This window comes from Mangifera indica, chromosome 14 (genome assembly GCF_011075055.1).
Source record: "Mangifera indica cultivar Alphonso chromosome 14, CATAS_Mindica_2.1, whole genome shotgun sequence".
NCBI lineage: Eukaryota > Viridiplantae > Streptophyta > Magnoliopsida > Sapindales > Anacardiaceae > Mangifera > Mangifera indica.
In genome coordinates this window covers 12,305,609-12,377,697 of record NC_058150.1, presented here as the reverse complement: position 1 = coordinate 12,377,697, position 72,089 = coordinate 12,305,609, and the positions used below count along the sequence as shown (strand labels likewise).

At 30.6% G+C, this 72,089-nt stretch overlaps 2 protein-coding genes and 2 long non-coding RNA genes across 5 annotated transcripts; 1 reads left to right on the top strand and 3 right to left on the bottom strand.

The window, feature by feature from the left end:
- Window positions 1-11,270: 11,270 nt before the first annotated feature.
- LOC123195753 (zinc finger BED domain-containing protein RICESLEEPER 1-like) lies at window positions 11,271-13,699 on the bottom strand. The gene is made up of 4 exons (XM_044609580.1): window positions 13,608-13,699; window positions 13,457-13,503; window positions 13,244-13,384; window positions 11,271-12,988 (listed from the first exon to the last, which is right to left on the bottom strand). Exons 2-4 carry the CDS (start codon window positions 13,499-13,501, stop codon window positions 11,294-11,296), a joined length of 1,881 nt encoding a protein of 626 aa, XP_044465515.1. The 5' UTR covers window positions 13,502-13,503; window positions 13,608-13,699; the 3' UTR covers window positions 11,271-11,293.
- A 16,677-nt stretch (window positions 13,700-30,376) lies between these two features.
- Window positions 30,377-32,928, bottom strand: LOC123196008. Its single transcript, XR_006497566.1, has 3 exons — window positions 32,704-32,928; window positions 32,491-32,631; window positions 30,377-30,748 (listed from the first exon to the last, which is right to left on the bottom strand). It is a non-coding gene; the product is annotated as an uncharacterized LOC123196008 (long non-coding RNA).
- Window positions 32,929-45,772: 12,844 nt separating this feature from the next.
- Window positions 45,773-49,228, top strand: LOC123195727. 2 transcript variants are annotated; one of them, XR_006497512.1, is made up of 4 exons: window positions 45,773-46,167; window positions 47,620-47,669; window positions 48,071-48,235; window positions 49,043-49,228. It is a non-coding gene; the product is annotated as an uncharacterized LOC123195727 (long non-coding RNA). The 2 variants fall into 2 exon arrangements; XR_006497511.1 differs by lacking the exon at window positions 47,620-47,669 and having other exon boundaries at window positions 45,778-46,167.
- A 1,709-nt stretch (window positions 49,229-50,937) lies between these two features.
- LOC123195667 (zinc finger BED domain-containing protein RICESLEEPER 3-like) lies at window positions 50,938-53,813 on the bottom strand. Its single transcript, XM_044609483.1, has 5 exons — window positions 53,613-53,813; window positions 53,397-53,537; window positions 53,033-53,113; window positions 52,865-52,927; window positions 50,938-52,641 (listed from the first exon to the last, which is right to left on the bottom strand). Exons 1-5 carry the CDS (start codon window positions 53,655-53,657, stop codon window positions 50,938-50,940), a joined length of 2,034 nt encoding a protein of 677 aa, XP_044465418.1. The 5' UTR covers window positions 53,658-53,813.
- Window positions 53,814-72,089: the final 18,276 nt, after the last annotated feature.

Here is a 72,089-nt window from a genome sequence, read left to right as displayed (position 1 = left end):
TGATTGAAGTTAGTGCTAAAATTTGTTTTTATGTTTTGATTGTAATAATCTACAGTTGAATAAAGTAAATCATATTGAGTCGTAGTTCAATCATTGGGTTAAATCAATATAAATAATATGTTAACATTATTAATTTATTAAAACTAAAATTTGTTTTAAAATCTTAATTATATTATATTGATAATTTCGATCCATTTGACCAATCTACTTATAAACTGATTTTGATCTAAAAACTTTTATATAAGTATATTATTAGGTTTTATGCAACACTTTTTACGAAAAGTTTATAAGAGTAAAATTTTTGTGAATATGCGTTGATTTTTTTATTAGAAAAATATAAAATAGTTTTCAAGTATTAATTTACCAAAGATAAGTCCATTTATAAAATAATGCAAGGATCTTTTTAAATTTTAATAATTAAATAAGTTTTAAAAGAGCTTACCAAAGTTTCTCCCATAAATCCTAAAAAGGTTATTAAAATTTTATAAGAAAATTTGAAAAATAAACCAAACGAATAGCCTAAAATAATATAAAAAATTATTATAGTTTTAGCGAGTTCTTTTAGCCAATAGATAAGTTGCAACTCTCATTTTTTTTAATTATTTTTTCTAATCAATTAATTTTTTTAAATAATTTCTTTTATATATTATTAAATTAATAGCATTTATCATACATAAGGAATTTTATGTAAAATAATGAATTTTAAATATTTATTATTTGACAAATAACTTAAAACTTATATTTAATTTTTAAAAAATTATATATATATATATATATATATATATATATATATATATATATATATATAAAATAGCATATCATTTAGACATATACATAATGTCCCTCTGTTTAATATAACTTATTTAATCAAGATTATTTAATTTTGTATTATTGAATTAAATAATCAATTATGATATGCTTAAGATCATTTATGCAAATAATCTAATTGTGAATTATAATCACATTTTTTTAAAGTTATTTAAGTCTTAAACTAAAAGCTAGTAAGTTTAGTTTTTTATTGAATTATTACATTAATTGACTATATTTTAGATCCAAAAGCTCATGCTTTTTGAGCATTAGGGTAATTAATGAGATTTGTGATACAAGGATCCTATAGAAGACTTGTGGAACACAAAGATCCTCTTAAACATGTTTGTGCCATTGATTATGTTCCTACAAAAAGGTGTTGTACTCATAGAAATGACACACCATTCACATAATGCACCCACAAAGAGGTGTTATAAGAGAGTCCATAGATTGTACCCACTGGGATGTGTTAAGACAAGTTCATACATACTATGACGTATGATACCCTAAGAGTTTGAATTATGTGGTCAAAATGTTGAATCCATATCTCAGTCTAATCCTATCGATATAGGGATATTGATGATTTTATCATTCTGATTTTGAAAAGTGTTTTCACCAATTGATTTTTGAAAAAAATGATTTTTTATACATTCGCATTCCATGTCATCGAAGTCTAGGTCGAGATGCACCTTAGATGATGAGAGGGAACACAAATAAGAATGTGAGACAAGATATGTGGAAATGAATAAAAGTTAACATAAAATTATATACTCCTACTTATTGATTGAGTAATCGCTCACTTATTTCCTTTTTAATATTTGAGTGATGTTATATGTACCTACCTTTGAGTACACATATATTGTGTTATCATATGATTAAGTGTTACTTTATCCTTCATTAAAAATACCCAATCACTTGATAATACATATTAAGTGCATACTTATTTATATACTCAAAATGAGTATGTATAACTTTATTATTTATATTTTGTAAACAACATGGGATTCTTGTGGCAATGTACAGGGTTGAATTCAAGTCGAGTTGAGCTCGAGTTTGGCTTGGTTTGTATATAGTAGAGCTCGAACTCGACTTGAATTCGGCTCAGCTCGAGTTTTTTATTATTTTGCCATTAAAACGACATCATTTCAATATATATTAGTCAAAATGACGTCATTTTGTATCAAAATTTTTAATTGTCAAATTTGATGAGTAGCTTGAGCTCAAGCGAGTTTGTATAGAACTAACTTGTTTTGAGCTTGTTCAAGCCAAGTTCGAACTCAAACTTGAATAGACTCTATTCGAATCCAGCCTTAGCAGTGTAGCTTCTTGTCAACTGGTGATCATGCATGATAAGGACTAGTTATGAGCCTATTTTTACATTCTTGATGTTTCCGAACGTGTTTATGTTGACTTATGTGGATGATATAACTTTTATTTATGTAATGGATTTTTACACACACTTGGATAATATGGTTTGTTACGACATATTTTGACCATTTCCGTTGTTTATGATTTAATTAAGGGTTTTTGGGAAATATTTAAATTTTTAATTTTTTTTTCAATCATGTTAAAGTAATTAAGCGAAAGTAACTCTTTTCTTCGGAAAATGTGACTTGAACAGAGGGCCACACAAGTATTGTGTGCCAAGGACCCCAAGGGAAATTTCATGGGTCATGCCAAGAATAATGGTTATTTCCCACCCAAACTTTGATTATACAACAATATATTGTCCTTTAAGATGAAAAGTTCAATTATCCACACGTCATCCACTTCCTTTGTGAAGTTCATTTGGTTTCAATTTAAATTTTTGTATTCTTCATTATTAGTGTAGTGACAAAAACGGCATCAACATATAGATGATCAGTTTATCCTCTAAAAACATTTAATGTACCCATTTATCTGTTGATAATTATAATTATATTGTTTTTCTTTTTTATAAATATTTTTTATTGATTTTAATATATCTTCTTCTTTTGTTATTTTCAACACCAAAACCACCAGTTATTTGCAACGCTAATCACCTTAATCATCAACAACACTAGTCATCAATAACCTCTTTTCAAAGAAATTTTCACTTAATCTTCTTTTTGTTGGACTCAATCTTGTAAGCTCTTGATCTTTTTTCCAATCATTTTCACCACTAATACAACTAGAATCAGATCAAATTCAAATACACTAGTGTCATCTAGGGTTGGATAAGAACTACGTTGAGCTTGAACACCCGTTGGCTTGAGTTCACCTCAAATAAAATTAATTTGGTTTGAGATTAAGTTGAGTTTATTAAGTCAAAATTAAGGGCGGTTTGAGTTTAACTTAAATAAAAATGATTCAATTCGAGTTTGATTTAAGTTTATAGTTAGAATCTATGGTCCGGTTTGTGGCTCAAATCAAACATGAGATTTAGGAAAAAACAAATTCAAATCAAACATATTCAAGTTTAAATCCAAATCAAATTCAATTAAAATTATGCCAAAATTAGATTTAGGGAGGTAAAGATGGTTGCTGGTGATGACTGTTGAGTACATTGTGAAATGCAAGAGAGATCAATGTTGTGAGGTGATGGTGATGATACTTGGGTTGAGCAACAAGAAATGTCACGATTTTGGTGCAATATGGGTAGAATTGCACTGACATGTGATATTTTGACTAAATTGCACCATCTTGGGTGGATTTATCCAAGAGTAACAAAATTGCATTAAGGGGGCGTTTGGTTCCAGTTTTTTAAGATTACCTTGGTAATCTATCTTTTATTCCCTTATTTGGTTTATCAGTAATAAAATATTATAGTAATTTTCTATTATCAATACTGATGTGGCAAGTAATATAGATGATAATTTGATTGTCACATTCACCTTAGGTATTTAAAAATTACCAAGATAATTTTGATTTTATTATAATTATATTATTATTTATTAATTTTTTGAAACAAAAATAAATTTATTTTTAATTAATATGACAAATAATATAACAAATATTTAAAAATAATTATATATCAAGGGTATTTAAGTAAAATAATTTACTAGTAATCTTTTATTACATTTAATCAAACACAATAATTATTTATACCTACTAAATTTTATTAAACATAGTAATCATTTATACTTTGTAATCTTCTAAGTAATCTATCTTCAAAGTAATCTTTTTATTTTAGTAATAAAACATCACCTAAATCAAATGCCTCCTAAGATGTGAGAAAAATGGAAGCCAACAAGGAAAAGGAAAAAAAAGTAAAAAAATGAGAAAAAAATAAGAAAAGATGAAGCCACATGTCCTCCATTGATCGGTATTTTAGGAATTAATTTAAAATTGTTTTTTTTTTAAATTATTTTAAAATTGTTGATTCTTGTATAAAGTGATCCCATTTGACCGTTACACTAATGTCACTTTGGTAGGTGGAAAATGAAAGTGAACTTTGGTTCTTGTCTGTTATAAATAACATTTTGATGTGCAATAATTAAGCTTGTAAATAGTCTAGATTCTACATCTTTGGTTTTCTACAGTAATACCTTCCATGAGATAACATATTTGAAATTTACACAAAATTACTAGAAAAGTATGATAGATGAATAGTATATCTTATTATATATTGAAAACTTGATTTGTTTTATGTTTTATCATAGAAAAATGTCTCTTCAAATAAAAAAAATATAAATTTCATAAAGTTAGGTTATCATCTGGAAAAATATTAGAAACCCCATCATAATAGTGAGATTTCTCAGATACATCTCTATCTTATCATCATTTCTCTGAATGAAAATATCAATCCATATCGGTAAAATTACCATTACCTATTGTATTATGTAATACATCATATATCAAACCAATTTTTTATATATCATAAGATTTGTATTATTTTTTATTTGTATTATATATATATCGTGTATCTTAAGAGATTTTTGCTTATGACTAGATGAAGGTAGAAATTTGTCAGATTTTAATTAGAAAAATGCAAAAGTTCAAGAATTCTATTTAGATAATCTATTGTAAACTCCAAAATAAATTTTTACAAAATATAAAGAAGAAAGAAAAAGAATAAATGTCTGGCTTTCCCTTGTATGCGATCTGAGGAATCCTTCATCAAGAAGAAGATTCCTCTTAGCAAATCGTATACCATTCAATGTCAACACCAAAAAGATCATGTGTATTGATAATGATCAGACACTATCATGATCTGTGTCTGACCATGATCAATACAAACAACAATATAAACAAGCTTCTTGAAGCCAATAAACAAAACCTTACCTACTTTCTTCTTCTTCTTCTTCTTCTTCTTCTTCTTCTTCCTCACCACCATGAGATTTTGCTTCTTTTAGATACAAAGAACATAAATATTTATAGAAGCAGAATATATAAGAAAGAAAAGCGATTCACAGGAAGAAGAGGAGATTCGGTAATATTGTTTTTAGAGGCGGTTCAAGAACAGGCTTTTGTTTCACATGTTGGGGTGGTTTTGTTTGTCTTACTAAATGTCATAGTGGATTTTAATTATACATAGTCTCTTTCATTAATTAGACGTTTAATATCTTGTCAGTGTTTTAAAACCAATTAGACCGATAACTAGTAACAAACCCTGTTTAAGTAAGGGTTAAACTCCATTTTAGTCATTAAATTAAATTAATTCAAAGTTGAATAATGTGAATTGTATTGAGTCACAATTCAATCATTAGGTTAAATCGATGTCACTATCATGCTCACATTATCTCGACTAAAATATATTTTAATATATTAATTATATTATATTGAAATCACTAATCCATTTGAACAATTGAAAAAACATTGATTCCAATTATTAGGTTTTATACAACTTTTTCTTAGTCAAGCTTGTAAGAGCAAATTTTTTGTGAATATTTGTTAATGGTTTAAAATATATATATATAAAAGAGTCTTCAATTATTAATTTACTAAAGATAAGTCAATTTATAAAATAATATATATTTTTTAAATTTTAATATTTTAAATAAGTTTAAAAAGAGTTTATCACAGCTTCTCCCAAAAATCGTAAAATAGATTATTTAAATTTTTGTAAGAAAGTTTGAAATATAAACCAGTAGCCTAAAATCATTTTTAAAATGCTTATAGTTTTAGCAAGTCCTTTTGGGCAATAGATAAGTTCTAACTTTTATTTGTTAGTATTATTAGTTTCTTAAAGTTCATTGATTTTTTTCAAACAATTTTTTATATATATTATTAAATCAATAGTATTTAACATAAATACGATTACGTAAAATTTAATAACTGAATATTTATTATCAAATTTATGAAAAATATAAAAAGCATATATATATGTCATATTTTATGTAATTTGTTGTAATGAAATTAGGTTTGAATTTGAACAGAGTCGAGCTCGGGCTTGGCTATTTTCAAAAGAGCCAAACTCAAGTTTAGTTTGAGTTTTTAATTAACTCATTATTAAAACGACATCATTTTAATATATATTAGTCGAAACGACGTTATTTTGTATCAAAATTTTTAGTTCGTAAGCAAGAGTTAATTTGAGTTTAACTCATTTTGGACTCATACAAATTGAATGAGTTCAATTTGAATATAACCTTAAATAAAACAATAGAATTACATCGAGATGTCAGAAAAACTAGAAGAGTAGAAGGAAAAAGGAAAAAATGAGGAAAATTGGAGCAGGAAAGGAAAAGAGACAAAAAGGGGAAATTAGAAAAGAACAACGGAAAAAAGAGAAGATGAAACCACTTGTCCACCATTGGTTGATATTTTAAGATTTATTATAAATGATTGATTTTTGTGTAAATTGACAAAAACGCTCAATTGGCCGTTAAAGCTATTGTCATTTTAGTAACATCTTGATAAATAAAATTTTAATGTGCAATAATTAAGCTTGTAAAGGGTCTGGATTCCTTATATTTGGTCTTCTACAATAGTACCTTAAGAGATTACCTTTTCAAAATTTATAAAAATTTACTTGAAAGTATGATAATCTAGTCGTATCTCGATAATATAATTTTTTATTTTTTATTTTAGAAAAATTTGTCTTTCCTGATAAAACAATAAATATTTCATATCATCATTTCACCATCTTTAAAAATATTAAAAATACTCTCCTAATTATGAAATTACCATCTTGTATTATATTATATGATACACTCTATATAATACTAATTTTCATTATATGCTAAAATATGTATTATGATAGATATTGTATAGCTTAAGAGATTTATGCTTATGACTATATAAAGGTATAAATTTATTAGTTGTTTAATTAGAAAAATGCAAAAAACAAAAAGATTTATATAGCAAAGAATAGCGATATGTCTATAAATTAACCAATGAATGAAAAGGAGAAGAAAATAGAAGGGGGTTTATAAGAAAGAAAGAGATTGGAAGGAAGGAGAAGATTGTACGAAAGAGGATTAGAAAAACAAGCCTTTTTGATTCACACGTTAGGGGTGATTTTGTTTGTCTTCACTAACTATCAAAATGGGTTTTCATTAAATAAAATCTTTCTTCATTAATGAGATTTTTAATATCCATTATTGTTTTAAAGCCCGACCAGTCCCACAAAATATTGGTGATAAACCTGATTCGAGTTAAGGTTAAAATTCGTTTTAGTTATTTAATTGGATTAAGCGAGAATTGAATATGATAAATCATATTGAACCACTGTTTAATCATTAGGATAAGTCGATAAGATTGTAATGTTGACATTATCACCATTATAATTCTTTTTAAAATTATAATTACATTATACTAAGATTATTGATCATCTAATCGATCAATTCCTAGATCAATCTAGGTCTAGAAACTTTGATTGCAATATATTATTAGGTTTCATGCAACTTTTTTTAAGTAATTCTCGTAAGAGTGAAATCTTTGTGAATATTTTTCAATTGTTTGAATAGAAAAACATAAAAGTTTTCAATTTGCCGAAGATGTGCCAATTTATAAAATAATATAAGGATATTTCTTAACTTTTAATATTTTAAAGCCAAAAGACTTATTCCCACTAAAAGTATCCTCTTTTTTCAAATTTTCATCTCTTAACTTTGAAAATTTTATTTATAAACAATTAATTTTGTTAGTTTTAAGGACAAAATCATCATTTCATATGTAATGTTAAAAATAAACTTAAATTTTATTTCCTTTCCCCCTAAACTCTAAAAACTAATCATTCTCCCCTAGGCCAAGTTTAAAAAAAAAGGACATTCCTTTGCCTAGGGTTTAGTTTTCAAACTTCGACACTATTACCGACGGTCTCTCCCTCCGATGCTTTCTCTCCCTTTAGTGATCTCCCTCCTCTCACCTGGATGCCCGATCGATGTTGAATGAAGCCAAAGAGACAAAAACGAGATCTTCGTCTTCGTCTAAAAAGACGAAGAGCTTCATCTGGGAAAACAAGGCTTTTCATCTCCCTACCTTCATTTGACTTCAATCAAAAGTCTAGGTGAGAGAAAAGAGATCACTGGAGGGGGAGAAACTATTAAGAGGGAGAGACCACTAGTAATAGCATTAGAGTTTGAAAACTAAACCCTGGGGGGGGATGTCATTTTTTAAAATTTGGCTTAGGGAAAAATAGTTAGTTTTTAGAAGGGAAAAAAGAAATAAAATTTTAAATGATTAGGGTTCCGATAATTTTAACCACCTATAGGTGGATAAATAAGATTTTTAAAATTAAAAAGGTGGGAATTTAGAAAAAGATGATACTTTGGGTGGGAGTAAGTCTTTTGGCCATATTTTTAAATAAGTTTAAAAAGAGTTTATCAAAGCTTCTCCCATAAATCATAAATCAGATGATCTAAAAGGCCAAAAGACTTATTCCCACCTAAGGTTTAATGTATATCTAAACTCTCATTTGTGAAGTTTCAAAAACTCAAACAACCTCTTATAGGCTGTTAAAATTAAAAAAAATTGTTATTTTTAAAGGTAAAATCATCATTTAACATGTGATAATAAAAAAATAAAATTTTATCTCATTTCCCCCCCAAAACCTAAAAATTAACAGTTTTTTTCAAGAATTAAACTTTGAAAAGTTGCATTTCCCCCTAGGGTTTCCATTTTTCAGCAAATTCTCTCTCTTTTTGGCAGCTAGCACCCTTCGACCCTCTCTCTCCCTTCTTCTAGTCTCATCTCCGCAAGAGAAGACTAGTCTTCGTCTAGACAAAAAAATGAATATGAGAATCGTTTATCAAATCAACGAAGATGATTTTCAATCATCTTTGTTGACAAAGACGAGTCTAGAAGAAGGGGAGGTGTTGGTTGTCAGAGAGGAAAAGGGTTTGCCGAAAAATGGATACCGTAAAAGGAAAATGCAATTTTTCAAAGTTTAATCAAGGAGAAAAATTGTTGCTTTTTCGAGTTTAGGGGGAAAATAAAATAAAGTTTTATTTTTTTAGTATCACTAGTTAAATGATGATTTTACCTTTAAAACTAACATATTTTATTAACTTTAACAGTTCATAAATAGGTGTTTGAGTTTTTGAAACTTCACAGGTGGGAGTTTGGATATACACTAAACCTTGGGTGGGAATAAATTTTTTGGCATATCTAAAACAATAAAACTATATGTACGCCTTTTTTAATACACAATTTGATACATAGATTATTTATGTATACAAGTTATTTATCATTATATAATTGAATAATATTTAATTTATATATCAAGTACGTATATTCAGTGAAAGTATATCACTATCATACACAGGAATGGATTCAAAATGAGTTTGAAAAAAGGTTAGCTTAAACTTGGTTTGAATTTTGAATGACTAGTTTAAAATCAAACTTAGTTCGTTTAATTAGTAAATGCTAACACCGAAGGGAAAAAAAAGAACAATTGCTAGAGAAGAAAAAGAAAAATTATGAAGAAGAAAAATTGTTGGCAAAACCAGATGTGGCAACATTAGTGAGGTGTCAATTTCAAGCCAAACTCAAGATTAATAAGTTGAAATTTTTTAAGTTTGAATTCAACATATTCAAGTCAAAATAATATTTGATCCCTATCTAGCTTAGACTGCATCCTACTTATTTGATAGAAACACATAAAATCAGAGGTGTCAATAGGTCGGGTCAGGTCGACTCTAACTCAGTCCATCGGGCTAATGGGTTGGGCCAGCCCAGTGATATATAAGGCCCAACCTATTTAATCAATATTTTTTTAAAAAAAATTTAATTAAAATTTTTAAACACATTATTTTTTAATTATTAAAACCGAAGACAGTACCTCGAATATTTTATTTATAATCTCTCACTTGTGATAGAGGAATATTATAGTTACATAATAAAAAATATTATAAATTGATAACATAGTACAAATAAATTAATTTACATATTGTATAAATTACAAAATATAAATAAAGTATATCTACCATATAATATTTATCTACTCATCTTCTACATCCAAATCTCTAAATTCTTCAAAGATAAAGAATTATTATTTACAAATTCAAATATTTTGTAATGATAAAATAAAAATAAAAATAAAATTATAAACACAGAGAATTATTATTTACGAATTCAGATATTTTTCGAAAGAAAGTTAATAAGAAAAAATGAGATTGAAAATATAATGAAATAATTAAGATTGAAATATTTATAAATGAAAATGAAAATGAAGAAAAATTAAATGAGTTTATATAAAAAAAATAAATTAATTAAAAAATTTCGCAGAGGCCAATGGTTCTACCTACCAAGTGGCAGAAGCAAATTCTGCCTCTACCTTGGTAGAAGCGAAAGATAAGGAAAAAAAAATATTTTTTTATATACAGTATCAAACCGAACAGGTACCCCATGGCTTAATAGTAAAACCCCAAGTCCGGCATGATAGGCCCATGGGCCTAACGCGACATACTATAGTACCAGATGGAGCCTTCTCATGCCAGGCTTTTCTTTCATGCTTTGGGCCGGGCCTAGCCCAATTAACGTGTATACATAAAGTGTTGAATAACTACATAGCTCGTGAATAATAAGTCAAGTACAAAAAGGTTCAACGTGTCGCCTGAATCAGGTAAAATCTTGTATATAAATCAGTTTAAATTACTGTTCCGTCTTTTGTTTGCATAAAAACGAAAATGCACTCACCGTTCTCATCTTCAACGTCCAAAACAAAATGTGCTCACTAACCTTTCTCATTGTTTTCCAACTCAAACCCCAATCAAATCTAAATCTAACTCCCAATAAAGAATACTTTCTGCTCACTGCTCATCGCCGCATACGCCTATTTATGGAGGGGCGTTCCATTGAAAATGCCCCCTACCAATATTAGTACTAAGAATCTTACCATTTAGGAATATTTCTGATAATTAGTAATTGAACAGATGCACATGTCTACAATTGATACACTTTGATTCTTGTTTCTGAATCTCCAAATTAGTAAAGACTTCATATTCATGGTAAGCAATAAGAAACCAAACAATAAGAACTTTAAATGGAGCTGTATAAACACATGCACTGCAAAATTTCAGGTGTTTCAAATTAGTAAGGGGATTCAACTTTCAAGAGGCTACAGAAACTTAATTTCATATATTCAGTAAGACAACCAAAGTTTTGTTTGTAACATAACTAGTTTTAGATAACCATCCAAGTCTGGATTCATCAAAATCTGTTCATCATCTGCCACCATGGAATAACCAAATCCTGTAAATTTAGGCACTGGCAGAAAATCTCGTGCAATCCTTGCAAGTGTGGGATAAGTGGAAGCATTGAGATGCCACCAAGTTAAAATGTCAAACTCTTCACCAGAATCAACTTTAGGATCTTTGAAATAGCTATTGAGTTCTACTTCTGGTGAAGCATTTGAGATAGCCCTATCACCATAGTTGATGCCCCTTGCATATTCAATATAAACATTTGTAGTAACTTCAATGATTTGCTGAAGGTAAGTGTCTGCCTCATTGCCGTAACTCTCTTTGAACCACCGTTCTATGCCATCCATTTTGAAACGTGGATCAACAATTACATTCATCACTAAAATCTTACAATTGTTCCACAACTGATCACAAAATTCACCAAACCCTGATGCTATCTCTCGAACATAATGATCATCACTGTTTTTCCATTGAAGCAGATTAAAATAAATGTCAAAGACCACTTGGAAATGCAAGAGTGCAGTGATAATTTTGCAATTATACAAGCTATCAAAAGCACCTTTTACCACTTTCAGAATGCTATGCAATGCGATTGTCTTATCCCAATCCTCCTTCGTAAAATTTATTGAATTGCAATTTGTATCTATATGCCCCAGTTCAAAAAGTGCTTCTTTATATCCAATAACCCACTCAAGCAAATACACATTCTCATATGGTTCAGGAGGAAAATTTTGAGATGTAATTTTTTTGCCCATGGATAGAGCCTTTTTAACAGAAGATTGGAACTTATTACCGTTTGTTGAAGACCTGACATAGCCCACAAGACTTCTCACTTTATCTAAAATTTTGCATGGCCATCCACCCCATAATACATGATGTTCAAGATGCTCTAGTAAAGAAAAAACTGGCACAAAGTTCCCAATGATTGGAAGCGAACCTCGTTCAAAAATGTCATTGATCATTTTAATTTCAGCACTGCTGAAATAGCTGCAATAAACAAAGCATATCTTTTTGTCAATGTTAAAATTCTCAAGCGAACGCTTCAAAACTTTTTCATATGAACCTAAAAAAACTTCTTCTAAACATATTATCCTAGCCTTCTGTTTCCAACTATCATCAATAAATCCAACTTTGATAGCCAAATATGATAGGGAACCATCCCTAGTGGAAGACACCTCAAAAGCTAAAGTAAAACGAGATGGGATTTTTACCAAATATCCACAAAGTTCATCTTTTTCTTGTTTGTAAACATCAACTATACCATTCTTTATCCCGTTTAGCCCATACTTAATAATCTTTCGTATCACATCAAAGCCATTCAATTCTCGATCAACCACACTTTCCTCGTTTGCTTTATTTGCTCCTCCATTTGGATTTCTCAAGTTAGGGCATCTTTGTAAATGACATTTGAGAAATTTGGTTCCACTCTGACTTGATACTACTATGTCACTCTTACAATATTTACACTGAGCCCTTTCCTCCCCATTTGAGTCCAAAAAAATGAAGTTTTCCCAATCTTTCGAACACCTTTTTCGTTTAAATCCCGATGAATTCTCCAAATTTGCATCCAGCGCCATCTCTTCGTTTAGAGTAGTTCTAAATTTGTCATTTTGTTGTTTTATTTCAATGATTTCCTGTTAATATGCATAAACTCTATGACTTAATGCCCAATAAAAAAATTATAAAATCAAGCAACTCCATTGAAACACATTTAAGACAATCCGGCAAGGAAGGAGACATTGGCCAAGAAACACTTAGTGGCATTTTGTTCTTCAGGTTTGAATAGTTTCAGCTCAACTTAAGGACCCAGAGGCTAATATTTGAAATAAGTGTACTTGAACAGAAAACCAAAACCAGTTTTAAACATGACGGACAGTATGAAAGGTTACCTGTACTTGTCGTTGAAGAGATTGAAGGTAGGTCATGGATTCATCAAGGATTGCAGCATTTTCTGGGGTGAAGTTGCTTTTGTACCATTGTACTAATTCTTGCAAACATTTCATTCCCTCACTGATTTTTATCTTTCCCACCTACAGAAATTACACATATATCAGAGAGATGTATAAATTTAACACGAATGACTGAGAAAACATATACTTAACTTGAAAATAAAGACGAGGATCAGATCCAACGGATATTGCTTCCATGGCTTTTGAATAAGAAAAACAGAGATACCCTTCAGTGTAAGTACAGGAATTAGGGTTACTTCGTTGGGCTTTTGTGAAAGCAATTTAAAATTTGAAATAAACTCACCCTCTGTTCCTACTACCAGCACATTCTCCCAGTTCACGCTGACTAATGCAAGTTGTATAATTAATATATTTTTAAATATTTCATTCGCTAGTTTCTAACCATTCTTACCTGCAATCATAAGCTTTATAAAGCTGATGAAACGGGGACCAGTTCAATCCGGGCCGGTTCCTAGGGACAGGCTGATCCGGGCCTTAATAATAAGGGCTTGCGGCAGCTGTAGAACAATGCATTTATAATCGGATAAGATATCAATATAGTGAAAGAACGATTTGACCTATTTAGTGGTTAAATCAATTGATCAGTAGTCAGATTGATTTATTATAAAAAAATGTTATATAATTTAATTTATTTAACATTAAAATAATTAAATATACATATTTAAATATAATAAATAAGGTTTTGATTCAAGTTTTCATAATAAGTTTTTGAAAAAAATAATTTTTTATATTAATTGAATCAAACATAATTTTATACATGATTTAATCAATTGATGGTTTAATTGGTTGGATGAATCAGTCCAATCCAGATTTAAAAACCATGTTGTAGAGTATGGTCCCAAGGCCCATATTGTATTCAAAGAGTCAATGTAAGAATTTTACATAAGTGGGTTTAATGAAATTGTTTGTATCATATTCAAAGAGGGTGGGCAAGAAATATACATTAAATAAAATACAAAAATTAAAAAAATGAAAATACTCATTAATCAAATTTATTTATTTGAAAGAAATAATCAAACTAAAAATTTGATAGAATTATAGCCAAACTAATAAATGTATAAAAGAACTATTAATTAAAATAGCCATTATTTAGAGAGTGTCTTAAGTTAGCCAATATGTTAAGGGTTATGCAACTATATAAAAGAGTTTTGTCTCAATACCGGTTAAAATAAGATTAGACAAATTTGTCTCAATATATAAGAGTTTTATATGAATTAAAGCGAGTTCGAAATCTTCTATCTAAAGGCACTTTGTCCTCATCGTAAAAAAAAACAAATGGTAACTATGTGAAAAATTGGTATTCCTATTACGACATAACCTTTTGAGGGAATTAGGTCTTTTGACAATGTTTGCACTATTGGGGCAACGTTATTTATTTGTTGGGCAACATTTGTGGAGTCACAAATTGCTATATATGGTTGCACAAACGGTAAAGGATGTTGGCTAGTATCTTTCAGTTGTCAAAACTAATCGATTTTCAATTGTAGGAATAAATGATCCTAGGGTAGTGATAATATATGGTCAAAGTCAGTTGCATTGAAAACGCAATCAATCAAAACTTTTCTATTATATCTTTCGCAGGCATTTGGGAAGACAAGTATGTGAGAGATTGACAATGGGCAAGTATTTTCAACAACAGGCCATCCTCTAATGTCAAATTGTCAATAAGATTTTTTTTATCAACAAATGAAAGTACACAATACAATGCTTATGTAAGAAATACTATGATAATGACAATTAAAATTAACTAAATAATTTTGCTATAAATTACATTAACAATTGAATTTGATTATGAATATGAGAGTAAAAACTTAAATAAATTGAATACAAAAAAGTTTTTAATGTGGTTTGATACACTGTTCAAGGCTTACACCTAAAGTTACGTATATATTTTTGTGAAAGTACTCCGACAATGTAAATACAACAAAGTATTGTGTCTCTCTTTCAATCCTTGATTCTTAGATTGAATGTTTATAAGACAAAGTGATATAATTACATGCAAATATTATATCTTAATATTTATAAATTTAATATGATTTTAAATATTTATTCCTATTTCGATCATACAAAAACAAAATGATGACATTGATATCACGATCTTGATTTTATATAAGTCAATTGCTTTCCTTATATACACATAAGAGAATAGGGAAATGAGTTTTTAGATACGGAGTTCCTAAATGATTGGTGGATAGATTACATGTCCAGTTATTATTCTTGTAGTTTGTCACTAATTAATCATATCCTAAATGTTGGTTCTTATAAGTTCAATCAAAGAGGAGTTTTATCGTGTGACAACATAGATCACAACAATAAAAATAAATAAACTACTGTTAACATAAATCAAGGTGTCATTTTTCCATATAGCTACGGATTTATTAATTATGGTAGTGGAATAATGTACTCCCTGAAATAATGTAAAAACTAATACATCAATCTAACAATAAGAAATACATGAAAATTACAATAACAATAAGATAACTCTCAAGCAATTTACAACCAGAAAAAAGAAGATAATACAAAAGTAATTAACATAAAAAAGACATCGACTCCAAGTCAACGTCCCAAAATTCCATGTAGATATCCAACTTTGAATTCAAAATTTAATTGCATGTATATAATCTAAAGGGAGAGTATGAAACAATCACATTTTTTCTATTAAAGATATAATTTTGATTTTTATTGAATAGATTAGACTTTTAAATTTTCTAATTGAACTTTTAGAAATAGTAAAGTTTGATTCATTCAAAAGAAAAAAAAAACTTAAAAAAATTGATTTTTTCTATAGAAAAAAAAAATTCATACTCCTAATATTGTTATGCTTGTAATCCACTCTACCTTTCATTCTACTATTCAGACTAAGATGTCTTTCTTTTTCCTGCTACATGATAATGACCCAAATATTCACAAGTACATGAACATATCTTCAATTCTTCATTCATATTTCTGATGCCATATCACCACAATTACAACAAAAAGAAGATAAAATAGTAAAAAGTAATTAAAAACAAGCTATACGTATAAAAATAGTGATGAGGGAGATTGACAAGAAGAATAATCAATTTCATTCCTCAAAGAATAATCAAAATGTGTTGGAAGAAAAGGCCATGAAATATGTATTGACAAGAAGTTATAAGCCATCATAGTTAATGTTGGATAAATTGGAGAATTAACCCACCACCATTTGCTTTGTCTACTACACGGTGATTTGTCAAACCAACGCATCTTTTTAAATGATGTCTAAGATATGTAGTTTCACTTTTACTTATTCTTATAAGGTATCTCTTGCAATATCTACAATGAACTCAATCCTTCTACTTTGAGCCTAAAGAAGTGAAATCATTCTAATCATTTGATCATTTTTTTGTTTAGAATATGATGAATTTTGTAAATTTATATCTAACACCATCTTTTCATCTAGAGTAGGTCTAGATTTGTCATTTTGTTCATTTATTTTAATTATTTCCTGTTAATATACATAAACACTATCACCTAATACCCAACAAAAAGACAAATAAAATTAAGTTGAATAAGAGATCAACCAAGTAAACCTAACAAGGAGGGAGACACTTGAGAAGAAACACTTAGTGGCATTTTGTTCTATGGATTTAAACTATTTTAGCTCAATCCAAGGAACCATATGCTATTATTTGAAATAAGTGTACTTAAATAGAAAACCAAAACCATAATACCAGTTTTGAACATGACAGACAGTAGGTCAGGTTACATATGCTTGTCGTTGAAAAGACTGAAGGTAGGCTATGGATTCATCAAGGATTCCAGCATTTTCTGGGGTCAAGTTGTTTTTGTACCATTGTGCCATATCTTGCAAACATTGAATTAAAGCTTAGTTTCTATTACCAATATGCTTTCCTAGTTTACACTGATTAATGCAATTCGTACAATTAATATTTAAATATTTCATTTCACTAATTTCTAATCAATTTTCCCTACTATTATAAGATCTACAGATGTCAAATGGACCAAGCTAGCCTAAAATCTATTATTATGGTGGGTCGTGCCATGCTTATAAGTCTTTCAAGTCGTACCATGGGTTGACCCAACCCACATGGCACTACCTAAAAATAAATAAATTTTTCTTTGAATTTTTAAGAATCAGCAGAAGCCATTCTAGTAGAAGTTGTTTTGGCTTTTGCTATCCTAGGCCAATGGAGCCATTGGCCTTTAAAAAAATATATATTTTTTTGTTTTGGTTTTTTCTTCAAAACTTTCCCTATAGAAATCCCTCGTTCCCCTTCCAAAATTCATATACACTCACACTCTCAATCACCCAATTTTTCATTCTTTTCAATCTTATATTCTCTCATCAATTTCTCATTTTGAAAGTCTTTTAATTCATAAACAATATTTCTTTGTGTTTATAATTTAGTTTTTATTTCAATTTTATCAATATATTTTACAAATGGATCCATAGTCAAATGATTTCAATCCATTTAAATATTATTATGCTGGTACTGATGATATTATTGATAATCTATGTGAAACAAGAGGAGCATCAACTGGTAAAAGTGGGACAACCATAGGTTTGACTGAAAGAAAAGAAAGTAAAGGTTTATGGTGTGAGATTACTTCGACCAAATACAACAAATGATTGAAGGAAGAGAAATTCACCAAGCAGTGTGCAAATATTATGGTTTTATGTTTAACATATGCAAGTTAGGTAGCAAGGGGCATCTTCGCAGACATATTATAGTGTAATACCCTCAGGTACGTTTCAGGGGCACTTGTATTTTTTGGTCCTACTTTGAGACATTTTCAGTTTTAAATTTATATGTTGAAATGTATGTGTGTGTGTGTTATATTCAAAGCATTTACAAAGAAAAAATAAAGATATATATATATATATATATATATATATATATATATATATATATTAAAAAGTATGTAAATATATATATAGAGAGAAAATTCAAAAAAGGTAACTTTTACCCTTTTTCCATCATTCTCCCATCTCTTCCAGAAGAAGGCAGCTTTCTTCCTTTCCTTGCTATGTTTTTGAAGAAAAGTGGGTGATTTGAAAGGGTTTTGGAAGATAAATAAGGAAGGAAAAAAAGAGGAAGCACTTTGGAAGCCTTGGTAACCAAAAGCTCTTCTTTATTTCCCTTTACCTATGTTTATCTATATATTGGATGCATGTTATATGAATATGTTACTATGTTTTGGTGTTGATTTAAGGTGGTTTTGGTAATAAAGGAAGTAAGACAAAGAGGAAGAAACCAACTTGCAAGGATTGACTTGAAACAAGGTAAGGGGTATTATCCTTGATATGTTTTATATTTTATGTTTTTAGTTCTTTGGATCTATGTTATAAATGATGATTTTATAGTTGAGAAATGTTGTTTTGCCATTTGGGGTATCTATGTGTATGATTTTGTTGATGATAGAGAGTTGATTAATATTTACAGTTTTACCATTGAATTCGTCCCACATTTTGACTGTCTTATCTAATGTATCATGAGTGCTATTATAGCTTGATAGAAAGCTCTTTGAATCCTCTTTTCAATGATATATAGCTTGTATGAATTAGAGACCGTCTGGATAGTTAAATTGCATGAACAAAACAACTGTCTTACCAAATAAACAGTGAAGACAGTTTTTTTGCCACTGAATTCATCTCACGTTTTGGTTGTCTTATCTGATGTATCATGAGTGTTATTATAGTTTGTTGAAAATCTCTTTGAATCCTCTTTCTAATGATATATAGCTTGTATAAATTAACGATCGTTTGAACTATTAAATATGGTATGAACCAAAAAGACTGCTTTACCCAAATAAACAAGAAATACAGGTTTTTGCCACTGAATTCATCTCACATTTTGACTGTCTTATCTAATGAATTATGAGTGCTATTATAGCTTGGTGGAAAGCTCTTTGAATTCTCGTTTTAACGATATATAGCTTGTATAAATTAGAGACCGTTTAGATTGTAAAATTATATGAAAAATAAAGGTTATCCTACCAAATGAATAGTTTTGTGAACAATATTTTACAGTTTTTGGAAAGAAAGAAAAGGAGGAGAAAAAGGAAAGGAAGAAATAAAGAAAGGAAAGGAAAGGAAAGAAAAGAGAGAAAAAGCAAAAAAGAAGAAAAGAAAGAAAAAGCAAGAAAAGGAATTCATGGCTCAAGATTCAGGGGTCATCCCAAGAGTATGGTCTGGTGAGTTATAAATAGATTTAGATGGAAGAAAGATTAGTAAGATATAAGACACACATGTATGCTATGAACTATGAGAGAGTACTTTACACTACACCGCCTGCAGTAGGACACGTCCGTAATAGGATATAAACCCCCAATAGGGTCCACTCGTAGTAGAGCTCAATTCAGATTTAGAAATTGTGTAGTGAGAGAAAATAAGAGAGCTCGAGTTTAGAAAAGTATCAAATCCCTATAGTTAGTTTTCAGAAAATATCAAATAGACACTAGATGAGACGAAGTATGACTCAAATAGTAAAAAATGAATTAGATTATCCCCTCGATTTCTTATAAAGGTTATGATATGAGATTGAGTTCCAAGAGTGAGTTAAAACAAGAAAGGAGATAGTTTACTTAATTATTTCCCCTTACTGAGTGTTCTTATCTCTCACTTCCTTTTCTTTCATGATTATAGGTACAGGTGATCGAGATAGCTGCGAGATAGGGTCAGGTCAGGCAAGATAGATCTGGTTATTACAGGTTATCTCTGGTTTATATTACATGCATACAGTCGCATGTTCTTGTTGACTATTTACCTTTTTGAGTTGATTGTATAGTTGTATAGGATTACTGTATGTTTTCAAATGAGTATATACATCTTTTGTTCGCTTCCAAATTTTCAATTTTCTTAGAATAATTTCTAAACACTTTTAGTGATATGTTCATTTTAAAGTATTTTAAAAAAAAATAATAGACGCTTCGGATATTAATTCGTAACATTTCTCGTTTAGTGGATAGTACTTCTGGGGAGGGATGTTACATATATTGTAAAAAAAAATTCACATGAGCTTAGAGGACAACAACAAATTACCTTCACCAGATTGCAATCCATTGGTTTCGACACTAGTGCAACAGGAGGTGTGAGCAGTTCTGGGTACATGAGAGAAATGTCTATTTTCATTTATGATTAAATAAAAATATAAGACTACATAACCAGATATGTTGATGCTTCTGACCAACCTTTTTCTTACGTTGAAGATGAAATATTAGAATGAATGATACAAAATAGTATTCAACCTATATTTAAAAGAATTTCTAGGTCTACTCTGAAATCAAACATTCTTAGAAATTATGAATTAATAAAATTAAAAGTTATTGGAGAACTTTGTAATTCTAATGTTGTAATTTCAATAATTTTAGACTTATGGACAACTACAAATCAAGACATATGGTACTTATACGCAACTACCTATTACAATGATTCTAATTGGTAGTTATGCAAAAAGAATAATAATTGCATTTATAAATTTAAAATATTCATATAGTGCTCTTATAATTTATCAAACATTAACAAATATTTTTTATGAATATAAAATTAATAATTTTATTTTTACAATGACTTTTCATAATGCAAAAAAAAAAAATGACAAAGTTCCATTTAATAGAACAGTATTTTATATTAAATGTGTATATCATATTATTAATTTAATAGCTCAAAATGGTTTAAGCATGGCTAAAGATAGAATATACATAATTAGACATGTCATTGTATACATTTCATCATCCCCACCATAGATGTAAATATATCATGAATTATGTGAGTCAATGAGGTTAAAACAAAAAAAATTAAAAAAAAATGTTAAAATTAGATAAAACTCAAGATACCTTATGTTAAAAGCATGCAAAAAATATGAAATACCTGTAACATAGTTCTTCAACACCCAACCAAAAGATTCAAAAAATCCTTTTTTTTGACAAATCATGATTAAAAGATTGTTATGACTCTAATGAACATGTTCAAGCCATTGAAGACAACTATGAACCAATGCTCATGTGTGTACAATCTTATTTATTTAATTTTGTATAGTTGGTTAGAAATTAATGATTTTTTAAAGATTATAAGCTTCATATACTTTCCAAAAATATATCTAAATAAATGAAATAGAAATTTAAAAAACGTTGAAACAAAATTCTTTTTTTTTTTATCTCACTGCCACTGTCTTAGGTCTTAAGGCAAAGATATTAGAAGTAAAAAATTTATTAGATGTTATTAATGATAATTTATCAATTACTAACGTTGTTAATTGCATAGATGATATTAAAGAACTTATATTGAAAATGTATAGTATTTATGAAAATAAATATGAAAGGAGGGCACAAAGCTTAAAACCCAAGGTAAGTTCTGATAGTTCTAATAGAAGAAAGTTATGCATACAGTCGTTTTTGCATAAAGGTAAGTAGTTTATGAGTTAGAGTACAAATTATGATGAGTGTAATAATTATATTAATATTGATCATTATGCAAAAATAGTTAAGTGACATTGTGATGAGAAATTATATATTTTGATATGGCAAAAAACAAATCACGAAAGTTTTCCTAGTGATATTTTGTTTATTTATTAGTAATTTATTTATTTCGAATTAATACGCCTCATGCCAAAACTCAATGCATGTGGACATCCGACTTTGAATCCGAAATATCATTGTCTATTTAGGATTCGAACTCAGATAATATGCTCTTTCCCTTTGATAATTTCTACATTCTCCCTCTCTGCCTCCACGAATGACAAAATATATAATAAATATTATATGGAAACAAACAAAGGAAATATTATTGCATCATCTTATTACAAATACAAAACACACAGAATATGTTATACACTGACTGTATCCCTCATCTCATCAGAGAGGTAAGAAAGTTGAATTAGAAAGTTGATACAAATAACAAGTGATTAAAAGTAATATTTGGAAATCAAAATAATTAACAAGGAGATCGCGTACAGAGCCCACGTGATACACTTGAGGATCAGAGGAAATGGAATGGTGATGGTGAAAACAACGGTTGTGGCAACAAGAATGACTGAAACTAGCTCTAACACTTGAGTTGCGGTTGTGAAATCTTGGGCAATGATGTTTGCAACTATCAGAATAACAAAGATAAGAAAGATAGAGAAAGAGAGAATATGAAATGAAACGGGGAACCTGGATTGAAGTTGTGCAAACATGAGAGCCATCTCAAGTGCGGATGTAAAGCAAAATGCCATAACAACATCTTTCCACTGGTGCAGAAAGTGGTTGCCATTGTGTTGAGGTGCAGGAACTGCTTGCGATTCTATGTCAATAGAAGAGGAAGGTGGTGTCTGTGATGGCAGAGGCGGGTCTGATCTGTGAAAGATATGGGAAATGATGAAGGTGATGATTGAAGTAAACAGAGCTTTGATACTCTCTGCAATGGCCATTTTGGTTGGTGTGTGTTCAAGATGAGTTGCATCTTTTAATTTATAGGAAAAAAGAGGACTTTTTTTAACTAAGATGTTGGCTTCCGTGTGCAGTTGTTCCATTTTGGAAAAGGCTTTCGTCTAATCGGATATTCGATCCGGTACAATGTTTGGCTTCCTCTAAGTCTAACTTATGTCATTCTGTGGGACTGCTATGTATGAGGACTACGCTCTCGAAATTAAAACGTGTTGAATGTAAAATGACAATGGTTTCGAATGGTCCGAAATTCGATCCGCTAAAAGGCTTGAGTGTTCGGCGTCTTCCTTTCTTTGTTTCAGTGAGTTTGGTATTCGGATTAATTGATTGAGAGTTCGATGCGCCCTCACTCACACCTTTATTAATTGATTGGATTTGTATTCGGATTTTGTTAAATCCGCTATTACTTTCTTCCATATTACAAGCTAATAAATATCAGTTGAATAAAGTTCCTCCATTGGAATATAACATCTTTTATTTCTGTCTTTAGCCCACATTTTCAAGTCTAAGGTGGGAATAGGAGGATACCTAAAGCAAATATTCAAGATATAAAAATGAAATAAATGATACATGGAAATTATAGCGACAAAGTAAAACAGTACAGAATAATTAAAGGTGATTTCCGCAGATCAAAATAATTAACAGAGAGACTGAATACGAATTAGTAACACACTTGAGATCTGTAGGAAATGGAAATGCAATGATGAAACAGTTGTGGCAACAAGGTGGCCAGCTGCAAATTCTTCTAATCTGCCTTCACTATTTCATTGTGATCAATTAAAACCTGATTCAGAACCAACATTTTTACTTTTCTCATGATTTCCAGCCATGGCCATACAAATACGTTACTATATGAAATGACCATTTGCTTGTAACTTCTATCTCCACATTGATAATTTCTATCCTCACATTGATCATATATATATATATATATTTTAATATAAAATATCGATCCCTTATTTTAATTTTAACTTCATAGTTATTATACTAAAAAGGGTAAAATTTAGTATATAGGAAGCCAAAATTACAATATAAATTTTCAACAACACTTCATTATATATTTTCAGAGTCATTCAACCAGACTTTTGTACAGATCCAAGCACATTTTAGGTCGGACATCCAAACCGGTAATATAAATACCATCAATGTCATCCCACAAAGAAGAACAAAAACTAGTATAACAAGTAGAAATAGGTATTGATAAGAAATCAAGAGCAATCCTAGCTACTATTGGATAAGTTAGAGAATTGTAAAGCCACCATTCTAGGACATCAAACTCTTCATGTGGATGAACCTTAGAATCTGTCAAATAGTGATTGAGTTCTGATTTCGGTGAAGCAACATCAGTCACATTCTGTGGAAATGCATTTGGTCTTCCCATGGAAGAACTACCATCACCTTGTTTTGAAGAGCATAATGATTCAGAACTGTTGACATCCTCTGCATATTCACTGTAAATATTTGTGACATCATCAAACATTTTCTTCAAATGTGTGTCTGCCTCATCATCATAAATTTCATTGTAGAGATGTTCCACAATATCCATTTCAAATCGTGGATCTAGAATTACTGTGATTACTAAAACCAACTCAGAGTTGTCACAATATTCATCAAATATATCTCTGCAGTATAATGTAACCCAGCAAAAGAAAAGATTTTTACTTTTTTTGAACAGTAGCATAGGGAAACACTCATTTGCCAACTTAAATTCAGAAGCTCTCAGTTTTGAAATTTCATTTTTCATGTCTTGTAACAATGCCAGCACTCTGTGCAGTCTAGTTAATTTATCAAAACTGAAAGACTTGAAATAAGGATCTATAAGTTCTAGTTCACAAATTGCTTCTTTACATCCCATTACCCACTCAAGTAGGTTGTCATCATCAAAACATCTAAGATTGTATATCTTTTTACCCTTGGACACAGCTTTTTTTTACGGCTAATTCAAACCAATATTTGCTTGGTTTTGACGTGCAGTAGTCTTTAACCGTCTTGACTTCAATGAAAATATCACTTTCCAATAGCTCACACATAACTTTAGATTCAACCATAACTTCCTTTACAAGTGTATATAAAAAACTACAACATGGACAATATTTTCCAACGAAAGGAAGTAAAGCTCCTTCATTAAGCCAATTCTCAAGCTCAATAACCTTTGAATCACGAATAAAGTCATTAACCTTTGATTCACGATTAAAGCCAAAATATTCAACAACTATAGGCAATATTCTTTTACCTATGTTCCAATCCGGAAACCAATTCTTCATAAAGTCTCCTCGATCTGCAATCATAATTTTCCAAATGAATAATCCTCTTCTTCAATTCCCAACTATCATCAATAGACCAGACTGCCATAAACCGAATTTCATGGTGGCTCTTCAACTAGTCAATTGTTACATTAAAATGACTTGGGAGTTTATCTAAATATTTGTACAACTTAGCTTTCTCAAGTTTGTAAACATCAAGTATATAATCTATTATGCCATTTAGCCCATGCTTCATCATCTTTTGCACCAAATCAAAGCCATTTAGTTTTTGATTAATCACACTTCTATCTTTTACTTTATCTACTACACAATCTGGATTTCTCAAAAGTGGACAAAATTTTAAATGATATATGAGATGTTGGGTATTACTCTTACTTGCTCCTATAATGTCTTTGTTGCAATGTTTACACTGAACACATTCCTTCTGATTTAATCCTAAAAAAGTAAAGTTATTCCAATCCTTTGACCACCTTTTTTGTTTAGAGCACGTTGAATTCAAAAAATTTGTATCCAGCACCATCTCTTCATTTAGAATTGGTCTAAAATTGTCATTTTGTTCTTTTATTACCTGTTAATATACATAAACTCTAATACCTAATACACAATAAAAGAAAAATTAAATTAAGCTGAATGAGAGATGCTAACTCCTTTGAAACACATTTAAGGCAACGAAGTAAACTTATAAAGTTTAATAGCAAGCATGGAGACACTGACCAAGAATTCCAAGGATTAAGTAATATAAAGAGGAAGAAAAAAAACCTGTCCGCATTGAGATATGCTCCATTAACATCGGAAGATACAGTTGCTCCATCCTGTTGGTATAAAGATTCAAGTTCATTAACAAATGTAAAAGAGAAAATAGAATTAGTAACTACGTAATTTCAGATTTGACAGCAAGGAATGACTGCTAGGGGATTTTTCTTATTAATTGGTCTAAACAAGTAGAAACACTTAGTGGCATTTTGTTCTTCAGATCTGAACAATTTCAGCTCAAAATCTAAGGTCCCAGATGCTAATATTTGAAACAAGTGTACTCGAATAGAAAACGAAAACCACACAGCCAGTATTGTTATGATAAGAAGACCAAGTTATTAACAATGACGAACAGTATATAAGGTTACCTTTATTTGTCGTTGAAGTGATTGAAGGTACACCTTGGAATCATGAAGGATTCCAGCATTTTCTGGGGTGAAGTTGTTTTTGTACCATTGCAATAAATCTTGCAAACATTTGATTCCCTCTCTGATTTTTATTTTTCCCACCAACAGAAATTAAACAGCTATCAGAGAGAGACAAATGGATTTAGCATAATTGAGATGAGAAAACAAATACTTAACTTGAAAATAAGGACGAGGATCAGATCCAACGAACATTGCTTCCATCTTTATCCTCACAAATGAACCAAACTATTTCACTACCTGTGAGCATGCATTTTTCACTTCCATTATAAGCTTGCCTAAAACCGCTCAGGGTCTGGAGCGGTTTTTGCAGTCTGGACCGGGAATAGGGACAGCCCAAACCGGGCTCGGTAACAAGAGCCCATGAGTAAAGGCCTGTTTCCAAAGTCTACTGCTAATTTTTAGTTATATTATATGTATTTATTTTAAATATGTAAACAGATTTATATTTTTATGTGTTATTATATGATTTAGTATTATTTTATTTTTAATTTAAAATTATTTAATCATATAATACATAAATATATATATAATTACTTGTGTTATTAAGTATATTTAAAATTTTTTAAAAATCTTTTACAAATATCTTATTTCTCAATAAAAAAAATTATTTAATATAATTTCTCATAATTATATTTGATCTTTGGTATTTATGCAACATGAGAGGGATGAAGGTATGGTGGCTTTTCCAGTCCAAGCTCCAGGCCGAGTCAAGTATTTAGGGAAGAAGTTATTAATTAGATGTAAAAAAAAAATTCCAGATATGCATCTACCGATGAAATGCATTGGCCTACACAGCTGATCAATAATTGCCAGCCTCTTGTATTGTATCATCTATTAAAAATCTAACTTTTTATATTATGTATCATATTATATCATAAAATATGTCTTTTAAAAATAAAATAATAAAAAATACTAATTGACACATTATTATTTTAATAATATAAATATTTCTAAAAATTTAAAGTTTTTTATATACACCATACTACATCATTAGTTTTTCTAAAAATATGTGTCGATCCATATTTATGCTATATATTATATCGTATAATAAGTATCATATTATATGATATATTTATTGTATTGTATTAATTAATACATTTTAAAATATATATTATTTTCACATATATGATATTGTGTTGTAAGGTATTAATAACATAAGTGGTAGGATACTTGTTTTTGTTTGATATAAATTAGATTTGTGGATGTCTGCTTTACCTTTACTAATCAGGGGTGTATGCTTTTGTGAGGCACATTTGCTTCTTGTGGGATGGTTTCAAGAGCTTGAGGTGTAGTGTTGGGTTCATTATGCTGCTCATGTTCTCTTGAGGTGTCTAATATGATTATGACTTTACTTACCTAGTGGAGGAGCTTCTGATGATGAGATATTGTCGCTCAATAGATGTACATATTGGAGTATGTGATGGTCATAAATTGTGTAGCTATGGTGTTGTGAAAGTAAGTGTTTCTAGAGTGTGATTAGATTTATATATAATTTGCATAAGTGCAAACGCTTGTTCATGAATAACATCTCTAGTAGAAATGTACGCTTAATTTGTCTTATTTGTGTAAGCATATAAAATCATTATGATATTTTATCATTTAATTTAAAATCATCTAATTATATAATAACACATCATAAATATACTTAAAAATGTGTTTATATAGTTTTATCGTTTGCGAGAAGCACCAAAAATTGTAGATTTTTTTTTAAATAGTGTTACATATTTTAAATAGTCTATTTGTCTAGGTAACTCAACAGACATAAAGGGCTTTTAAATTTACAAAGTTTGACAGATCTTGTGCTTAAATTTTGAAGAAATAACCATATGTACCCTGATGATATCAAATGCAATCTTTGTGTCAACTTTCAAGAAGCTAGATCTTGTACTTAATTACATGCGATAATATATCTCAGTATCATAGTTATCAGTATCCTATGATACACAATACGTATTCAACGATACAATACAATATAGGTGAAAAATGATACATATCATAAAATATATTGAATTAATACAATATAATAAACATATTGTATGTAGGGGTGAATTTGGGCTACGTTAAGCCTGAATAACCCTTGGCTTGAGTTTGGCTCAAACAAAAAATGGTTCTACTGAAATTTGACTCAAGTTCATCGAGCCAAAATTGAGTTTGGCTTGAGTTTGGTTTGGATGAAAAATGGCTCAACTCGGTTCGATTTGAGTTTGACTCAATTTTGTAGCTCAAATTAATGGTTCGAATTCGTAGCACAATTCGGCTCAAATTAATGGTTTGAATTGACTGTTTGAATGTATGGCTCAGATTCGTGGCTCGAGTTTGTGGTTTATTGATAAAACTACATCGTTTTATCCAAATAATATTCAAAATTTTTTATTTGAGTCACGAATTTGAATTATCAATTCGAACTATTGAATTCAAGCTGAATTAAGCCATGAATTTAAGCCACTGATTTGAACCAAACACTCTTTGGCTTGAGTTCAGTTCTAATTAAAAAACTAGCCAAATCTTTTGGTTCGAATTTTAGATAAATGAATTTGAATCGAGCTAAATCGAACCGAATCAACTTTCGAAATCAAGTTAGCTCGGATCATGTTTAGGTCTAATTGTAAGATACATATCATATAATGCGATACATATTATAAATATATTAATTGAAATTTTTTATTATTATATTTTTTAAAAGACGTATCTTACGATATGATACAGAATATCAAAAATTAGATTTTTGATATACTATATGATATAAAATTTAACTATAATACTTAGTATTTCTAAATTAAATATGAATTTAAATATTTATTCCTATTATAATCATATAAAAACAAGATAATTACATTATTAACGTGATCTTAATTGTATATAAGACAATTGTTTTCCCTACAAACATGTGAGAGAATAAGAAAACTATCTCTTAGATGTTGAGTCCCTATATGATAAGCAAATAAATTCCTTGGACTTTTAGTCGTTTTGTGGAATTTTTTATATAGTTTTCTCTTGAGACAAGCCTCCATGCTCACTTTCATGTAGAGTTGGAATGTATAGTTTGCTTTTTGTCTTCTCTTGAATTCTATCATAATAAGAACTTTGATAGATATTCAAACAAAAAAAATGTATATATTTTATGCCTTTTGTTTAGATGCAAACCTTGTCTGTCTGTGTTAGTTGTGATGTCCTGGAAAGACAAATATGTGTTTCTATCTATACACAAACATAAATATGCAAGATAGAAACCAATATAAAATTAGTGGAATATAAAATCTATTAACCTCTCGTCATTGCTTGATGATTTGTTGTAGAATGAACCATTGAAATCTTTGAATGCTATATCTTCTAAGTGATCTGATTTTACAGTATATGCTGTAAGTGCACTTTTTCAAAATCATTCACCTAGGGACCTTGAAAATAGCTTTATATACATCTTACCATAAGAGATGTAACTGAAAAATATGAAAAGGGAGTTATAGACCACTCAGTCATTAATTGTTTTAGGCAGTTACCAAAAGCATAGGGAAAGTTACAAAAAATAAAGAAAAACTGACCAATCTGTAACAACAATATATATATATATTGGTGTAACAACAATAAAGATCACAATAATAATAAAAAATAAACCCCTGCTAACGTAATCAAGTGTAAATTTTACATATAGTTATGGATTTACTAATGATGGTTGTTAAATAATGTACTCATTAAAATCATGTAAAATCTATCACATCAACAATAAGAAATACATGAAAATTACAATAACAATAAGAGAATTATCATGCAATTTACATCCAGAAAATTGAACATAGAATAGGGGAAAAGTAATTAACATGAAAGACACGGCCTCCAAATCAATGTCACAAAATTCCATATGGATATCTGACTTTGAATTCGGAATTTTATAGGATCTTACTTCGAGTCTTACCAGCAGATTTATTGATTATCCTCATAAAATAATGTATTTCATCCGGAATGTGTAACAATTACTACAGCAACAATAAAAAAGATACATGAAAATTACAGCAACAATAAGATAAAACAGTACAGAATATATAAAGGTCAGTTCTACAGAAGAAAACAATTAACAGAGAGATGCATAAAGAGCCATGCAACACACTTGAGACTTGCAGGAAATGGAATTGCAATGGCAACAAAGAGGCCCGCTGCCCGAACTTGAGCTTTAGAAAACATTGAATTGAAAGCACTAAATGGGATAAATAAAACATAGATTTTTCATTATAAATTTGCAACCAAACTTTTGTACATACCAAAGCATTTTTTAAGTCATCATCCAACCCACCACTATAAATATTTTCAATTTCATTCCTCAAAGAATAATCAAAATGTGTAGGAAGAAAAGGTCTAGAAATAGGTATTGATAAGAAGTCCCGAGCCATCATCCTAGCTACTGTTGGATAAGTTGGAGAGTTGGCTCACCACCAATCTAGTATATCAAATTCTTGATGTGGAGGAACCTTAGAATCTGTCCAATGGGAGTCAAGCTCTGATTTTGGTGATGCAAACTCTTCTCATGCTGTAGAAATGCTTATTGTCTCCCCATCTTGTTGACACCCTTGCCATATTCACTGTAAATATTTATAACACTATCAAAGATTTTCTTAAAGTGTGAATCTGCCCCATCATCATAAATTTATTTGTACAAATGTTGTACAAAATCTATTTTAAATCTTCTATTAGAACATGGTGAACTTTCCAAATTTGTATCCGGCATCATCTTTTCATTTAGAGTAGTTCTAAAATTGTGATTTTGTTCTTCTATTTCAATGATTTCTTGTTAATATACATAAACTCTATAACCTAGTTCCCAATAAAAGACAAATTAAATTAACCTTAATGATAGATACCAACTAATTTAAGGCAACCAAGCAAACCTAACAAGGAAGGAGACACTTAGAAACACTTAGCGGCATTTTGTTCTTTAGACTAAAATAATTTAAAATTGCGATAATAATCCATAACTAAATTATTAACATAAACTACCCTAAACATGTTATAATTGATTTGGAATAAATAAGATATATTAAACAGGTATTTAAAAACTCAAATCTAAGTCTTGATCATACAAGCTAGTTATTATATTGTTAGTATTGAGATCTTTGTAAAGTCAACATAACATGTCACGTAGTATTGTGATATTTTTTTAATATAAAAAGTTTATGATACAATACAAAAGAATAAATTTTAATATAATTAACTAAATTACATATTTTTTTGGTTGTTAATGAATATATGAGTTTCCATCACCTTGTTAATCACGTAGTTTCACCATATTTAAATATTTCTTTTCACTTCAATTATAAGCTTTCTAAAGCTGATGAAACAGGCAGCCCCTAGGGACAGGCCGATTTGGACCTATATTTGGGGTTTCTCTGGTCCTTTTTGAATCTGGGTTCCCAGCTGAAATATCTAGAGCATATTTTTTTTGTCAATGTTAAATTCCTTAGGCGAATGCTTAAGAATTGTTTCATATGAGTCAAATATAATTTCTTCCAAACAGATAACCCAGGCCTTCTGTTCGAAACTATCATCAATAAATCCAACTTTGATAGCCAAATATGTTTGTGAAAAAACACATCAAAAGCTAAAGAAAAACAAAATAGGAGTTTTCTCAAATATCCACGAAGTTTATCCTTTTCTTGCTTGTAAACATCAAGAATACAATTTTTTATCCCGTTTAGCCCATACTTAATAATCTTTCACACGAAATCAAAGTCATTCAATCTTCGATCAATAACACTTTTCTTTTTAGCTTTATTTGCTATTCCATGTGAATTTCTCAAACCAAGACATATTTTTAAATGATATATGAGAGATATGGTTTCACTCTTGTAACTACAAGATTTGTCTTACAGTGTCTATACAGAGCCATTTTCTTCCCATTTAAACCTATAAAAGTGAATTCATCCCAATCGTTTGACTATCTTTTTCATTTGGAATATGATGAATTATCCAAATTTGCATCTAACACAATCTCTTCATTTAGAGAAATTCTAAAATTGTCATTTTGTCCTTTTATTTCAATGATTTCCTGTTAATATACATAAACTCTATCACCTAATACCCAATAAAAGAAATATAAAATCACGCTGAATGGACTCATTTTAAACAAATCTAAGGCAAACAAGTCAAACTAGCAAGGAAGGAGACATTGGCCAAGAAACACTAAGTGGCATATTTGTTCTTCAGTTTTGAACAATTTCAGCTCAATCCAAGGACCCAGATGCTAATATTTGAAAACAGTGTACTTGAATAGAAAACCAAAACCACAAAAACACTTTTAAACATGATGGACTGTAAGTAAGGTTACCTGTGGTTGTCGTTGAAGAGATTGAAGGTAGGCTATGGGCTCATAAAGGATTCCAGCATTTTCTGGGGTCAAGTTGTTTTTCTACCATTGTACCAAATCTTGCAAACATTTCATTCCCTCACTGATTTTTATCTTTCCCACCTACATAAATTACACAAGTATTAGAAAGAAGCATGGATTTAACATGAATGAATGAGAAAACAAATACTTAACTTCAAAATAGAGATGAGGATCGAATCCCACGGATATTGCTTCCATGGCTTTTGAATCAGAAAACCAAAGAGACCCTTCACTCAGTGTTAGATAGGACTTAGGGTTACTTTTGTGGTGGCCAATAATTGATTTCTTTTACACAGACAAACAAATTAAAAATGGAATAATAACTCATTGTCTCTCCTTGTAGCAATTGTCTGCACACTCTCCCAGTCACATTGATCTATGCAAGTTGTGTAATATTTTAAGGTCAAAGGATTTATTCCGACTAAAAGTTACTTTTTTCCCTGGCTATCGTCCATTGCTTTTAAAAAATTTAAATACTTACTAAAATACAATTAAAGTTAATCAAATATATTAATTTTAAAATTTTATCTTTTTTTTTTTCTTAAACTCTAAAAATTAGTAATGTCTTATATGCTTAAGTTTTGAAAAATTACATATTTTCCCTTAAGGTTTCAAATTTTTGATGAATTTTCTGACGAATGATAGTTTCTCTAGCGCTCTCCCGATAATGTCTCTCCCTCGTCAGTGTTGTCTCTCCTTCTTAGCCATCTTTTTCGGCATTACTCATTCGTTTGGAGGACAAACTAGACAAATCGTTAGTCTAGATGACAAATGATTCGTCCAAACAAATCGTCTTTATCTAAACGATTCATCATGTTCCAAGCAAAATGAAACCAATTATGACTTCATCTTCGCTTGGACGATGACTAATCATCCAAATGAAGACAATTCGTCTGGTTAATCATCCAAATGAGTGAGCGGCACTGGGAAAGATGGCTAGAAAGAAGAGACTACACTGGTTAAGGAGACACATCACTAGGAGAGCACCAAAAAAGTCATCGTTCACTAGAAAATTCATTGAAAAATTGAAATCCTATAGGAGAATATATAACTTTTGAAAACTTAAATCTAAGAGAAAATTATCAGTTTTTACGGTTTGGGAGGAAGGGGGAGGGGAATGAAATAATTTTTTTTTAATATCACAAGTCAAACAACAATTTTACCCTCATAAAGAATGGATTTGATTAATTTTAATAGTCTATGTTGGGCATTTGGATTTTTAAAAGATAATGGGTAAAAACTTGAGAAAATAGTAAACTTTGGGTGAAAATAAATCCTTTGACCAAATTGAATTAACCTAATTTAAAAATTAATTAATTTTGAATTAAATTAAAAATATTAATTAATTAAATTAAATTTTTGGTTAACTGTTTTTAAATTAAATTTTAATAAATTACCCTATTTTATTATTATTTTATTTTTAAAAATAAATTTAATATTTTATTCAATTTCTTTTAAAATTAGTTTGGTTCGGTAAATGATTTTTAAAAAAAAATAGACTAAGCTGTAACTAAAGTGAAAAATCAGTTCTACTACATTCTTTGATTAATATTCAAATTGATTTTTGAAGTAACCTTTTTTCTATTTTTAGTTTAAAAGTCAATTTGATTTTATTAATGAACAACCAAGGGTGTTTGATTCAGATAATGTTTTATTACTAAATATAAAATATTATTACAAAAATAAATTATTTGAAAAATTATTAAGTATAAATTATTACTATATTTGATAAAAATTGATAGGTATAAATAATTATTATATTTGATTAGAGGTAACAAAAGAATACTAAAATATTATTATATTTAAATATCTTTGGGTATAATTATTTTAAAATATATTTCATATTACTTGTTATTTTAATTAAAAATGAGGGTATTTTAGTCCTAAAAAATTAATAAATAAAAATAAAAATATAATAAAATCAAATTTCAATAATTCATTTGAAATTATGAAGTTTTGTGAACTAAATTTTCATATTTCAAAGTTGCTTTTTGAAAGAGCTTTTAAAAATGGGTTAAATTGTCAATTTTCAAAGTCCAAGGGGGAAAGACATTTCTCAAAACTTTAGGGGCTAAATGTAATAAAATTTGATTGACTGAATTTGACCAACCAAATTTGATTGTCTTTCAAAAATCTAATTGACCGAATTCCTTCTAATCAATCGAAATATATTATAAATTTTCTAACAGTTAATGTCATATCACATTCAGTTGACCAAATTATATCTAGTCAATCAAATTTTGCATTTTCTAAAAAATTTAAACAGTTAGTTTTGTACACAATGGTAACTTTCCTCATTTTCTCCCATATAAACCAATCAAATCCACTTGAGAACGACTTTTGCCATCAAGAACTTTCATATATTTGAAACCAAATCAATTTTGAGTTATTTACTTGCAAATCCTCTTCTCTAATCAAAACCTTTGTTTATACACTTTTTGATTTCATTTGTATTGAGTTGTGCTAAGTTTAAATTTTCATATATACTCTTTGAGAGAGATTATATTTTGAATTCATACAAAAGTTTGCATTATAAAAGAGTGAGGTTCACTCTTGAAGAGACTAGAGATTTCTAGTGAGAGAAAATAAGTTATAATACTTGTAAAGGTTAATAGCACTTTAAAAGTTATTTGTATTGTGAAGAAAAACTTGGTTAGGGTTTTGTGAACCAAGAATTAGTGGTCAGGTTATGCCAAACCACTATACATCACTTGTTTGATTTTCTCTTCTCTTAAACTTATCATTTGTGTCATGTTGTTTTGATTGTATTTATTTTTTTGAAATATATCTTGACATACTTACAAATTGCATTAAAAATACCTATCATTTATTAAGTTGCATAAATTGATTCAATTCTTTAATTTGGTAAAGATTGTTTTAAATTATCCAATTCAACCTTTCTTTTAAGCCATTTGATCCTTAAACTATATTAAAAAGAAGTCCTTTTGGGATATCAAGTCTTCCTAAATTGGCTCCTATACTTGGAAGGACCTTTTTAAATTGAGAAATTTGATAAGAAAGCATACTTTTTATTTGGTGGGGAATGACAAGGACATCTCCTTTTGATTCGATAATTAACATCCTTTCGAGCCTCTCATTGAAAAGTATGGGCAAAAGGTCCTCAACAACTTTGGTATCAAAAAATATGAGAGCGTGAGTAAAATTATTAGAAATGGTGTTTGGTTTTGGCCTCGCGCTTCTTCTTGGGAGCTTAGAAAGCTTCGAAATATGCTCTCAAATGTGCCTTTTTTTTTTTGGGGGGGGGGGGGGGGGGGGGGAGAGAGGATGTGTGGTTGATATGGTGAAGTGGGGTTCTAGTGGGGTTTTAACATTGCAGGCAAGTTTAGTATTAAAAAGGCATGGCACATCTTGAGAATTTGTAAGCCTATTGTTAGTTGGGCTAATCTTCTTTGGTTCAATTGTCATATTCCTAAGCACTCGGTAATTCTTTGGTTAGCTATTAGGAATAGGCTTCAAACTAAGGATAAGTTGTTGAGGTTGAGCATTATTTATAACCCCTTGTGTTGCTTTTGTAAATCTCAAGCAGATCGATCGATCATTTTTTCTTTGGTTACGCTATAACTTTAGAAATTTAGAGGAGTATCCTTTTGTTATATAGTATTGGGTGTATTGTTAAGAGTGTTAGAAATTTTCTGATATGGGCTAACATTAATTATAGTTTTGGTTTTATAAAACCGGGTAATTAGATAGTCCAATATCAGTTCACAGGTAGGCTTGAGTGATCAATAAAGACATGTCTAATACATTTAAAAGTTACTAGTCTAAGTGGACGGTTTAGTGTGGGCTTTCAGTTATTAGACCTTTAATGAAAAGGTCCAGATAATTTTTTATAAATAGGTTAGATCCCCACTCCAAAACCTAATTTTGATATGTTTACCCATTCAAAGCCGTCATAGGGAGGTTTTTGGAGTGAAAAACTTGTCATAACATATTTTCAAGTTTTAGGTAGTTTCTAAAGACCTTTGGTTTCAAAGATATGATTCAAACAAGTTTTTTTATATCTCTAATTATTAATTCTATATTCTATGTATGTTCATATTAAATTATTATTTCAAATTAAAGTTTACATGTGGTATTAGAGCAAATCAACATAGATATAGAATTTGGATTTTTTTTTTTGGAGAATTGAAATTAAGGCTGGTTTTTAAATTTAGTTAGGGTTTATTATGGTTATTACTATTTTGTTTAGTTATTATTATTATTATTTTGATTAAAAAATGCATGTATATACAAACCCTAAAATCGGTGATAGTAAATATCGACAGCGGCACCACCGAATTCATTATCGATGTGAGTCATGGTAACCACGACAATCCTTCTCCATGACTGGAGTGTTGTCGGTGACAATTCCCCACGTCAAATCTTCCAGTTTCATTCTTGCTTGCTACCGTGCAATCACGGCCAAATAACGTCACTGATGTTCTCGATGATGTTGAAAAATTGACAAAAAAATGATTTGATGTCTTTGGGAAGCCTTCTAGTGGTCAGTTGTGGTGGAATTAGGCGGCAAATCCATAAAAATCGGTGTCTAGGGTTTTCTCTAGGTCACAGGTCAAAATTAGGTTTTTCTAACCTGATTCCCTGACCTGTAAGGTCAAACAACCTATTTGACCAAATTTGGTCAAACTAGGTTGGTTGACCCAAACAACTGTTGACCCACCCGAACAAGCCAAATTAGGTACCTATGCATGCAATCACGCACCATGAAGGTGTGCTAAGTGCGTGAATGAGCGTTTAGGTGCATGATGGCCCGTCTAAGCTCGTGAAAGCACATGCGTCATTCTGGTGACATGTGGAGGCGTGTAAAACATGTTTCCTAGATCGTGGCAGTACATGTAATAATGTTTTGTTGTTGTGTTGGCGTGTTTTACTCTGTTACGTCTTGAAATTGTTAAAATTCAAATATTCTAAGTAAAATTTTTTTTAATTATTATTCACAAAATCAGATGCAACAAACTTAGAAAGAGATTGTCAGAGATCATAAGGATTAAGTCTCATGAAATCTTAAATTGGAGCAACATGATTTTGTATCAAGGAATAATTTGTGAGTTCTCAGAATATCGATCGCCAAAGCGACACATTTTAAGGCTTACAAAATGTTCCCTTCCAAAATGATACATTCAGTAATTTTAATACATATAATTTCTTGCTCAAAGGTGGTTATTGTGTGTATTAAATATAAAGGAAACATAAGGTTAATTATAGAAATCAATCAATCTCATAAATTGGAGGAAGAACTATGATCTAGAAAATATATCTGTCCAAAAGTGATATTATTTTTTAACATCATATGTCCTAAAAGTCTTCATAAAGTTGTTACCCTATCTTGAAGAGGATAAACTGTGATCTAAAAAATATATATGTTCAAAGGTGATATTATTTTTTAACATCATATGTTTTAAAGGCCCTCTTAAAGTTTATATATATAACCTTGTGTTTGGGACCTTTATTGCATGTTATTTTCTCTACCCAAAGGTGAGTTGATGATGATGCCTGAAGAATCTCTATAAGGTGTAGCTTATCAAGTTTCACTGTTTATTTTTAAAGTTATTTTATTTAATTGTTGCTCATGTTTTAATTTGTTGTATTATCTTCTTTTAGTCTCCATTTTTGTGAACAATAGCAATGCTACTGTTGAGGTCCTGACTGGAAGCAGTTACAAGCAATGGAAGCAAGATATTGAATTTGCTATGGCAATGGGTGATTGGAATATGACACTTGTTCAAGATAAGCCAGTTAATACTACTGATAAGAGTACCATTGAAGAAATCAATCAATCTCATAAATTGGAGGATGAACTATGATCTCTAGAAAATATATCTGCCCAAAAGTGATATTTTTTTTTAACATCATATGCCCTAAAAGTCTTCATAAAGTTGTTACCCTATCTTGAAGAGGATAAACTGTGATCTAAAAAATATATGTGTTCAAAGGTGATATTATATTTTAACATCATATGTTCTAAAGACCCTCTTAAAGTTTATATATATAACCTTGTGTTTGGGACCCTTATTGCATGTCATTTTCTCTACCCAAAGGTGAGTTGATGATGATGCCTGAAGAATCTCTATAAGGTGTAGCTTATCAAGTTTCACTGTTTATTTTTAAAGCTACTTTATTTAATTGTTGCTCATGTTTTAATTTGTTGTATTATCTTCTTTTAGTATCCATTTTTGTGAACAATAGCAATGCTACTATTAAGGTCATGATTTGAAGCAATTACAAGCAATGGAAGCAAGATATTGAATTTGCTATGGCAATGGGTGATTGGGATATGACACTTGTTCAAGCTAACCCAGTTAATACTACTGATAAGAGTACCATTGAAGAGAAAGATTTATTTGCTAAGTGGAAGAGGTCGAATCGTTTATGCATGATAGCTATGAAAAAGACTATAGTTAAACATCTTTTCAGTGGGCTGCTAGTTGATAGGACTGCTAAGGAATTCTTCACTGTTGTAAGGAAACAATTTTAGATCTCCAACAATGTTGAAGCTTCATATTTTGTTACTGAGTTGATTAGTATGAGATACACAAAATCTGAGGGTGTTAGGGACTATATATTAAAGCTTGTTCACATAAAGGACAAACTCGAGAATCATAAGATCTTTTTACTTGATGAGTTTATTGTTCATCATGCCCTGATTACCTTACCTTAAACTTTTTCCCAGCTCAAGACAACTTATAACACCACAAAAAGAACCTAGAGCTTGGATAATTTAATTACTAAGTGTATTGCTAAGGAGTGTAAGATCCAGATGGAAAATAGTGAAATAGTGCATTTTGTCTATCATTCTAAAGATAATCATGGTAAGAAAAAGTATAAGAAAGGCAAGTTTAATCTTACTATTCATAAAAATGATTGGAATAAAACACATGGTCAAGGTCAGAAAAGTACAAATGTGATAGAGAAGAAAGATTTTGGTAAGTGATTCTTTTGTAAGAAAAAAGGCCATATGAAGAAGAATTGCATGAAATATAAGTCTTGGTTAGAAAAGAAAGATAACCCACTAAGTCTTATGGAGCAACTGTGCATGTTGCTTTTACATTACAGGGACTCAAAAGCAAAAAGAGATCAAGTGAGGCTGAGAGGACACTTAGAGTTGGAAACCATGCAAAAGTTGAAGTTGAATATATAGGAGTTGTTTGTCTTAGGTTGAAAAGTGGTTTTGAGTTAGTTTAAATAATACATTCTATGTACCTTCATTTAGAAGGAATTTGATTTCGGTCTCGACTTTAGATAAGGATGGATTTAGTTTTAAGTTTGAAAAATCTTCAATTGCATTGTCTTTAAATTCTAAAGTTATTGGCGAATATGTTATCGACAATGGATTATATTGTGTGTGTTCAACTCTAGCCAATACTCTTGCTTCCATGAATGTTGATATAGGAAAAAAATTATTGATTGATGAAAAATCCCTTTTATTGTGGCATAAAAGGTTTGGGCATATCTTTAAAAAGAAGATTGAAAGATTGATAAGGGATAATATTCTTCCTTCATTAAATTCTAAGAATTTAGAAGTTTGTGTTGATTGTATTAGGGGAAAATTAACCAAGACTAAAAAGAAGGGGGTAAATCGTAGTTCAGATTTATTTGAAGTGATTAACACTGATATTAGTGGGCCCTACTCTACTATAATTTATGGTTTTCAATATTTTATCACTTTTATTGATGATTTCTCTCGTTATGGTTTCCTCTATTTGATTAAATAAAAATCTGATATTTTGGAGAAATTTAAAGTCTTCAAAATTGAAGTAGAAAAACAATTGAAGAAAGTTATTAAGGTAGTAAGATCTGACCGAGGGGGTGAGTACTATCGAAGACATGGAGATTTAGGTCAACATATGGGTTCGTTTGTCAAGTATTTACAAGAATATGGTATAGTTGCTCAATACACCATGCCTGGGAGTCCTGAGCAAAATGGTGTGGTTAAAAGACGGAACTACACACTTATAGATATGATAAGGAGCATGATGAGTAGGACTAACTTGCTTGAATATCTTTGGGGAAAGTCAATCAAAATAGCCTTATACATTCTGAATAGAGTTTCTAATAAATTAGTTCCCAAAACACCTTTTGAGTTATGGGTTGGTAGAAAGCCCAGTCTTAACCACTTTCGAGTTTGAGGTTAGGATTTATAATCTTACTAAAAAAAAGCTTAATCCTAGCTCTATCGGGTGTTACTTTACTGGATACCCATCTTATTATAAGGGATACAAGTTCTATTATCCTTCTCATGGCACAAGGATAATTAAGTCTCAAACTGCTAAGTTTTTTGAGCTAGATGTTCATGCTGCTTCAATTTCCGCTGAGATTCTTGTTATTGTTCGTTCCCTTGTCAAGGATCATGGAGAAGTTGTCACATTCCCTCTGCCTCCTTTCTCTGGGGTTAAATATTCTATCCAAAGAGAAACAACTGAAGCTAAAAAAACTTCTGCACCAACTAAAATTCTTAAAAATATAACTCAAGATCCTGTAACTAAGGTACCCTTTAGGAGATCAACAAGACAAATAAAAGTTGTCATTTCAAATATATATGTTTATTTGGCTGAAAATTAGTATGATATTGGAGATATGATTGATCCAGGTTCATTCCCTAAAGCAATTAAAAGCTCAAGTGCAAACATGTGGATAAAGGCTATGAAAAATGAGATGCAATCTATAAAAGAAAATAAGGTTTGGTATCTTGTGGGGCTTCCAGAAGGTTTTAAGTCTATTGGTTGTAAATGGGTCTTTAAAACTAAAAGAGATTCTAAAGGAAAGATAGACAAATTCAAAGCAAGATTGGTTAAAAAAGGGTTTATTTAAAGAGAAGAGACTGACTTCAATGAGACATTTCACCTATATCCTCAAAGGATTCATTCAGAGTCATAATGGCCTTAGTAACAAATTTTGATTTGGAGCTTTATCAAATGGATGTAAAGACAGCTTTCTCAATAGCAATCTTGATAAGGGGGTTTATATGAGACAACCAGATGGTTTTGTGGCTGATGGGAAACAACATATGATGTGTAAACTTAAAAAGTCTATCTATGGTTTAAAATAGGCCCTTCAACAATGATATCTTAAGTTTGATGAGGTTGTGACCTTACATGACTTCATTGAAAATAAATTTGATTAGTGTGTGTATATGAAGATCAGTGGGAACATGTTTATTTTCTTGGTACTCTATGTTAATGACATTTTGCTTGAGAGCAGTGATTGCAGTATGTTTTATGAGACTAAGTAGTTTTTGTCTAGAGTCTTTGACATGAAAGATCTTGGGGAAGCTTCTTTTGTTCTTAACATTGAAATCCATCGAGATAGCAATCGTGGTTTGCTCGGCTTATCTCAAAAGACATATATTGAGCGTGTTCTTAAAAGATTTCAAATGCAAGATTATAGAGCTAGTGATGTACTTGTTATAAAAGGAGATAGGTTTAGTAACAAGCAATGTCCTTAAAATGATATTGAAAGGGCATTCATGAAAGATAAACCATATGCCAGTATGATTGGGAACCTGATATATGCCTAAGTGTGCACGAGCCCTGATATAGCTTTTGCTGTGAATGTTCTTGGTCGATATGTTACTAATCTTGGTTCTGATCATTGGGTAGTAGCAAAGAAAATAATGAGATATTTGTAGAGGACTAAAGATTTCATGCTTGTGTACAGAAGAATAGAAACTCTTGAAGCAGATATTAGTAGCATCCTCAACCATGTATGCAGAGTTTATTGCTTGTTATGCCATATGGTTGAAGAATTATATTTCTGAGCTTCGAGTGGTTGACTCCATTTCTAGGCTGCTTGTGATCTACTATGATAATTATACAACTATATTTTTTTGCAAGAACAACAAAGTCAGTAGCAGGTCAAAGTATATAGAGTTAAAATACTTACAATCAGGGACCTCGTAAAAAAAAAGATATCATGGTGGAGCATATTAGTACTAATGCAATGTTGGCCGATCCCTTAACCAAAGGACTCAGACCCATTGTTTTTAAAGGTCATGTGATAAATATAGGTGTGTTAGAATCTTTTGATGCCTTAGGTTAGTGGGAGTCTTAGAGAAATTTCTGGCTATTTTCTGCTTAACTTTATGACACTATTTTAGTGGGTGATTTATTATAATTATGATTTTTGCAAAACTTATTATATGAATGTTTGATTATATATTTATCTGTGTATGGATATATGTGCATGTATAAGATTAAGGTATAGCATGTGTCTCAAGATAAAGTTTCCCTTGAGAATGACAGTTGTATGAGTATGTTTTATTTGTCTTGAGCAAAATTGAAACATACAAGCTTTATTGGAAGCAAAGAGATTTCTCTTATTTCTTTTGAAACATAAAAGTTAGAGAGAAATCATAAAGAGGACTGACAGAGATATAGCACTGTTTATGATCACCTTATTGGGTGCTATTCTACCACACTCTCAAACTTGATCTGTTTTAAGTTGATTATTAGTAATTATAATCAAGAACGATCTTGTATCGTTATAGTATATTAATAATGTTTTAATTCGTTATTGATGATCATATTAACTGAATTGTTTATTATATAATTTATTTTTGGATTATTCTGTTTTATAAAAGAGTGGCCACTTAGAGTTAAAATCGTTGATTATCCAAGAGTCAAAATTGTTTTCTTTTCTTAAAATAAAATAAAGTAATTAATGTTGCCAAAGTGGGAGAATATTAGAAATTTCTTAAGGTGGGCTGACATTAATTATAATTTTGATTTTATAAAATCGGGTAATTAGATAGTCCAATGTCAGTTTACAGGTGGGTTTGAGTGATCAATAAAGATATGTTCAATACATTTAAAAGTTATTGGTCTAGGTGAACGGTTTAGTGTGAGTCTTTAGTTATTAGACCTTTAATGAGAAGGTCCAGATAATTTCTTATAAATAGGTTAAGTCCTCACCTTAAAACTTAATTTTGATATGCTTACCCATTCAAAGCCGTTATAGGGAGGTTTCTAGAGTGGAAGACCTGTCATAATATATTTTTAAATTTCAGGTGATTTTTGAAGACCTTTGGTTTCAGAGATATGACTCAAACAAGTTTTTTTATATCCCTAACTATTAATTCTATATTCAATTTGATATGAGAATTCAATATTTTTTATTCTATGTATGTTCATATTAAATTATTATTTCAAATTAAAGTTTATAGAGACTTTGTCTAACTTTATTGATAAAGCTGGGAGGAGTTGGATTTCACATAGTCTGCAGCATTATATGGGTAATCTGAGTTTGGCTGCCACTGTCCATGCCATTTGCACTGAGAGGAACCGCTGGTGTTTCTCTAATGAAGAGAAAGAGCCTGCGGTTATTGTGAAAGCAATCTCCAACATCATCAGAGAAGGGGTTGCGTGTCTGTCCATGGTGAAGAAGCAGGCAGGTGATGACCATATTAAGTTCAAGTGGAGGCTGCCTAATTGCATTTTTGATGAATCCTAGTTCTGCTGCCTCTGTCTGGAGAAGAGGCGCCCTGCTTACTCTAACTCTGTTTTTTTTCTTATTTTTTTTGCAGGTTCTTCTGGTTCTTTCTGGTGCATTTTCTAGTCTTGGCAGACTTCCTCCATTACAAAATAAATAGCCTTTTGTGAGAAAATTATAATGAGAGAATAAATATCCGGTCATTATGTGACCATTCATAATTTTAATGATAAATTATTTGTACTCGCGTTATAACTAAATAAATTTAAATTTTTAACAATGAATTTTTTAGATTTCTCGTTAAAAAACTTATAAATGTATCGTTATTAATAAGACTTACCCTAAATCAAGTTAACTTAATCTTGAAAGTTTGTTGAATTCAGTTTGATTCAATTTAAATTCGAGACAAGTTCAAACCAAAAGAATCAATTAGTTCTTAAAACCAAATCAAACTTAAATTGAAAAAAGTTTGACTCGATCTAGCTTGAGTTTAGCTCGATTTAAAAAATAAGTCAAATTGTTTAGTTTAAATTTGAACTAAACACATTTGAGTAAATTAAATCAAATCAAATTGACTTTTGAAATCATATTAGCTTAATTCAAATCCAAACCTATTTAAATCGAACTAATTCAAGCTTATTAAGAGGCTCAACTAAAATGAGCCGGATTAGCACATGTATTTTTTGAATTCCAAATTGACGGTAGTTTGGTGTTACATCGAAGGACCTTTTTTTATATTCGAAGGTAGGCCAAAGGACTATTTCCCACCCCGGGTTTAGTGAAAGGATAAATTCTCACCTGTTTAACTTTTAAAAACTCAAATACTCACTCATATGTTAAAATTCATTGGTAAGTCAAGGATAAAATTGTCATTAGCTAAAAATATTTTTAAAACTAAAAAAGTGTTACATTCCCCCCAAGGTTTAAAAACTAATATTTCCCTTCACCCAATTTTTTTCAGTTTTGCTACATTTTTTTCACTCTCGAATTAGGGTTTCCCCCATATTATTCTCTTCTATAATCACCCCCAATTTTTTGAAACTTTCAGTTTCAGCCCTTTTTGAGGTTCACTCTATAGATAATATTCAAGTGACCGTCCTTCCTTCGTCTTTGATGACAACCATTGCTTTAGACAGAGTCATCATAGCTTTTGTTCTTCTTTCTGGGCACTCTCTTCTCCTAATGACGCCATTAACAGATCGACGAACACAATATCATTGAAAAGAAATGTGTCGTGATTCAACCACAATGTCTGAGTTCTCTTTGCCTCTCCTCGTCAATAATAACTTCTCCCTCTATAGGCGTTGTGTTTGAAGTTGGTGACCAACTGGATGAAATTCCCATGGAGAGAAGATGTGCGACAAACTTAAGCGAAGAGAAATAGCATCGCATCGTCATTAGAGGTTCGCTCAAGCATCGGAGATAAGGCAAAACTAACAACAACTCAGTCTCAAGCAAAGGATGACACTGAATATGGTAGGAGAAGTTACAAGAACTTTAAAACCGTAGCTAGAAAATCCAAAGTTGAAAGAGAGGGGGTCAAATGAAATTTTTAAAAGTTTGAAGGGCGATTAAATGGGAAAAGGATGAAGACCTAGATAGGGAAAAAGTAAACTAAAGAGAAATTATGATATTTTTAAATCTAGAGAGTATAATTGATAATATTTTAATTTTTTTAATATTTTTATTAAATAATAATTTTAATGGGGAATTTTAATGAATAAGTGAGTTTTTAAACATTAAGAGATGAAAGTTTGCCCTTTCATTGAACCTTGCGTTGCGTGGGAAATAGTCTTTTGCCCTAAAAGATATAAAGGAACTTAAATACCATTACAAAATCCAAAAGTATCTACATCAATTTCCTTTCTGCTTCTCCAAACAACATCGAATTAATTTACCAATTTCCATTCTCCAGCCCCACTCCGGTCTCTCCCAAACCAGCGCATTATTCCTGAAATCTTTCAAAATCAGCGACCGGCAACGGCCAAGCGAGTGGCGACCAACTAAGAGGAACAAACGAGACTATGGTATGATAATCAAGATGAGGAACGATCGACGGACGATGAGGAGAGACGAAATCCGACTGACGGAGACCAGGCGACGAACTGAGAGTACGACCGACCAACCGACAACGACGAGAACAACATCTGACCAAGAATCGAACAGAAATTGGTAAATCCTCATTTTTATGTGTTTTTTAGGTTTCAGCATTGATTGTTTTTTATGCCGGGGTTTTATCTTTTTCTAGGTTTCAACAGCTTTGTTCCATCAAAGTCAATCCAATTATTTGGATTGGTGGTTTTATCGTTCTCTTAGCTTTTTTAAAACCCTGGTAGCTATTATGGACCATGGCCAAAGTTTGCTCCTAATTTTTTTTTAAAAATTATGATGTGAAGGAATACTTTGAAGTCTTGATATCATATAGAAGCAAATTTTTATGTATAATTACTGGTATATTTAATGGTTAATCAATCCTTTCTTATATTTTAAGGATGTTGTATCATATGAATAATAGCTATTAAGACGTATCACAGGTTTTGGCATGTCTTTTCCTTTTTGTTTCCCCATTCTGTGAATTTTTTTTTTTTTGGTACTCTAATAATAAAATAATTAGTCTTTGTTGTTATTGCCTTTGCCTTCATTTTAGCCTTGTTGACTATTTAAATGCCTTACTGATGCATAATTTTTTGTGTTTTCATCCAATATCTCAGTCTCTGTTATAAGTTTCTGAATCTTTTGGCAGGAAGAGGAATTAAGAGATGTTGTTGTTTTAATTTTTGCAAACAAGCAGGTCCATATTAACGCTCTTTTTTTACTTTTTAAAGATTCATAGACAGCTTGGCATCTAGTATTTGTTTTTTGAACATAAATGAGAATGAAGACCAATGTATTCTTGCCTTTGTTGTTGTTCTGAGAATAAAAGGTTAAAATATTATTATTATTGAGAGGAGACTGTTCATTTATGGTTCATGTCTTGATGTTGCTTTTTCATATTATTTTTCTACAATAATTTCCTTTTTGTATTTCTTCCATTTTTGCAATTTATGAGTGTGGCATGGTATAATGTTCTGATGCTTTGATATTGGTGTTTGAAATTGTTTAACAAACAAAAGTATCATGTGAGGTTCTGGTAAATACAAAGACTTAGACCATTGCCTGTAAAAACCGCTACTCTAAGGTGCTGATCAGAAACCATATATATATATATTTTTTTTTTTTGGTTAAGTATATATAAAACCCACTTCTTTGTTTAAATTTTATCCTGTTATAATCACTACAGCTCCAGCAGTCTAGCCCTTTTCAATCAAGTTAAAATTCTGTTTTTGGCATTTCATAGAAATCTCCCTGCAGTGAATTATTGAAAATTATTTGCAGTTATTTTTGCATAATCCTTGATGATTATCTTTTACCATGATTGCTGATGAATGATAGCATTCAAAATGTACAGCAGAGCTGAAAGATTCAAACATGGCCCTGTTAAGTGTACAATATTGAATCAGGCGTGGGAATTAATTTAAATGTGAACATATAAGACATGTGATGATATTCTAATAACATATGCCTAATTTGTGACTGGGGGGAATGTAATTTTGATAACCTTGATCTCATTAATCTATTATGCAGACTCTCGTTTCATCATGGAAGAAGGGCGGTACAATGTTCATATTTGATACGTAATGCTTCAGTCATTTCTTCATTTGCTTTATGTAGTTATTTTTGCATTTTTTATCTCTCTTCACAAATTGTAGGTACTTGAAGATACAAATCAAGCATGAAACACTAGATATACATGGATTCTTATGTTACTTGTAACAATATTTAATTTTTATTGTAGGGAGAGATTATCATAATAGGAAATTTAACTTGTGAATATTGATTGTGCTTTAAAATACTACAATGATGTTTACTATAGGTGATGTGCCTTTTCCATTGCATGTGTCCTACTTTTTTTTTTTCGGTCTTGGTCATGGTGATAGTAATAACCATTATGATTTTGAGGAGAACATAAACTTTTCTGTCCATCCATCATTACAAGGGGGTTCTCACAAAAATCACATTGCTGCTTTTGCACTAGCCTTGAAACAAGTGGCAACTCCAAAGGACAAAGCGTATATGCAGCAGGTGAATGAAAATTCCCTGGCCTTAGCATCTGCTTTATTGAGAAGAAAATGCAAATTGGTGACTGGGGGCACTGACAACCATTTGTTGATGTGGGATCTGACTACTTGAGGCTTAAGAGGTATACTAGTTTGAACCTTTTCTTCTGTTATTATAATACTTCCTAAACTACTTACCCAAGAAAAAAGGAAAAAACTTCGTAAATTAATTTGCCTTTTGCAAGAGAATAGATGTTGGTATCTCAAAACTTTGTTACATCATGGTTATGGATTGATCTATTTATACTGGTTTAGTAATTAGAGCATTGTGTTAGTGCTGATGATCAATTCTTAACTAACACTGCTTTCTATGATCTTTACTTGAAAATTTTGGACATGCTAATTAAGTGATAAATTTGTAAATATGCTGTGATCTATGCTCAAGTACAGGACAATGCTAGCAACTTCCTCAAGGATTCCTTGCTAATGTCTAGTACTCTGATAATACACATGAGCTTTAATCATGTCCTTTTCTCGTGTTTTGTTTCGTGTAATACAAAGCTTCATGATTGTGTGAGGAGAATTTTTTTTCAGAGTATTAGGGATTTCTTCTTGTTTGACTAGGTCCCCACATGGTTAATTTATTGCTTTTTAGAGTATAATTTGGGTTTATAATGCTTTTCAAAGATTTTTCAGAAGGATTTTGTCAAATACTATTGAGGTTAAGGACTTGGGATATTTTATGAAAATATTTGGTGGTTTGGTAGGATTTTTTTCATGATTATTAATTTGGTAGGATAGACATTATAGTTTATTCCATCTGTTTTGGTTTCTTTACTTTGTTTGATAATTAGTTTGTGAGAAAAAAACATATGTTTAAATGTATGTGTGTGTGTGCATATATATATGTTATGCACATTTTAATCGTATCTTCTCTTCACAATTTGTAGGTACTTGAAGATACAAATAAATCATGAAACACTTGATTGTATGTGATACATAGATTAGAGGGAGAGATTACTACAATAGGAAATTTATAGTTTTTTTCCTTATTTTTTATAATTGTGAATTATATGGAGACTTTTAGATAATTGTGATTAGAACATAATCAATGTTAATAATCATATTTTGAGAATCAAAATTTTTATTATCAACATTATTATAATAATAAAGATATTTTTCATTGATATTATATTTAGTGACAGGTAAATATTGTTATAATAACGGGGATATTCATTATTGATTTATGTTTAGTGATCAATACATTGTTATAACAATAGGGATATTCATCGTTGATATTATATAGAGAAATTGATAAATATTGTTATAATGACAGAGATATTTATCGTTGATACTTAACAAAAAAAAAATCAAAAAGAAGAAATAGGCATTGCCAAGTAGTGCCATTCTTGTGTGTGTTAGATACTAGCTTGTCAAATTAATGTTTCTCTCTAATAGGTGATGCTATTTCACGAACATAATAATTGTTAGTTTGTTACTTTCTTTCCATTGAAGTAATTTCATAGGTATGTCACAAGCCTTGGGAAATATGCACTTTCAGTAGTATATTTGCTTCTGGACAAATTATCAGCACACACTCATATGCCATAGTGTTGTTTTATATCATCTCTTATCTGTCAAATTTATTAACATTAAATTAGGATCTATCATTTCAAGCTCACAAAATGCTTCTTCATACCCCAATGCACCCCCAAGCACCTCTAATTCATCAAAAATCCATTTATTAGGAAGGCCTTCATGAGAACTCACCTTCTTGCCCCATGGACTTAGCTTTGTTTGTCAAATACAAATATATTTCTTCTCCACTTTGCCATATTGATCAACTTAAAAACAAACCCTCAAAGTGAATAAGTTGACCCCGGCTTAGTGGATGAAGAGGGGTGGAATTTCCCCACCAAGCTTCAATTACTTATATACATTCTTTTGTACTCTCTAGCCTCCAGTCTCACTTGCCTACACAATTTTTCTCCTCCTTTTTCTCCAATAATAATTCATTTCATATACTTGCCTTCTGAAATCTCCTATTAGCTACTAATAATGTTTTCCACCAAACTAAATTAGATTTTTTTCAATATTATTTAGATTTTATATTTAATAATTAAATAAAAAATTTGTTTTAAATATTATTTTTAATATTAATTCAAATAGTAAAGTAAAACTATATTTGGGATTACAACATCTTTTTCTATATATTTATTTATTTATTTATATTTATTAATTCAAATAATAAAGTAAAACTATAATATGTTTATATAATTTAAAACTTAATTTAAAACAATGAAAAGTAGAGATTCTATGAAGAAGATGATAAATTACAAGAAGCAATGCATATTAATCTATTTTTCTTCATTTAACAATTGGTCGAACATATCTTTATTTGTAATTTCCAACAAAAAAGAAATCCTTGTAATATTTATACTATTTAGAAATAGAAACCGTATTTAAGTGAATCAATTGTTGATTAGTCACAGGCTTTTTTTTTATGACAATTGGAGTAATTTAATCATTTATTTCTGCAATCAGTATGATCTCTTTGTTTTTCTATAATCGATTTTTGTGATGATAACTTATATTTTTTAATTTGATTTTTTTATATTTTTTGGTGTTTTATTTTTTAGTAATTTTAATTTATTTATAAAAGAAATCGTTTATATATATATATATATATATATATATATATATATATATATATATATATATATATATATATATATATATTTTATATAAAATATTGATCCTTGGTTTTAATTAATTTTAATTTCATGATCATTTGTTGAAAGGGAATGGGAAAAATAGAACATATATTTTTATTTCAACAACTTCATTACATACAATCATGGTCGTTTAACCAAACTTTTATATATGCCAAAACATCTTTTAAGTAAACATTGAAATCGATATTGATCCTACGATAAATATCAGCGAGGCCATCCTCAAAACACATATCAAGATCATTAACAATAGGAATGGATAAGAAATCTCGGGCCATCGCAGCTAGTGTTGGATAAGTTGGAGAATTCGCACGCCACCATTCCAGTATGTCAAAGCCTTCATGTGGAGAAACCATAGGATCTGCCAAATAGCGCTCGAATTCTGATTTTGATGAAGCAGCCTCGTTTGCATTTGCTATGTCCATGGAAGAATTGTTGACATCCCTCGCATATTCATTGTAAATATTTGTAACATCATCCATGATTTTCTTGAAGTGTAAGTCTCTCTCATTTTCAAAAACTTCATTGTAGAATTTCTCTACAATATCTAGTTTAAATCTTGGATCCAGAATCGCTGTGATTGCAATTACCAACTTAGAGTTGTTGCAATATTTATCAAAAATTTCTCTGCAAAGTAATGCAGCAAAGCGAAAGTACTGATTTTCAGTATTTTTGAGCCGTAGCATCTTAGAAAAAAAGTGATAAACCGTAGGGAAACACTCATTTGCCAACTTAGAATCATCTCTCACTGTCCAAATATCATTTTGTATATCATGAAGCAGTACCCAAAAACTGTGCAGTGAAGTAGCGTCATCCCAATCAAAATTGGAAGACGTGAAATCAGGATCTATGCGCTTCAGTTCACAAAATACTTCTTTATATCCCATTGCCCAATCAAGCAGTTGGAAACCAATAAGATAACGAACATCATCATAATTGGAAGTCACTTTTTTACCCATGGACTCAACTTGTTTTGCCGCTATGTCAAACTTGTTTGATGATGTCATGTAGTACTCTCTGAGTTTCCTCACTTCGGACGAAATATCACTTTCGCTCTCCACAAAGTCTACTTCACATTCAATATCAAATAATAAATGATGATTTGTCTCATAATTCCCGATGACAGGAAGTGAAACTCTTTCTTTAAGCCAATTGGTAAGCTGAGGTGTCAAATCTTCTAACGAATCCTCCCTGTGATCAACTATAGACAAAATTCTTTTATCTATGTTCCAACCTTGAATCAACCACTTTAGAGAGTCTTCTTTTGAGAGATCTTTATAATCATCATAATTCTTCAAATGAATAATCCTCGTTTTCAATTTCCATTCATCATCTATAAACCAAATCTTCACAAACTCAACACCATAGGCAATATCATTTCCAATTATTACATTAAAACGACCAGAAAGTTTATCTAAATATCTGTGTAACTTATTTTTCTCTTCTTTATAAACCTTCATTATATTATCTGTTATGTTGTCCCACCCATATTTAAGAAACTTTCGTGCCAAATTAGAGTGATTCAGCTCTTGATCAACCACACTCAACTCTTTCGCTTTATCTGTTACTTTATCTTGATTTTTCAAACAACTTTTTAGATGATTTTTGAGATGTGTAGTTCCATTCTTACTTGATCCATCAAAATTTTTCTTACAGTAGTGACATTGGGCCTTAACCTCCTTGTCTTTATTTTCATACTTTGTGAAGTGATTCCAAACATCTGACCTCAATTTTCGTTTTTTATTCATCCCCACATTAATCTCTGGACTTGGAATAGGTTTAAAGTTGACATTTTGTTCTCTTATTTGAGTGATTTCCTGTTAACATACAAACAAATTTTCACTTGATAAATAATAAAATGCAAATGACTAAATATTATTTATTTTTCTATTTAACGTGACAACCCAACTAGCAAATAACTGAATGTATTTATTTTTCTTTAATTGAGGCAATATGTTTAATAATTAATTATATGAAAACAATTTCACTAAAACATTACTATTGTATAATTAAAAGAGAGAGAGCGAGAGAAATGGTTACCTGTTCATTGATGTGGGGATTAGATACAAATGCGTCTCCCTGCCGTGCTAAAGATTCGATCACCTTTGTGTTTTCAATTAAATAAAAAGGAAAAAATTGCAAGTGTTATTCCTCATAGGTCAATATAAAATCATATAAACTATTCCTAATACAACATTAACGAATAACCTGCCCACGTTGTAGATCTGTTCCATGGACATTGAAAGATGCAGGTGTTGCTCCTCCTTGATGTGCTGCAGATTCAATTTCCTAATGGAAGGAAGAAACTATGTCACTTCAGATCGGACCAAGCAGGAACGAAAACATTAACAGCAGAGTATGATTCCTCATAATTAAGTAAATTGAACACTTCATTATTTTCTTGAATTAAAACAAAAAAATAGTTAATTTGTTTTGATATGATTTCAATTAAATATTTACTCTTACTCTTGGAGTATATAATATAATAAAATAGAAAACCAAAACCACAAGACCAGTTTTGTGATGATAAAAAATTTCAATTCTCAACAATGAAGAACCATAGAACGTTTACCTGTATTTGTGGTTGAAGAGATTGAAGGTAGGTCACGGTGTCATGGAGGATTCTATCATTTTCAGGGCTTGAGTTGTTCTTACACCATTCAACTAAATCTTGCAAATGCTTGAATCCCTCACTGATTTTCATCTTTCCCACCTATGCACAAAATAAATTATACGCACATCAGAGAGATATAATTTTGTATGAATGAGAAAATTAACAAATACATACTTGAAAATAAAAACGAGCATCAGATCCAGTTGATATTGCTTCCATCTCTTTCCTCGCAAATGAAGCTAATTAATTTCGATATGAATCAGTGAAAAACAGAGAGCTACCCTTGCGTTTATATATAGAAATTAGAATCAGTGAGTGGTTGCCAACGAGTCAAAAGGTGTGGTGGTGGTTGGATTTTGAACTGCAAATTTTCTTTCCACAGACAAGCAAATTAAAATTAAATTAATACTTAAATTTATATGAAAAGTAGAGTAATTAACTGAAGTTTTAATAAATTATAAACCATTTTTGCGTGCATCTATGCCTGGAATATTTAACGTCAGCATGACACGTTAATGGTTCTAGAGTATTGAAGAAAATTTGGTTTGAATTGTGAACAAAATCAGAATTGCCGGAGATATTTAATAAAATCCAAATTATATTTAATCATGCGTATTTGCAGAGTATCGGGTTTAATTTCCTCCAATTACAAAAATTTAAAAAAAAAAAAAATCCTTTTCTTACGAAAGGGTCTGCCAGTCTGGGATAGCGCAAGCCTGGAAATGCAAAAGTTTTCTTACTTTTCCACGTGCTGTCAGTATTGTGTTACTACTTTTCCACCGACAAGTGAGAAATAAATTAAAAATTGAAATAAAAATTTAAAATTAGCCTTTGTCATTTCTGTTACTTTTCCACAATTAGCGCGTCAGAGGTCCACACGTTTATTACTTTTCCGCTGACAACCAAATTAAAAGGGGCCAAACAGCTCATTTTTTACTCAAATTTTAATCGGAATTCAAAAACATATTTATAATAAATAAAAAATATAAATATTTATTTATAAATTAATTTTTATTAATAATAAAATTATTATTTCAATAATATTATTAAAAAATATATAATTTTATCTCATTCTCTCTTAAAATTTTAAAAATTATTTTCACCTCATATATCAACTTTGAAAAGTCATTATTTTCAAAATTTTTAAGATTTTTTATTTTGACTATTAAAGTCTGTTTTCCTCACCTACCTTTTACCGATGACCGAAAAAGAAGAAAGGGCAATCACTCATCTTTCGTTCGACACTTAGACGGTTGCTCATTTATCACATTTGGACGACATTCGAGAATATTGCACGATTCGTCGATCTCAGCCACAATACTCAATTCAGCAACGATGATGACAAGATGATGTTAGATGACTACGAGAGATGTTGAGACGATGATGATAGATGCTCAAACGACGCAAGGGAGACAAATTGAGCAAAGTTGTACAATTTATACTATTATAATATAGTGTAAAAAGGAGTCATAATCTTAAAAAAATGAAGTAAATGGATTATAACTAATTAATATACAAGAATCAAATCATCTATTATATTTTGTTTTACAAGAGGTACCATTATTCCGCCCTTGATCAGTAAATACACGTATTATTCGTGTTTCCGTATTATTCGCATATTAAACACATTTAAAATAATTTTTGAACCCAAAACATATTAAACGTATATCTTATGCGCTTCCTATATTCAACGCAAATTATACATCACATTTTACGTTTGTCATATTTTTGAATTTTTGGTTAAACTTAAAGTATACAATTATCTTTTCTATTTTTAATTATTTACAAAAATGTCACTACCATTTAAAAAAAACTAAATAACATTTTTTTTAATTTATAATCCTAATTTTACGTTTTCCTTTCCTATAGCCTGTACAAAGATTCACTCTGATCTGAAGTCTGAAATATAAGTTGATTAATTTATTTACTTTTCCCAACTAACTGGTATGTTATTTATTATGCAAAGAATTTTAATTATGTATTATATTATATTAGATTTAATAGTCAATTAAATCTTTTACATTTGAATTGTTATATTGATTTTCAATAGAAGATTCATGAATAGTACTAAAATTATTATGATATTTTTATATTTTTATAAACGTATTATTGATGATGTATCGTATTAAACTCATATATATACATTTTATACTTTTCTATATATAAATTTTATGAGCTTTTTTTACAAACATATTTTGTATTATTTATCGTATTATACCTGTATAATTAGTGTACCATTTTTTTTCTCATTCCCTCTTTACTAAATAGGATTCTACTTGTAAAACATTGACATATATATATAAAGTATCTTGTTTTTTCAAGGTTTAATCCTTTAACTATGAAAATCTCAAATACCTATCCATGAGAGATGAAACTTCATAGAGGTAGAGGCCACTAGCAATGGTGTCAGAATTTGAAAACTAAACCTTAGCGGGGAAAATATCATTTTTAAAAACTCGGTTTATAAGAGAAATTGTTAGTTTTTAGGGTTTTGAGGGGAAAAAAAATAAAATTTTACAAGATTATAGTTCTGTTAATTTTAACCATCTATGAGTGGGTAAATGAAATTTTCAAAGTTAAAAGATGGAAACTAATATAAGAGGATACTTTGGGTGGGAAATAGTCCTTTGGCTTATATATATATATATATATATATATATATATATAGAGAGAGAGAGAGAGAGAGAGAGAGAGAGAGAGAGAGAGAGAGAGAGAGAGGGAGGGAGGGGTTGATTTGTTGTCTTGTGTAATTGGCTCAAAAAGCAAGTGCATTCGGTCCAACTTATATTATAATTCGGGGCAATAGAGTATCCAAAATCGGATAGACTTTATTAGATCATAAAACAATATAATATATAGAAAAGAATGACATTTAATTATTAATTTGTATATAATCTTTGAGCTTTGGAGTTGGATAATTATTCGAATCTTAATAAATTTGCTTTCACTTTTGTTTTCTATCTTCTGGAAAAAAGTAAGGCAATCTGACTAATTGATTAATCAATTACGTAAAGTAAATTTATGTTACGATCCTGATTGGTTGTGCAGCCTTGACCCGAATTCCTAGCTTGTCCTCGTCGAGCTATCTTGACGATGAATTGTGAATGAGACTATAAAAACTAATTGCTATGAGCAATAGTCAGATATTGGAATATTTTCTGGATGATTTTTATTGCCATTAACGAGCGCCTTAAATAGGCTTACATATGGAGAAAAAACAGGGAAATGATAACGTTAAAGACCTAAGCTATCGTGCCAGCTAAAGCATTGCAACGATCTTCCTAAAGACCAGGACGTAACTATCGTGCATTGCAGACTCATTCTGGACGGTTTATTAGAGCAACAGATAAGAAGTTGCTGGAAACAAAACAGTTGTTGGAAGTAAAAACAAAACAGAGTAAAAGCGAAACAGTAAAATAATAAATAAAGGGATAAGGAGTGTGCATGGCCCCATGCATTCCATGCAACGTAACACTCTCCCGCCCTTCAAACCATCCTTGGCCTCAAGGATTATGAAAGTCAGGAAAGTCTGCCTAGAACTGACTTGCACTAACCCAGCTTGCTTCCGAAGGTGGCATTCCAGCCCACTGAACTAAATACTCCAGTCTTCGACCCCTACCACGTCTCCTCAAAATCGACTCAGGACGTTTGGAAATTTCTAACTAGTCTTGCTCTAACTCGGGTAACGTGGCAGTGACGTGATCAATTGCACCAACTTTCTTCTTTAATAGTGAGATATGAAAAATTGGGTGTATACGGTTGGAAAGAGGGAGCTCCAGTTTGTAGGCGACTTTGCCAACCTTGCCTATCACCTTGAAAGGACCGTAGAAGCGAGCAGCAAGTTTCTGTGAGCTTCGTTTGGAGACTGTGACTTGTCGGTGCGGTTGAAGGCGTAAATATACCCAATCGTCAACTTCAAACGATCGTTCTACATGGCTCCGATCATAGACTTGCTTCATTCGGTTTTGAGCCTGCTGTAACCGTGTTCGGAGCTCTTTAATGATTGCATCACGTTGTAGTAAAGTGTCTTTTATGGCTTGCACTTTTGTTGTACCTGGAACATACGAGAGCAAGCTCGGTGGTGTTCGGCCATAGACAATCTCAAAAGGAGTCTTTTGGGTGGTTGAATGAACACTGGTATTATAACAATATTCAGCCCAAGTAAGCCACTTGGTCCATTCTTTGGGTTTGGAGTTGGTGAAACAACGTAAATACATTTCAATAGTTCGATTGACCACTTTCGTTTGGCCATCGGTTTGAGGGTGGTAGGATGAGCTGAAATTAAAATGAGTGCCTTGTAGATTAAATAATTCCTTCCAAAACGCATTAGTAAATGTGGGATCCTGATCACAAACTATGGATTGAGGTAATCCGTGGAGCTTGAAAATATTTTCAAAGAAGATGTGGGCGACTGATGGGGCAGTGTATGGATGGGATATTGGAATGAAATGAGCATACTTGGAGAGACGATCAACAACCACAAGAAAAGTTGTTTTTCCCTTAGAGGAAGGTAGGCCGTCAATGAAATCCATGGAGATGTCGGTCCACACTTGAGTAGGGATTGGTAGTGGTTGTAAGAGTCCAGCAGGTCCTTGTAAGTCAGTCTTGTGTCTTTGGCAAATGTCGCATTCTCAAATGAATTGGCGAATACTATCTTTCATTTTTTTCCAGTAGAAGACGACCTTGAAGTGCTGTAAGGTTTTGAAATAACCCTCATGACTACTGTCATGCACTTCTGACAGGATGATGGGTATCAAGGTGGAGTCATTGGGTAGGAAAATTCTTTGTTTAAAAAATATAATCCCATGTTGAATGAGCTAGGGCCCCACTGTTTCATTTGTTTGTACATGCTGATGGAGCCTTTGAAGGTCAGGGTGGTTTTGATTCTCCTCTTGTATAGGTTCTAGCCACTTTGGCAATGGTGTGGAAAGGGCCATTGCTTCCAATGTTGGACTTCGTCGAGATAATGCATCGGCGACTATGTTGGTTTTACCTTGTCGGTACTCAATGGAGAAGTCATAACCAAGGAGCTTCATAAGCCATTTTTGTTGAGCTTCTGTAGCAATGCGTTGCTCCCATAAATACTTGAGACTTCGTTGATCAGTTTTCACAATGAAGGGTCTTCCCAATAGATAAGGTCGCCATCTTTGGACTGCAAGCACCAAAGCTAGTAGTTCTTTCTCATAGGTGGAAAGGGAAAGATTTTTTCCTTTAAGGGTAATGCTAAAATATGCAATAGGACGCTGATTCTGGGAAAGAACAGCTCCCATACCAACTCTAGATGCATCGCATTCTATGATGAAAGGACTAGAAAAGTCAGGTAAGGCCAGTACAAGAGCTTTGGTCATAGCCTCCTTGAGTTGGTTAAAGGCTTCATTGGCTTCTTGGCTTCATTTGAAAGCGTTCTTCTTTAGCAAATTAGTGAGAGGTCGAGCAATAATTTCGTAAGCTGCTATAAACCTTCGATAGTACTCGGTCAATCCAAGGAACCCTCTCAATTCCTTGATGGTCTTCGGTTTGGGCCAATTTGTCATGGCAACAATTTTTTCTGGATCCGCCTTCACCCCTTGCTCATCAATAATATGCCCAAGGTAATGTACCTGCCTTTGAGCAAATATGCATTTTTCCTCTTTTACAACCAACTGGTGATGTCTCAAAATTGAAAAAACAATTCGAACATGCTCCAAATGATCAGCCAAACAATGACTATAAACCAATAAATCATCGAAAAATACTAAAATAAATTCTCAGATAAGGTTGGAAAATGTCATTCATGAGCCATTGAAAGGTAGAAGGAGCATTAGATAGACCAAAAGGCATTACCAAAAATTCAAAATGTCCATGGTGTGTGCGGAATGCAGTCTTTGGAATGTCGTCAGGGTACATTCGTATCTGATGATATCCCGATCGCAAGTCGAGCTTGGTAAACCATTTTGCCCCACTCAATTCATCCAAAAGTTCTTCGATCACTGGTATAGGGAATTTATCTTTGATAGTTTGCTTGTTGAGAGCTCGATAATCCACACAAAATCACCACGTTCCATCACTTTTTTTTACTAAAAGTACCGGTGAAGAGAAAGGGCTTCGACTGGGTCGAATGAATCCTTGATTGAGTATTTCGGACACTAATCTTTCGATCTCTTGCTTCTGGAAATGAGGATAACGGAATGGTCGAACACTTACTGGTCCACTTCCTGGTTGAAGAGGAATTTGATGATCATGCTTACGGCTTGGTGGAAGACCTTCGAGAGGTTGAAAAACTTCAGAGAATTCCTATTGAAGATGAGCCCACCCTTCAGGTTCATTGTGAGACTTAGGTACCTCATGCGTTGCATAAATCTGGAGTAATGCCCCTTTTCCATTACCATGTTGAAGGACCCGGTTAATAGCTTTTTCTTTTACCAACAAAGCTTCTAGAGCGCCTTCCCCACTTAGCTTGATGGTTTTCCCTTGATGAGAGAACTTCATTACCATGGTTTTAAAATCCCATGTGATGGGTCCTAATGTTTGGAGCCATTGGGCGCCTAGAACAGCGTCGCAACCTTCAAGAGGTAACAAGAAAAAATCAATTCGAAAAAGGGAATTGTGAAGAAAAAGTTCGACCTGTTTACATAGTCCTTGGCTTTTCAGTTTTTCCCCATTTGCTACAGTAACTCGCATCTTTGGTCCTGGTTTAATTGAAATTTTTCTGAGGTATGCAAACCTTTCCTGGAGGAAGTTATGGGTGGACCCCGAATCGACCAGGACGTGGAGCCGAGTACCTCCTAGTCGAGCTTGAATCCGCATAGTTTGAGGTGTAGGTACCCCAGCCAATGCATTAAGGGAAATCTCCAATGGTTCTGGTTCGTCGTCATTATTGTTGGAAAAATCTTCTTCGTCGACGTCTGCTTCTTGTTCTAGCTCAATGAGAAATAATTTTTTGCACTCATGGTTTGCCGTAAAGTTCTTGTCGCAGTGAAAACACAACCCTTTCTGATGTCGTTGTTGAAGCTCGGCTTGAGAGAAACGCCTAACTGTTGGAGTTGCACCAGCTACAAATGGCATCCATGGCTTGGAATCTCTCCTGGAGTTGTCAAAGGCATTTCTTTGTAGGCTTGGAGAAGTTGAATTGGTTTTTGTTTCACCAACTCGTGGGGCCCAACTTTCAAATACTTTAGCAAGTCCTATTGCATCATTAAGAGTGGCAGGTCTTTGAGCTTGTACATCAGCCCGGAGATTTTCTTTAAGGCCACTAAGAAAGCAACCCACCTCTTGTGCATTTGTGAGCTTTCCAGACTTGGCCAGTAACTTATCAAATTGAGTTTGATAATCTCGCACAGATCCGACTTGTTTACGCTTACAAATGTCAGCGAAATGGTTTTCGAATCAGGAAGTGCCATACCTTTCTAGTAACCCCTGTTGTAGTTCTTCCCACATCAAGTTGGGGTTCCGTTGCCTTTGTCTTTGGAACCAAAGTTGGGTGTCCCCCTCCAAATGATACGCAGCTAAGCGCACTTGATCCTCTGGCGAGGTTTCTTGAAATTCAAAAAATTGCTCAACTCTACAAATCCATGTCGTCGGATCATCGAGACCATTGTATCGAGGGAAGTCTAGTTTTGCTAGTTTGGGTGCAACTCCACGACTGGCTCCTTCGCCATTCGGACCTTTATGGGTTGATCGTGGTTTATTGTTGATGATTCTCCCTTGTTGTGCGAAGTCTGAAACATCTCTGCCAATTGTTGCATCATTCTTTCCTCCATGTGTCGCAGCATCCGCTCCTGGCCAGAGCTTAAGCTTTCCATCTGGTGACGGTGGCCTTCAAGTTGCTATTCTATGCATTGTATCCGTTGGTCGTCGGCCATCTCTGGCTCTGATACCAGAATGTTACGATCCTGATTGGTTGTGCGGCCTTGACCTGAATTCCTAGCTCGTCCTCATCGAGCTATCTTGACGATGAATTGTGAATGAGACTATAAAAACTAATTGCTATGAGCAACAGTCAGATATTGGAATATTTTCTGGATGATTTTTATTGCCATTAACGAGCAACTTAAATAGGCTTACATATGGAGAAAAAACAGGGAAATGATAACGTTAAAGACCTAAGCTATCGTGCCAGCTAAAGCATTGCAACGATCTTCCTAAAGACCAGGACGTAACTATCGTGCACTGCAGACTTGTTCTGGACGGTTTATTGGAGCAACAGATAAGAAGTTGTTGAAAACAAAACAGTTGCTAGAAGTAAAAACAAAACAGAGTAAAAGCGAAATAGTAAAATAATAAATAAAGGGATAAGGAGTGTGCATGGCCCCATGCATTCCATGCAACGTAACAATTTGTATGTAATTTTTTTTATTACAAAGTAGATTAATTTGTCCTGTGTAATTGGTTCAAATAAAAGTCTGATAGAGTTTATTAGATCATAAAACAATAAAATATATATAAGAGAATGACATTTAATTATTAATGCCTATGTAGTCTTTGAGCTTTGGAGATGATAATTTGGAAAAAGTAAGGCAGTCTGGGTTGGAGTTTAATCATCTCATGTTCTTCACCGTTGTATGCCATGTAACCATGTGAATTTAACCCAAGATAGATATGCAAATTTATAAATTAATAAAATTTAAAAGAGAACAGGCTAATCATGTTAGATAAAATGACAAAAAGAGTGTTTTTGATTCGAATAATATTTTATTATAAAAAATATAAGATTATCAAAAATATGAATTATTTAAAAGACTACTGCATATAAATTATTAAAATTAACATATCTAATAATTATTGTGCTTTGTTGAAATTTGTCAATCATAAAAAATACTAAGATATTATTTCACTTAAACACCATTAAAAAATCATCAGATATAAATAAATCTTATATTTGATTATTTTATATATTTTATAAAATATTCCTTATGTTAATAATATATTAGAATTTTTTTATGTTATCAAAATTTAAAATTAATTAATTTAGTTATTTTTTCAAAATGTTTTCTTATTGTAAATATACATAGATATATACATATATATTTATTTTAAAAATTAACTACGTTATTTTTATTTTAATTAAAAATAAAAAAAATTTTATCCTAAAATTTTAATAAAGATAAAATTATAAAAAAACTTTTTAATATAAAAAAAAAGTAGTAATCAAATTATTTTTTATATTATCTGTTATTTTATTTCGATAATAAAAGATTATTAAATAATTTTATTGTTTAATAAATAAAATAATATAATATTAATAATAAAAAGATAAATAACTAAAATAATTAAAAATTATGTAGAATCATATGCCCTTTAAAAGAATATTTGACAAATTCACAAAGGCTTTTCGAATCTTAATCCTTGCCTAGAATCTGATTTCAAAAAAAAAAAAAAAGCAAAACTCGGATGGTTTGTATAATTAATTTGTCCATATATAAATTAATTATGCAAACTATTCTTTAAAAACTAACATTAATGTGACAAATTGATGTGGTAAACATGTTATTTACTTAACTAGTTGAAAGACTAAATTACATTTTCCCATGCAAATAATAATTTAAGTAATATTATGTATATTTTTTTTATATACATATAATATTACTGCTTAAGCAATGCATTATCCGATGTGGAAAGATCAAGGCATCTGGAACCGAGGATGGTATGGTTGTTATAGGGATACTAGCCTCAGTTTGATATATATTAGGTTTGTGGATGTTTGGTTTACCTCTAGTAATCATCGTGTGTATGCTTTGGTAAGACACATTTATCTCTTGTGGGAGAGGCTCAGGAGCTTAAGATGTAGTGGTAGGTTCGTTCTACCACTCACTTTTTTTTGAGTTACCTGTCTCTAAATGTGAGATATATATATATATATAATTGCCTGAGTTGGTGCTTAGACATTAATTGTTTAAGGGAAACTACAACTTCATTCTTGATTTTTGGATTTTCTTTACTGCTTAAGCAAGCAGCATGTTCATTTTTACATCACTAAGAAAAGGAAATTACTGTTCTACTACTTCTTATAAAGCAAGTAAAGTGACTGGCTTCCCAAATTCAAAGTTATATCCACCATCCACAAAATTTGAAAGAACAAATACAACTGAATCATAAAATTCATTGGACTGTCAAAAGAAAGGAAACTAGACGAGAAGAGAAAAAAATATATGAAAATAAGAGGAAAAAAAACTACAATGTTGTCATTATCAAACAACTAAAATGAAATACAAATTTCTCACTATAAAAAATTTGGGGCAAAAAATGAAAGAATAGAAACTTAAATATAAAAATGTTAGTTAGGCATTGTTAAATACCTTAAATGAAAAAAAGTCCTTTTTATAGAAAAGGGAAGAGAAATTAAAATGATATCTTCCTGTTGTAAGGTCTAGATCCCATTATGATACTGTAGATGAAGAGTGAAAAAGTAGGAAAAAGATGAAAATTTGAAAAAGATTATTCAAAATATGAGTTAGGAAAAAGTTTTATTATTTTGAGAAAAAAAGAGTATTGTATTAATTTTTTAACAAGTAAATTATTTACTAAATTGAAGATTACAAAAATACTATATGTATCCAGACTAGGTACATAGTCTGGTACCCATTGACGCGGTAGATGCCACATCCTCTGCCATGTCAGCATATTGCCACATTAGACATGCAGTTTTTTTTTTTTTTTAACATTTTATACCCAAATGAATATTCACACAAAACCTAATTAAAAAATCTAAAATTAAAATAAGACAGCTCAACACACCCCTCCGTCCATCCCCACGCTACCTTCACCACCGTCGGTCGTCGCTTTCCAAAACCACAATCATTCTGGTTCCAACGGTTATAAAGGGAAAAACTCTTGCTGTAATTAATAGTAAGCCCTATGTCTAATTCACAAATAGCAATTAATTTGTGATTATATATGCCCAAACTGATTATTTTTAATCTTCAATGATTTTTCTGTGAGTTAATTTTTTTGAGCACTAAAACAAATATATTTTATCGAATGGCTTGTGAGTTTGATTTCACCTAAATCAATTATTCTGAGTTTGATTGTATCGTCATTTGACCCTGTCCAAAAATAATTGAAATTTTGAATAATCCTATTTGTTAACTTAGAATTTTGAGTTTGTTGTTTGCCTTGCGGTGACGTCTTTTCTACAAGTGCACTTGGTAGTTTTGTTGGCTGTTGTTGCCCTGCCTGGGGCGTTATTTTTAATACATGTGTTGTGATGGTTTTTGGTTGGCTGCTGTGACGGTCTTTTTTCGCTACCGTTGTTAAGTCTTGGTGTTGTGTCCTCTTCTGTTTTTTATTTTTGTTTCAACTTAGTAACTTGTTGCTTACTAGGTGGGAAATGGTGGGCTTTGTGTTCTACTACATACATCTCCTTGGGTCTTGGCAGTTTTGGCTGCCCTCTGGGGGGAATAATTGAAATTTTGAGTAATTTGTGTGTTGACATTTCATTATTTCTTGAGTTAATGTCATAATTTATTGCACTTTGATATCATATTGATATATTCTGATAATTTTCTGCATAAAGTTTTTACATAATTAGACACATTGAAGACACAATGACATTGAAGACAATGTCTTATTGTGTCTGTACTATAATTGGTTTTGAAACTAATTGATTGGGGTCTCCCTAACCATTTAGAAAACTCTCGTATCTTAACTAGTCATTCTCTCTTTATTAGCAATTAATTCTATACAAAAATACCTAAATTATCATAATATGTCAATATGATGTCAAAGTGCAATAAATTATGACATTAACTCAAAAATTACTGAATTATCAACAAACAAAATTCAACCTAACAAACAGAATTACTCAAAATTTCAATTATTTCCCCCAGAGGATAGCCGAAATTGCTGAGGCCCAAGGAGATGCATACAGTAGAACACAAAGCCCACTATTTCCCACCTAGTAAACAACAAGTTACTGAGTTGAAAAAAAATAAAAAACAAAGGAGGACACAACACCAAGAGTCAACAATAGTAGAGAAAAAAGACCATCACAGCAGCCAACCAAAAACCATCCCAGCACATCTGTGGAAAAAATAAAAATAAATAACAATCTTATTGAGACATTGTTAACTACCATAAATGAGATAAAAATCCTTTTTATAGAAAAGAGAAGAGAAATTAAAAAGACATTTATTTGTTTGGAGGTTTAAATCTCTTTATCACACTATCGATGGAGAGTGAAAAGTATGAAGAAGGTGAAAATTTGACAAAAAGATTATTCAAAATATGAGTTAGGAAACCGTTTTATTATTTTGCAAAAAAAAAAACTACTGTACAAGTAAATTATTTACTAAATTTAAGATTATGTTAATTTTATACATAGAATTTTAGTACTAGTAATTAAAAAACAGAAAATAAAATAAAACTCTAAACTCAAGTTATATTTATAGTTAAAATTTAAAACCAAAACAAAATAAATTAGTAAAATTTGAATAATATTTATTAATATCAAATCTTTATATTCAAAATAAATTTTAATGTAAAACAGTTTATAAACTAAAAAGATAGTTCATTGGTGAAGTTCGAGTTGATTTCATACAATTTTTTATGCTAAAGTTAAATTCTAAAATTAAGTTATCAATCAAATTAATAATAAAATTTACTTTTAAAATGATATGTTAATAAAAAACGCAAATTAAAAAATAGTTTAAAAATCATAACGCTTTTCATTTACAATAAAATTTAACTTTTTTATTCAATTAAAAAATATGATGCAAAAATAAAATAAAATAAATAAATAATTAGTTCATACTCATTTGTCCCGCTTTTAGTCTTTGGGACACATGAAATCTTTCTTTTAGTCTTCATGACTCTTAGAAATAAATTGACAAATTATAAACATAAAAACCCTATCGATCAAATTATGTGTATAAATAATCTATAAAATTATATATATAAATAATAACATATTTAAATAGTATTTTATTTTTAATTTAAAATTATTCAATTACATGATAATATATTATTATTTATATATAAAATTATATATATTATTTGTATATATAATATTACACAAAACATATATAGAGTACATAACGACAAACCGCTCTATAAATGTACCTCAACACAATCATAGAACAAAATTGAACAAAGATAAAAACATGCTTAACAATTTCCCAACATTTTACACACAATGCAAGCACAAATGCTATAAAAAACATTACTTATGAAGAAAGGATTGTGCTAGTAAAATTGCTGGTACGGCTTGTTGGGGCACAATTTGTTTAACCTAATATAAGGATTCATTCTATTTTTATAGCTCAACACAAGTAAAAAGACCAAATTGTAATTGAAAATATACAAACATGCTTATCACATCGGAGTGTGCTAGCGGGGTGGCACAAACATACCATATCTCATACAAATAAGCATGGTGTGAAATGTGAAAACAAATATGGTTAAGACAAAAAAAATTAAAAGCCAATGTTAAAATTAGGTAGAATTCAATATATCTTATATTAAAAGCATGTGAAAAACATGAAATAACTATAACACAATTTTTCAATACACAACCAAAAGACTCTGAGAACCCAATTTTTTGAGTATGACTGGGACTTGGTCATTGCTCTAATAAAAGAGGACCATTGATTAATGCTCAATTATGTATTATCTCATCATCTATTTAATTTTATATTCTATGGTATATGTATCATAATGTTTTTCAAGATATTGCAAGAGTATTAAAGAAATTTTTGTTTTAAACATTGAAAAGAAACACCTTCACTATTTATTGTTGCCACTATTCTAGACCCTAGAAAAAACTATCATAAGTATAAATTTTGTTAGAAATTGTGAAAATTTGTTAAAACGTTTATCATATAGAATAAAAGATATTCAAAAATTTTTTTACTTGAAAGGTATAATATTTATGAAAATTAATATGGAAGGATATCACAAACTTCTAAATCAGAGATAAGTTCAGGTGGTTCATCCAAATGAATATCACCTTTATAGTTTATCTCGTGCAAAGGTAAGCAACATATAAGTTAAAAGTTCAAAACATAGTGAGTTTTATAATTATATCAACATACATAAATCATAAATACCCTTGTGATATAAACATAAGGACAAAGGACTATTTCCCACCAAACTTTCAACTAATTCTCAAAAATACACTTACGATATTTCAAAAACCCGAATATCTACTTATAGGTTTATTTTTGTTAGAGGTAATGATAAAATTATTATATTACCACTAAACCCTAAAATTCTAAAAAATTATATTATTTCTCTCTTTAGTTTAGAAAACTAAGAATTTTCCCCCTTAACTAAACTTTGAAAAGTTATATTTTTCTCCTAGGGTTTTAATTTTTTAAGCAAACCTCTCCCTCTTCGACAACTAGTAGCCTCCAATTGTCTCTCTCCCTTCTTTTGGTCTTATCCTTGTCAGAGAAAACGAGTATTTGTCTGGATAAAGACAAATCATCCTCGTCTAGATCAATCGATGAAGACCATCGATTCTAGATAAAGATCGTTGACAAATCATTGATTCCAAACAAAGACCATCGAAACCATCACTATTTCACATCCTTGACAAACCTTGTCATCCTGGATGTCCATTCGATATGAAGACCATCACTATTTCTTGATGAACTTAGAAGAAGGGAGATAGACACCTAAAGGGTGTTGGTTGTCGAAAAGGGGGAGGTTTGCTCGAAAAGTTGAAATCCCGAGAGGGGGGGGGGGGAATACAACTTTTCAAAGTTTAATAATGGAATAAATTGTTAATTTTCTAAACTAAAGAGAGAAATGATATAAATTTTTAGGGGGTAAAATAACAATTTCTCTTACCTCTAATAGAAAATTCTAATTGAAGTTAACCCATGGGTGGGTGTTCAAATTTTTAAATCACTGCAGGTATATTTTTGAAAATGGGCTAAAACTTGAGTGGGAAATAGTCTTTGGGCCTAAACATAAAAAGCATATATAGAGTACATAATAACAAACCATTCCATATAGAATAAAATTGCTATTGCAATGACACAAACATGCTTACCAATTTCCCTACATTTAACGTACAATACAAGTGCCAATGCTATGAACAACATTGCTTATGAAGCAAGGACTATGCTAATAAACTTGTTGGTGCAACCTTTTGGGGCACAATTTGTTTAACCTAATATAAGGAATCATTCTATATTTATATCTTAGCACAAGCAGAAAAAACAAAATTGTAATTGCAAATACACATACATGCTTATCACATCGGCGTGTGCTAGTGGGTTGGTACAAATATACCATATCTCATACAAGCATGCAAACATGTTGTGAAATGTGTAAACAAATAGGGTTAAGATGAAAAAAATTTAAAAACTGATGATAGAATTAGGTAGAATTCAACATATCTTATATTAAAAGCATGTGAAAAGTGTGAAAGATTTTAAAGACCCATTTTTTTAGCGAGTATGATTGAGACTTGGTCAATGCTCCAGTGAAAAAACAACTATTAATCAATGCTTAATTGTGTATTATTTTACCATTTGTTAAATTTATATTTTATTATAGAAATTAGTTATATTAATTTCAAGGAATATATATATCATAATGTTTTTCAAGATATTGAGAGACTATTAGAGGAAAATTTCAAGATAATGCAAGACCATTAGAGGAAAATTTTTTAAAATATTGAAAAGAAATGCCTTTACTATTTGTTGTTGCCACTTATCGTGCCCCTTTTACCATGACACATGATCTACTAACATCGTTGATGTTCACTCTAGCATTGGCGTAATCTTTTAGTATAAGTAGATGCATGTTAGATGCTAGACAATCCAACTTACACCCTAATATAGTTGAGACAATAATGTATATAAAAGAATAGGTGATTGCTGAATTCAACTTGCAAAACTGGATAGTAGAGGATATATTTGAACATTTCAAAAATTTGGATGTTGAAGATAAATACAAATTATATAGATAAGAATTAGAACATGTATATTATATAAATGAATTAATTTATATTATGTTTAATTTCTTTCCATCATATAACCGCAATACAAATTATATAGATAAGAATTAGAACATGTATTTTATATAAATGAATTAATTTATATCATGTTTGATTTTTTTTCATCATATAACCACAATATTCTTTTACCATAAGTGAAATATTATTAATAAAATTTATGAGATGTTGTTCTTGGTTCAATTAATTTGAAAATGAATATAAATTAACAATATTTAATTATTTAATTAAAAATATTTTATTATTAAATTAATGAGTGGCCCATTAAGGACTTGACCCAACATGACATGACTCGCTAAAGTAGAAATCTTGTTATAGGCCTTCGTTATATGACTATCTAGCCCGACCCGTGAAGCCTACATTGTAATGGGCCTACTCTCTTCAATTGTTACACTAAATTGATTTGAAAGTTCATCTAAATATCTAAACAACTTATTTTTCTCTTCTTTATAAACTCCAAGTATATAATCTTTTATGTCATTTAACTCATACTTAATAATCTCTGACACCAAATTAGAATAATTCAGTTTTCGATCAACCGAACTCATCTCTTTCGCTTTATCTACTACTTTATCTAGATGTTTGTTTTCCTACTTTTTGAAGTTCTTACAAATATTTGACCATGTTTTTCACTTTTTATTCATCACCATACCAATCTCTTGATTTAGAGTAGATTTAAAGTTGATAGTTTGTTCTCTTATTTGAGTGATTTCTTGTTAACATACAAACATATCCACACCTAATAAACAACAAAATGCAAATTCAAACAAACAAGGTCTCTTTAACATGACCAAGTCAATTTCTATAGTTTCCTAGCTAGCAAATTGCCGAGTATATTTATTGATCTCGAATTGAGGCAATATATAAAATAATTAATTATAGATATATTCATATGAAAACATTTTTGCTAAAACATTATTATTATATATATAATTAAGAGAGAGAACATGAATGAAGAGTAGGGTGAAGGAACTTGTCCACGTTGTAGATGTGTTCCATAGACATTCTCCTTTCTATTGTGTTCCAAATTCAATTTCCTTCACATATTTAATGAAAGAAGCTACATTAGTTTAGATAAAAGTTCTAGTTCTCAACAATGAAAGACCATTTAGCGTTTACTTGTATTTATCATTGAAGAGACTGAAGGAAGGCCATGGTCTCATGAAGGATTCCGCCATTTTCAAGCCTCAAGTTGTACTTGTACCATTGCAATAAATCTTGCAAACATTTGATTCCCTCTCTGATTCTCATGTTTCCCACCTATGCACATAAATTACACAGACATCACACAGATTCATAATTTTATATGAATTGTAAAAGAAAACAAATACGTACTTGAAAATAAAAACGAGGATCAGATCCAATGGATATTGCTTCCATCTATTTCCTTACAAAGGAACCCAAGTAATTACAGTATGAAGCTTTTGGATAAGATAGTAAAGAGAGCCACCCTTGTGTGTGTAAATAGTAAACCAATAAAACTATATGTATTTATTTTATATATATTTGTGTTATTATATGATTATAAATTTTAAATTAAAAATAAAATAATATATAATCACGTGATGATATACATAATTGCATGTTAATTTGTATACATAAAATAAATATGTATAATATTATTGATGGTAAATAGAATCAGTGAGTGGTTTGCTTCCTTGCTCTTTCTTTCTTCATCTTTTAAACGTTGGTTGGAGTCAAAAAATTATGAGTGGAGTGGTGCTGGTTGGATTTTGCATAACCGAAATCTGAAGCAAATTAAAAATTGAATTAATACTCAAATTTGTATGAAAAGAATAAAAATTAATTAAATTAAGATCAAATGATTATTTTCCACTAAAGGTTTGATAAAATGACAAATTACTACCCTTTAAGTCTCAAAGGGCAAATTCATATATGTCATTCACATATATTAATGAACCTATTTGATTTTCTTATAAATGATTGTTATGTCATTTTATTAAAATTACATAATAATCATTAACACACTAAATATACACGTTAAATTATCAATATATTCTTACTAATTTAAAAATTTAGCACTTACACTCTTAATAATTATCATAACTATAACCAACTTTAAAATGTTGTGGTTTGTTCATTTCTTCGGGAATGTAATTATCATTTTTAAAACAATTGAAAAACATATTAAAATTTTAAAAACATCATCAAACTTTTTTAAATTTTCAAGGGATGTAGTGTTAGGAATAGTGGCTATCAACAATGAAAGCCAAGGGATGAATTGTCGGGTGGCACTATAGCTAAAGTTGTCTTTGAATTAGCCAGAGCACCATTGAACATCCATAGTCGTGTCTATTTTAATGAAAAAATTGTTGTGAAACAAAGGGTTGTTTTTGTGAGAGGATGATTAGAATAAACTATATATGATAGAGAAAGAGTCTACTGTGTTATCGATGAAAAAATCACGATAAGAGTGACTCGATTTTAATGTGATATTTGTCAAAGAAGGAGAAACATTTGACAATGACAAAAGGAGATAGGACAATGCACGACGATGGAAAAAGAAATACCTTATCTAGGCTGCATCAAAATGGGGAGAGATTGTCAAAGATAAACTAGAATGATGTCAACTTAGTCTCAATTAAATTCTTTCCTTGAGACTAGTTTCTATAATTATTTTGAGTATACCCTCTTTTAACTATAAAATTGTTATACTTGAAGTCACTTGGAGACAAAGGAAGAAGTTCATC

Coding starts and splice junctions, on each gene's coding strand:
- LOC123195753 (XM_044609580.1), bottom strand. CDS start 13,501: ATGGAAGCAATATCCGTTGGATCTGATCCTCGTCTTTATTTTCAA. Junction 13,385..13,456: donor ATCCTCGTCTTTATTTTCAA/GTTAAGTATATG, acceptor TAATTTCTGTAG/GTGGGAAAGATAAAAATCAG. Junction 12,989..13,243: donor CTCTTCAACGACAAGTACAG/GTAACCTTTCAT, acceptor GCATATTAACAG/GAAATCATTGAAATAAAACA.
- LOC123195667 (XM_044609483.1), bottom strand. CDS start 53,657: ATGGAAGCAATATCAACTGGATCTGATGCTCGTTTTTATTTTCAA. Junction 53,538..53,612: donor ATGCTCGTTTTTATTTTCAA/GTATGTATTTGT, acceptor TTTTGTGCATAG/GTGGGAAAGATGAAAATCAG. Junction 52,642..52,864: donor ATCCCCACATCAATGAACAG/GTAACCATTTCT, acceptor GTATGTTAACAG/GAAATCACTCAAATAAGAGA.